This window comes from Hyla sarda, unplaced genomic scaffold (assembly GCF_029499605.1).
Source record: "Hyla sarda isolate aHylSar1 unplaced genomic scaffold, aHylSar1.hap1 scaffold_251, whole genome shotgun sequence".
NCBI classification, from domain to species: domain Eukaryota; kingdom Metazoa; phylum Chordata; class Amphibia; order Anura; family Hylidae; genus Hyla; species Hyla sarda.
This window is the reverse complement of record NW_026609198.1, coordinates 1-59,479: the sequence shown is the minus strand read 5'-3', so window position 1 is coordinate 59,479 and position 59,479 is coordinate 1. Positions and strand designations below refer to the sequence as shown.

General features: G+C 52.1%; 3 protein-coding genes and 4 pseudogenes across 8 annotated transcripts in view; 2 read left to right on the top strand and 5 right to left on the bottom strand.

Moving 5' to 3' along the window:
- Positions 1 to 1,331, bottom strand: part of LOC130323574 (uncharacterized) — a 146,679-nt gene extending 145,348 nt beyond the window's left edge. Inside the window, exon 1 of one of the 2 annotated variants that reach the window (XM_056553158.1) lies at positions 1,219 to 1,331. The gene's annotated coding sequence lies outside the window, so the exon portion shown is untranslated. The remainder of the gene's footprint in view (positions 1 to 1,218) is intronic. The other variant, XM_056553159.1, reaches the window with a different exon arrangement.
- A 21,086-nt stretch (positions 1,332 to 22,417) lies between these two features.
- Positions 22,418 to 48,694, bottom strand: LOC130323576 (uncharacterized). 5 transcript variants are annotated; one of them, XM_056553163.1, is made up of 5 exons: positions 48,472 to 48,694; positions 38,214 to 38,325; positions 35,449 to 35,551; positions 24,677 to 24,731; positions 22,418 to 24,548 (listed from the first exon to the last, which is right to left on the bottom strand). In XM_056553163.1, exons 4-5 carry the CDS (start codon positions 24,710 to 24,712, stop codon positions 23,775 to 23,777), a joined length of 810 nt encoding a protein of 269 aa, XP_056409138.1. In that variant the 5' UTR covers positions 24,713 to 24,731; positions 35,449 to 35,551; positions 38,214 to 38,325; positions 48,472 to 48,694; the 3' UTR covers positions 22,418 to 23,774. The 5 variants fall into 5 exon arrangements, with proteins under 5 accessions (XP_056409138.1, XP_056409140.1, XP_056409139.1 ...); XM_056553162.1 differs by having other exon boundaries at positions 22,419 to 24,548; positions 35,481 to 35,551; positions 38,214 to 38,355; XM_056553161.1 differs by having other exon boundaries at positions 22,419 to 24,548; positions 35,481 to 35,551.
- Positions 27,931 to 28,083, top strand: LOC130323580 (U2 spliceosomal RNA; annotated as a pseudogene).
- Positions 35,276 to 35,379, bottom strand: LOC130323578 (U2 spliceosomal RNA; annotated as a pseudogene).
- Positions 37,201 to 37,291, top strand: LOC130323582 (U2 spliceosomal RNA; annotated as a pseudogene).
- LOC130323581 (U2 spliceosomal RNA) lies at positions 38,054 to 38,201 on the bottom strand (annotated as a pseudogene).
- A 10,074-nt stretch (positions 48,695 to 58,768) lies between the features above and the next one.
- On the bottom strand, positions 58,769 to 59,442 carry LOC130323577 (uncharacterized; the record flags this gene model as incomplete). The annotated part of the gene is made up of 2 exons (XM_056553166.1): positions 58,769 to 58,835; positions 59,354 to 59,442. Coding segments are annotated over 2 exons (156 nt in total), but the record flags the coding sequence as incomplete, so codon positions are not given.
- Between the last annotated feature and the right edge of the window lie 37 nt (positions 59,443 to 59,479).

The following is a 59,479-nucleotide window of genomic DNA, read 5'->3' as shown; positions in this document are numbered from 1 at the left end:
CATGTCTCTCCCCTCATGTCTCTCTCCTCTCCCCTCATGTCTCTCCTCCCTCTCCCCCCTCATGTCTCTCTCCTCATCTCCCCTCATGTCTCTCTCCTCTCCCCTCATGTCTCTCTCCTCCCCTCATGTCTCTCTCCTCTCCTCATGTCTCTCTCCTCTCCCCTCATGTCTCTCTCCTCATGTCTCTCCTCTCCCCTCATGTCTCTCCTCCCCTCATGTCTCTCTCCTCCCCTCATGTCTCTCCTCTCCTCATGTCTCTCTCCTCTCCCCTCATGTCTCTCTCCTCATGTCTCTCCCCTCATGTCTCTCTCCTCTCCCTCATGTCTCTCTCCTCTCCCCTCATGTCTCTCTCCTCCCCTCATGTCTCTCTCCTCCCCTCATGTCTCTCTCCTCTCCCTCATGTCTCTCTCCTCTCCCTCATGTCTCTCTCCTCCCCTCATGTCTCTCTCCTCTCCCCTCATGTCTCTCTCCTCTCCCCTCATGTCTCTCTCCTCTCCCCTCATGTCTCTCTCCTCTCCCCTCATGTCTCTCTCCTCCCCTCATGTCTCTCTCTCTCCCCTCATGTCTCTCTCCTCTCTCCCTCATGTCTCTCTCCTCCCCTCATGTCTCTCTCCTCTCCCCTCATGTCTCTCTCCTCTCCCCTCATGTCTCTCTCCTCTCCCCTCATGTCTCTCTCCTCTCCCCTCATGTCTCTCTCCTCTCCCCTCATGTCTCTCTCCTCTCCCCTCATGTCTCTCTCCTCTCCCCTCATGTCTCTCTCCTCTCCCCTCATGTCTCTCTCCTCTCCCCTCATGTCTCTCCTCTCCCTCATGTCTCTCTCCTCTCCCCTCATGTCTCTCTCCTCTCCCCTCATGTCTCTCTCCTCTCCCCTCATGTCTCTCCTCTCCCTCATGTCTCTCTCCTCTCCCCTCATGTCTCTCTCCTCTCCCCTCATGTCTCTCTCCTCATGTCTCTCTCCTCTCCCCTCATGTCTCTCTCCTCATGTCTCTCTCCTCTCTCCTCATGTCTCTCTCCTCTCCCCTCATGTCTCTCTCCTCATGTCTCTCTCCTCTCCCCTCATGTCTCTCTCCTCTCTCCTCATGTCTCTCTCCTCTCTCCTCATGTCTCTCTCCTCTCCCCTCATGTCTCTCTCCTCTCCCCTCATGTCTCTCTCCTCTCCCCTCATGTCTCTCCTCTCCCCCGCACTCTCTCATTCTCTCTATGGCCGCTGTCTCTCACACTTTGCAGTGTTGACACTCTCTTCTGCGATCCCTTCTTCCTCAGTTGGACTTGTCACTCTTCCGCTTTGCTCGGAGCATCTGCTCGCTGAATGGTGGATCTTCTTGTCAGTCTGGATCTTCTTGTCAGTCACAAAAGTCGACAAAGTAAATTGGTTGTCGCCGCTTTAACCACGCCCTTCTTCTGTTTTTATTGGTTGATTGTAAAGCCCATCCCGCCCCCTCGCTCACTATGTTTACGGCCGCTCTCCTGTAGAGTCCTGCTCAGCAATAAGAGAACGTTATCTGATCCGCGGTCTCTGATTGGATGATAGAGTCTGACGGAAGAATAACAGACGCCCCGCCCATACACATTTCCAAGGCTCGGAGATACAAGAAACTTTATTTAACTGATCAGGGCGACAACGTGCTTCGTGTTTGTTTGGCGTCAGGTCAACGCATATTACGTCATCTCACCCCGGACCCGCCATATTTGATTGTCCTGTCAGAACTGGTAGAGTGGTCCGCAGGGGAGGACAGAGGAGGGGGGAGGGGGGGGGAGAACCTGAGGGGAGGACAGAGGAGGTGGGGGGGGGGGGGAAGAACCTGAGGGGAGGACAGAGGAGGTGGGGGGGGGGGGGGGGGGGAAGAACCTGAGGGGAGGACAGAGGAGGCCGGGGCAGGAACCTGATGGAAGAACAGAGGAGGGCGAGGGGAGGAACCTGAGGGGAGGACAGAGGAAGGCGAGGGGAGGAGCCTGATGGAAGAACAGAGGAGGGCGAGGGGAAGAACCTGAGGGGAGGACAGAGGAGGGCGAGGGGAGGAACCTGATGGAAGAACAGAGGAGGGCGAGGGGAGGAACCTGAGGGGAGGACAGAGGAGGGCGAGGGGAGGAACCTGTGGGGAGGACAGAGGAGACCGGGGGGAGGAACCTGAGGGGAGGACAGAGGAGGGCGGGGGGAGGAGCCTGAGGGGAGGACAGAGGAGGGCGAGGGGAGGAACCTGAGGGGAGGACAGAGGAGACCGGGGGGAGGAACCTGAGGGGAGGACAGAGGAGGGCGGGGGGAGGAGCCTGAGGGGAGGGACAGAGGAGACCGGGGGGAGGAACCTGAGGGGAGGACAGAGAAGGCCGGGGGGAGGAACCTGATGGAAGGACAGAGGAGGGCGGGGGAGGAGCCTGAGGGGAGGACAGAGGAGGCTGGGGGGAGGAGCCTGAGGGGAGGACAGAGGAGGGCGGGGGGAGGAACCTGAGATGAGGACAGAGGAGGTGGGGGGGAAGAACCTGAGCGGAGGACAGAGGAGGGCGAGGGGAGGAACCTGATGGGAGGACAGAGAAGGCCGGGGGCAGGAACCTGATGGAAGGACAGAGGAGGGCGAGGGAGGAACCTGAGGGGAGGACAGAGGAGGGCGGGGGAGGAGCCTGAGGGGAGGACAGAGGAGGGCGAGGGGAGGAACCTGAGGGGAGGACAGAGGAGGGCGGGGGGGAGGAGCCTGAGGGGAGGACAGGGGAGGAACCTGATGGGAGGACAGAGAAGGCCGGGGCAGGAACCTGATGGAAGGACAGAGGAGGGCGAGGGGAGGAACCTGAGGGGAGGACAGAGGAGGGCGAGGGGAGGAACCTGAGGGGAGGACAGAGGAGGGCGGGGGGAGGAACCTGTGGGGAGGATAGAGGAGGCTGGAGCAGGAACCTGATGGGAGCACAGAGGAGGCCGTGGGGAGGAACCTGTGGGGAGGACAGAGGAGGCCGGGGGGAGGAACCTGATGGGAGGACAGAGGAGGCCGGGGGGAGGAATCTGAGGGGAGGACAGAGGAGACCGGGGGGAGGAACCTGTGGGGAGGACAGAGGAGGCCGTGGGGAGCAGCCTGAGGGGAGGACAGAGGAGGCCGGGGGAAGGAGCCTGAAGGGAGGACAGAGGAGGCCGAGGGGAGGAGCCTGAGGGGAAGACAGAGGAGGTCGGGGGGAGGAACCTGTGGGGAGGCGAGGGAGGAGCCTGAGGGGAGGACAGAGGAGGCCGGAGGGAGGAACCTGATGGGAGGATAGAGGAGGCCGGGGGAGGAACCTGATGGGAGGACAGAGGAGGCCGGGGGGAGGAACCTGATGGGAGGACAGAGGAGGCCGGGGGGAGGAACCTGATGGGAGGACAGAGGAGGCCGGGGGGAGGAACCTGTGGGGAGGACAGAGGAGGCCGGGGGGAGGAACCTGATGGAGGACAGAGGAGGCCGGGGGGAGGAATCTGATGGGAGGACAGAGGAGGCCGGGGGCAGGAACCTGATGGGAGAACAGAGGAGGCCGGGGGGAGGAACCTGAGGGGAGGACAGAGGAGACCGGGGGGAGGAACCTGTGGGCAGGACAGAGGAGGCCGGGGGAGGAACCTGTGAGGAGGACAGAGGAGGCCGGGGGGAAGGAGCCTGAAGGGAGGACAGAGGAGGCCGAGGGGAGGAGCCTGAGGGGAAGACAGAGGAGGTAGGGGGGAGGAACCTGTGGGGAGGCCGAGGGAGGAGCCTGAGGGGAGGACAGAGGAGGCCGGAGGGAGGAACCTGATGGGAGGACAGAGGAGGCCGGGGGGAGGAACCTGATGGAAGGACAGAGGAGGCCGGGGGGAGGAACCTGTGGGGAGGACAGAGGAGGCCGGGGGGAGGAACCTGTGGGGAGGACAGAGGAGGCCGGGGGAGGAACCTGTGGGGAGGACAGAGGAGGCCGGGGGGAGCAGAATGAGGGGAGGACAGAGGAGGCCAGGGGAAGGAGCCTGAAGGGAGGACAGAGGAGGCTGGGGAGAGGAGCCTGAGGGGAAGACAGAGGAGGTTGGGGGGAGGAACCTGTGGGGAGGCCGAGGGAGGAGCCTGAGGGGAGGACAGAGGAGGCCAGAGGGAGGAACCTGATGGGAGGACAGAGGAGGCCGGGGGGCAGGAACCTGAGGGGAGGACAGAGGAGACCGGGGGGAGGAACCTGTGGGGAGGACAGAGGAGGCCGGGGGGAGGAACCTGTGGGGAGGACAGAGGAGACCGAGGGGAGCAGCCTGAGGGGAGGATAGAGGAGGCCGGGGGGAGCAGCCTGAGGGGAGGATAGAGGAGGCCGGGGGGAGCAGCCTGAGGGGAGGATAGAGGAGGCTGGGGGGAAGAACCTGTGGGGAGGACAGAGGAGACCGGGGGGAGGAACCTGATGGGAGGACAGAGGAGGCCGGGGGAGGAACCTGTGGAGAGGACAGAGGAGACCGGGGGGAAGAACTTGTGGGGAGGACAGAGGAGACCGGGGGGAAGAACCTGTGGGGAGGACAGAGGAGGCCAGGGGAGGAACCTTATGGGAGGACAGAGGAGGCTGGGGGGAGGACAGAGGAGGCCGGGCGGAGGAGCCTGAGGGGAGGACAGAGGAGGCTGGGGGAGGAGCCTGAAGCGAGGACAGAGGAGGCCGGGGGTGGAGCCTGAGGGGAAGACAGAGGAGGTCGGGGGAGGAACCTGTGGGGAGGACAGAGGAGGCCGGGGGGAGGAGCCTGAGGGGAGGACAGAGGAGGCCGGGGGAGGAGCCTGAGGGGAGGACAGAGGAGGCCGGGGAGGAGCCTGAGGGGAGGACAGAGGAGGTAGGGGAGGAGCCTGAGGGAGGACAGAGGAGGCCGGGGGGAGGAACCCGAGGGGAGGACAGAGGAGGTCGGGGAGAGAAGCCTGAGGGGAGGACAGAGGAGGCCGGGGGGAGGAGCCTGAGGGGAGGACAGAGGAGGCCGGGGGGAGGAGCCTGAGGGGAGGACAGATGAGCCCGGGGGAGGAGCCTGAGGGGAGGACAGAGGAGGTCAGGGGGAGGAGCCTGAGGGGAGGACAGATGAGGCCGGGGGGAGGAGCCTGAGGGGAGGACAGAGGAGGCCGGGGGGAGGACAGAGGAGGTCGGGGGGAGGAGCCTGAGGGGAGGACAGATGAGCCGGGGGGAGGAGCCTGAGGGGAGGACAGAGGAGGCCGGGGGGAGGACAGAGGAGGTCGGGGGGAGGAGCCTAAGGGGAGGACAGATGAGCCCGGGGGAGGAGCCTGAGGGGAGGACAGAGGAGGTCGGGGGGAGGAGCCTGAGGGGAGGACAGATGAGGCCAGGGGGAGGAGCCTGAGGGGAGGACAGAGGAGGCCGGGGGGAGGAGCCTGAGGGGAGGACAGAGGAGGCCGGGTTAGGAGCCTGAGGGAAGGAATATATTCGGTTTCGTGTCCCTAGCTACAAGCTGGGTCCACGCTATCTCGGGCCATTTAAAGTCAAAAGTCAAATCAACTCTGTCTCTTACAAGCTTCATCTTCCTCCTTCTCTTCGTATTCCTAACTCCTTTCATGTTTCCCTTCTCAAGCCTCTCATTCTTATCCGCTTTTCCCCCAAGGTCACCGTTCCTGCTCCTGTCTCTGGCTCCTCTGACGTCTTCTCGGTAAAAGAAATCCTCGCTTCCAAGGTTATCAGAGGTAAAAAAATAATTCTTGTTGATTGGGAGAATTGTGGTCCCAAAGAGAGGTCTTGGAGCCCGAGGACAATATCCTAGACAAGGAACTAATCTACAGATTCCTGGGTTCCAAAAAGAGGGGGAGACCCAAGGGGGGGGGGTGGTACTGTCACGCCGAACGTTCCGGGTCCGGCTTGCTAAAATTTAAAGGGTCAGTGCACCACTAATTGGTGCCTGGCCCAGTCGCTCCCAATCACTCCCATTCCTATAAAAATCCACTTCCCCTTCCTCTCCTTGCCGGATCTTGTTGCCTTGTGCCCAGTGAAAGCGTTATTGTGTGTTTCCAAGCCTGTGTACCCAGACCTTCTGCTGTTGCCCCTGACTACGAACCTCACTGCCTGCCCTGACCTTCTGCTACGTCTGACCTCGCCTCTGTCTTGTCCTTGTGTACCGCGCCAGTCTCTGCTGCCAGAGAGGTCGAGTCGCTACTGGGGAACACGACCTGGTAGTTACTGCCACAGCAAGTCCATCCCGCTTAGTGGCGGGCTCTGGTAAACACCAGTAACTGCTTACAACCGATTCCCAAGTACGACCCGCATCATCGCCTCTCTGGCACAGAGGATCCACCACCAGTGTCCTCATCAGCCGCTAATCCGTACCATGACACATACATTACTATTGCAGTCATACCATGCATATGTCACTAGTATATATTTCATGCATGCCACTATAGCAGTCTTACTTAACTATGGAAGTGTTGTATGCCTTATGTGCTTCCCTCCAGGGGGTAGAGGGACCCTGGTGCATAATGTGGTGCATTAACGTTCTAATATGATCTGTATGTTGCTTATCAAGATTTTTAGGCTTTCGTTTATGGTGTATGTTGCCGGTGACGTTTTAATATGATACAGATGTTGCCTGTCATATCTTCTGGTTCATATTTTAGTTCAGGTGTGTGTTATCTGTCACATCTTCTGGTTTATGTTTTAATATGTAGTAGATATATTGCCTGTCACAGGTTCTTATAACGATTCAGGCACACCACGCCTGCCTGCTCCTTGAATGTGCTTCACTATGTGTATTGCCCAGTGGGGTGCCCTGCTGGACTGTAGGGTCCTGTATATGTCCTTTTAGCGGCACTGACAAAATCTACTAGAGGAAGCGATGGAATCTGTTTACTGGTTTCTTACTGTTTTTGTCTTATCAGTTTTCTTTGTTTTGGCTCTCTTGTTGTTGTTATGTATTCACCTATTTTGTGATATTTATATGTTAGACAGATGTATGTTCTAAATTGCTTATTTATGTACACCTTCTGATATGTTTGTACATATATCTTTCTTGCATGCAAATGCTGTACTGTCGTTTTTTTTCCAATAAAAAAAAATATATATGTTGCCTGCCACGTCTTCAGGCTTATGTTTTTATTATGTTATATATGTTGCCTGACATTTTTTAGACCTACATTTTTAATATGTTGTATGTGTTGCATGTCACGTTTTCAGGCTTAAGTTTTAATTAGTTTTCTATGTTGCCTGTCATGTTTTAAGGCTTACGTTTTTATATGTTGCCTGTCACGTCTTCAGGCCTACATTTCTGATATGTATATTTTGCCTGTCATGCCTTCAGGTTATGTTTTAATAGAATGTATGTTTCTGTCACATCACCAGGTTAATGGTTATTATGCTGTACACGTTTCCTATGCAAATTATTATGTAGATGTTGCCTTTCACATTTCAGGCTGACTTTTCATGACAGGCATTAGATTACGATGTCACTTGTGTTTTGTTTGAGTAGCTTCAGATCTGTCACTGCCATAGGTCTTGCCATACCGTCAGGTTACTGTCAGGTTTTTCATCACGACTTCAGATCTGTCAAAATGTTGTTAGTGTCACAATTTATATTATAATTCTCTCAGGTTTAATTAGCTTATCATTACTGATGCACGTGCTTGGATAGTGAGGTCTGCCACGTTTCCAGGCAGTCACAACATTGGTATTGTTATTTCTCTTATTATGGCCTGTCATGTTACTTGTCCTTAGTCTTATTTAGGTGGTTACAATAGCACGCTGTTACATTCTCATATGCAAGGCAGATCACATCTGCAGGTCTGTCACAACATCAGCTCTCCGAAGGTTCTTGTATTCGTATGCTGCAGGCTCTGTTTCCTCACTGTTATTACTGTTTTTTATGGTTACTTGTACTCATGTTTACAAGGCTTGTCACACCCTTAGAAAAAACAACAACTTTATGTCAGGTTCAACCTTTCACGATATCATTTTAGTTTCCCATTTAATTAGATTGTCATGTCTTCAGATTGTTACTATATCATTACTGTTACGTTTCTTTTGTAGTCAGGCTTATTTGGCTTTCAGGTGGTAATGATATCTGCATTGTTACGTTTTCATTACTGAGGCCTGTCATGTATCAGGTAAGTCGCAATACCATCACTGTTACTCTTTTGTTAAAGGACAACTGCAGCGTTAAAACATTTATCCCCTATCCACAGCATAGGGCATAAGTGTTTGATCGCGGGGGGGTCCGACCGCTGGGACCCCCCTTCTATCTCCTGAACGGGGCCCCCGAATTAGCGCTCAGTGAGAGCTACTAATGCGCATAGTGTCGACGGTATGCCCCCTCCCCATACAGTTCTCTGGGAGAGGCGGGGAGGCAGCGTTTGTCCATTTTTTTTAGATTAAATAGACGAATCACTTTTTCTAAAACCATATAGTGCTTAGAAGGAATGATTAAAACAGGGGATGTCTGAGGTAGGTGAATCCATTTTCTCTTTAAAAAAAATATCACCAGCAGCATACTTCAGATAACATGTCCATTGTTTTGTGATTAAAACGGTCTTAAAACAAATGCTAAAAAACTTCAGGTACAAAAACTTTTTAAGATTTGGAAAAAAATTTACCTCCATGTTTGTGCAGCTTGTACATAATGTCTTTCTTGAGCTTTTCCATTTTTGAGCTGCAAATAAAGTGAAAAAATAGCTTTTTCCGGTTTTTAATGACAATCTCTGATGGAGGAAACACCGTGTTCAAGTAAAGTAAAACTGGTAACAGCAAAGAACGGATGATTAAAAGCTTCCCTTCAATTGACAATTTTCTTAATTTCCAGAAGACAATTTGTTTCTGTACTTTCTCTTTAACAACAGTCCAACTCTCCTCTCCATCATTTTTTGGTGTAAAAATCACTCCTAAAACCTTAATTTTTTCACTTTGGAGCTTTAGTTGGGGGATATCTGTATTTGTCCACTTCCCAATCCCCAGACATTCACACTTGTCAATATCCAATTTAAAAGCAGATGCTTGGGGGCTCTTCTGACTGACACCTCTGAGTCACACAGAATTGTCACGTCATCCATATACCGTATTTTTCGCCGTATAAGACGCACTTTTTCTTCCCAAAACTGGGGGGAAAAAGTCGGTGCGTCTTATACGGTGAATACACCCCTATCGCGGCGGTCCCTGCGGCCATCAACGGCCGGGACCCGTGGCTAATACAGGACATCACCGATCGCGGTGATGCCCTGTATTAACCCTTCAGACGCGGCGATCAAAGCTGACCGCCGCGTCTGAAGGGAAAGTGACACTAACCCGGCTGTTCAGTCGGGCTGTTCGGGACCGCCGCGATTTCACCGCGGCGGTCCCGAACAGCCCGACTGAATAGCCGGGTTAGTGCTTACAGGACACCGGGAGGGACCTTACCTGCCTCCTCGTTGTCTTCTCCGTTCAGGGATCCCCTGTATGGCCGGCGCTCTCCTTCCTCGTCATCACGTCGTCGCGTACGTGCGTCGGCGTGCGTAACGACGTGATGGCGGCGACGGAGAGCGAGGATACCCGGCCGGCAGCAGAGATGTTCCGGAGCGACGGGGACACGGCGACAGCGATGGAGCGACATCCAGGGCAACGGTGACGGGTCCGGAGCGGCGGGGACACGTGAGTATTACCTCCTATGCAGTGGTCTTCAACCTGCGGACCTCCAGATGTTGCAAAACTACAACTCCCAGCATGCCCGGACAGCCAACGGCTGTCCGGGCATGCTGGGAGTTGTAGTTTTGCAACATCTGGAGGTCCGCAGGTTGAAGACCACTATTGGGTTCAAAATCTTTATTTTTTTAGATTTTGCCCCTAAAAATTGGGTGCGTCTTATACGCCGGTGCGTCCTATAGGGCGAAAAATACGGTATGTAAAGTTTTTGTAAATATTCCATTACCCCCTGGTATAGGGACCCCTCTGATCACTTTATCCTTCCTCAGCATGGCAAGCAGGGGTTCTATTGCACATATAAATAGCCGCGGTGACAAAGGGCATCCTTGCTTGACACCCGAACTCAGACACACATCTTCAGATAAAAACCCATTTATTAAAATTTTGCTAAAACAGTCCTTGTATAAAAGTGCAACATACTTCATAACACTCTCTGGAAAACCCATCTTTTGTAAAACAGTCCATAAATATTGGTGGGAAACTCTGTCATTTGCTTTCAGAAAATCAAGAGATAAAACTGCGAGCTTCTGTTTGCGCTCCTTTTGGTACCAGATGGCATCTCTGATGACATTAAGATGCTCCCACACAGCACGCACTGGGACACCACACACGTGGTCAGGATGGATCACTGTCTCAATCACCAACTTCATACGATTGACCAAGATTTTAGCAAAAATGTTATAATCCACATTGAGTAGAGTGATTGGCCTCCAATTTTCCAGCTTTGTCTTGTCACCTTTTTTGTATAACAAAGTCACCACACCGCTCCTCCAGGACTTAGGTAGCTTCCCACAATTAAAAACCTCTTTTCTGGCAGTTTTTGGATTTCTGCCACTGCAGTTTTTGAGCCAAAGCCAGAAGTGTATTCAAAAGGAATAGGACATATATAGGAAGGACTTACACTTCTCCTCCCTTACGGATCCACTTATGACTTTGGCTCAAAAACTGCAATGGCAGATATCCAAAAACTGGTAGAAAAAAAAAAACAAGTGGAAACCTAGCCTTAGGCTAAGACTCCACTGAGATTTTTGCCCTGCGATTTTTGTGGCATAAAAACGCCAGAAAAGCTGCCACAGTTTTTCACTGCGTTTTGGCGTTTTTTCTGGCGTTTTTTTTTTTCTTGCGTTTTTACCTTTGTGTGGAATTTGCCGTTTTTGGCCCCTTTGGCATTTTTTTTTTTTACAAAATAGTTGGGTACCAAAAAAAAAAAAATTAAATAAAATATATATATATATATATATATATATATATATATATATATATATATATATATATACACACCGTATATACTCGAGTATAAGCCGACCCGAGTATAAGCCGAGACCCCTAATTTCAACCCAAAATCCCAGGAAAAGTTATTGACTCGAGTATAAGCCTAGGGTGGGAAATACCTCATCGTCCCCTTATCATCCCGCACATCCCCCCTTCATCATCCCCTTGTAATCATCCCACACCCCCCCTTCATCATCCACACCCCCCTTCATCATCCCCACACCCCCCCCCCTTCATCATCCCCTTCATCATCCACACCCCCCTTCATCATCCCCCCCCCCCCCCCCCCCTTCATCATCCTCTTCTCATCATTCGCCCTCAGTGGTCTTCAACCTGCGGACCTCCAGAGGTTTCAAAACTACAACTCCCAGCAAGCCCGGGCAGCCATCGGCTGTCCGGGCTTGCTGGGAGTTGTAGTTTTGAAACCTCCGGAGGTCCGCAGGTTGAAGACCACTGCGGCCTTCAACATCATCCAGCCCCCTCTCACCCCCTTTAGTTCTGTACTCACCTCCGCTCGGCGCTGGTCCGGTCCTGCAGGGCTGTCCGGTGAGGAGGTGGTCCGGTGAGGAGGTGGTCCGGGCTGCTATCTTCACCGGGGGCGCCTCTTCTCCGCGCTTCCGGCCCGGAATAGAGGCGTTGCCTTGACAATGACGCAGAAGTACGTTGGCAATGAACGCACCTCTGCGTCGTTGTCACGGCAACGTGACTATTCTGAGGCCGGGCCCGAAGCGCTTAGAAGAGGCGCCCCCGGTGAAGATAGCAGCCCGGAACCACTGTCCCACCGGACCACCTCCTCTCCGGACAGCCCTGCAGGACCAGCGCCGAGCGGAGGTGAGTACTCAGAACTAAAGGGGGTGAGAGGGGGCTGGATGATGTTGAAGGCCGCAGTGGTCTTCAACCTGCGGACCTCTGGAGGTTTCAAAACTACAACTCCCAGCAAGCCCGGACAGCCGATGGCTGCCCGGGCTTGCTGGGAGTTGTAGTTTTGAAACCTCTGGAGGTCCGCAGGTTGAAGACCACTGCGGGTGGGGGAGTTCACTCGAGTATAAGCCGAGGGGGGGTGTTTTCAGCACGAAAAATCGTGCTGAAAAACTCGGCTTATACTCGAGTATATATGGTGTATATATATATATATATATATATATATATATATATATATATATATATATAAGGATGCAGAAGGGATGTAAACATTTATTTAACTAAATGTTTATTTTTTATAACAACATGTTTATAACTTTTTTTAATAAAGTGTGTGTGTGTTTAACTATTTTTTTAAAACATTTTTTATGAAGTACTACTACTCCCAGCATGGAACACACTGTTCCATGCCGGGAGTAGTAGTACCTGTACTATAGACATATCGCTCCTGGTGTCAGTCAGTCCATAATATAGCAGAGAAGCGGAGCGGCTCTATACAGCGCTCACACCTCTGCTCTGTACTCTGAGTGATGTTCTATTCATATTTTTTGCCCAGAGCTATGATTGGCCGGATGGTTGCAGCCAATCACAGCTCTGAGGAAAAGATGAATGAATGAGTGGCCGGAGTACAGTGCAGAGCAGGGATGCGAGCGATGTATACAGTCGCTCCATCTCTGCTATAGACGGGACGGTCACAGTGGGTGTCAGGAGTGATACCCGCTGTGATGTGTCCTTAACTGCAGGTACTCCTACTCCCAACATGGAACACACTCTGCTCCATGCTGGGAGCTGTAGTACCTGCATTAATAGACAGATCGCAGCGAGTGTAACTTCTGACACCCACTGCGATCTGTCTATTAATGCAAGTACTACAGCTCCCAACATGTGGCAGAGTGTGCTTCATGTTGGAAGTAGTAATAGTAGGAAAGATCACGGCGGGTATCAATCCTGACACCCACTGTGATCCTCCTGTATAATGTATGGATGCAGCGGCCGCTCTTCTCTGGTCCCCTGCACTGCCGTATATATACACATATTCCTAGAGCTGTGATTGGCTGGAACCATCTGACCAATCACAGCTCTGCGGGAAATATGAATATGTGTATATATACGTGAGTGCAGGGGACCAAAGAAGAGCGCAAGCCGCATCTATACATTATACAGGAGGATCGCAACAGCTGATCTGTCTATTAGTACAGGTACTACTACTCCCATCATGGAACAGTGTGTTCCATGCTGGGAGCAGTAGTACTACCTAAAAAATGTTTTTAAGAAAAGGGAAAAACAGGCACACAATACATTTTTATTATTGTCGGCTACATTTTTAGTGCTGTTTTAATTAATGAACATTTCGTAATAAAAAAGAAAAATTTCGTTAGGTACAATTTTTTCCATCACTACCGTATCTTTTTTATAATTTTTTTAATGATACCCTACGAAATTTTAATAAAAAAAGGTATCTCCATCACTTTTTTGGATAGCTAAAGTCCAAACAAGAATAAAAACGCTGCGATTTCAGGGCAAAAAAACGCCAAACTAGGTTTTGTCGGGCGTTTTGAAAATCCAGCCTCTGAGCCCGAAATTGCTGAAAAACGCCAAAAGGATTGAAAAAAATGCCAAGTGGAATCTGGCATTTTGCAGTTTACTATTGACTGGCAGCTAACATGTGGACACAGCATTTTTTCACTGAAAAAACGCCTTGTGGGAAAATTGGCGTTTTTGCAAAAAAAAATAAAATAAAAACCTCAGTGGAATTCCAGCCTAACGACAGCATAAAAATCAGACTTTAAAATTTCCCAAAAAGACAGGTAAAATTCTATTTGTAATCCATCAGATCCAGGAGTTTTGCCTTTATTGCACTTTCCACGTCAGCCATGTTCAGATTATCGCACAAAACATCTTCATCCTGATCACTCAGACAATATTACAGCGTCCATCACTTCAGGTAAGAAGTCCGAGTGTTTTTCACTAAACAGATCATGATAAAACTCTGTTTATTTAATTGTCCATCTTTAGTAGTTTCACCATCAAAATTTGTTCTCGATTCTTTCTTTTCCACACGTTTTTTTTGATAAGAAGGGCAAACAAGTTTCATTTTTCTCCATCTGTTCCTCTTTTGCATTATAAATACCGTATTTTTCGCCGTATAAAATGCACTTTTTCTTATAAAAGTGCGTCTTATAAAGCGAATACACACACCTATCGCGACGTTCCCTGCGGCCATCAACGCCCGGGACTCGCGGCTAATATAGGACATTACCGATCACAGTGATGCCCTGTATTAACCCTTCAGACGCAGAGATCAAAGCTGACCGCCGGGTCTGAAGCGAAAGTGACACTAACCCGGCTGTTCAGTCGGGCTGTTCGGGACCGCCACGGTGAAGTCGCGGCGTCCCGAACAGCTTATAGGACACTGGGAGGGACCTTACCTGCCTCCTCGGTTTCTGCTCCGTGCCGGGATCCCCTGCATGGCCGGCGCTCTCCTTTGTCATCATCACGTCGTCGCACACGCCGTCCCGTCATCCAGTAGGAGCGGTGTGATGACGGCGACGTGATGATGGCGACGGAGAGCAAGGATACCCGGCAGCAGAGACGTTCCGGAGCGACGGGGACACCACGGGGACAGCGATGGAGCGACATTCAGGGCAGCGGTGATGGGTCCGGAGCGGCGGGAACACGTGAGTGTTACCTCCTATACCAGTGGTCAACCTGTGGACCTCCAGATGTTGCAAAACTACAACTCCCAGGCTGTCCGAGCATGCTGGGAGTTGTAGTTTTGCAACATCTGAAGGTCTGCAGGTTGAAGATCACTGTCCTATACATTACATTGTATTTGGTTCAGAATCTTTATTTTCTAGATTTTTATCCTATAAAATTAGGTGCGTCTTATATGCCCGAGAGCGTCTTATATGCCCGAGAGCGTCTTATATGCCCGAGAGCGTCTTATATGCCCGAGAGCGTCTTATATGCCGAAAAATACAGGTAAGTTCTTTACCTTTTTCTTCAACAGCTTTTTTGATCTCCTCCTTTACCTTTAAAATAGTTTCGTCCATGTTCACACCAATGCTCCTCAGCTGGTAACAGGTTTGCAGTTTTGTGTTCAGGAGTTTAAAGGGGTATTCCAGGAAAAAAATTTTTATAAATATATCAACTGGCTCCAGAAAGTTAAACAGATTTGTAAATTACTTCTATTAAAAAAATCTTAATCCTTTCAGTACTTATGAGCTTCTGAAGTTGAGTTGTTATTTTCTGTCTAAATCCTCTCTGATGACACGTGTCTTGGGAAACGCCCAGTTTAGAAGCAAATCCCCATAGCAAACCTCTTCTAAACAGAGCGGTTCCCGAGACAGGTGTAATCAGAGAGCAGTTAGACAGAAAAGAACAACCTTAACTTCAGAAGCTCATAAGTACTGAAAGGATTAAGATTTTTTAATAGAAGTCATTTACAAATCTGTTTAACTTTCTGGAGCCAGTTGAGATATATATATAAGATTTTTCCTGAATAACCCCTTAACAACGCAGGACGTATATTTACGTCCTGCACCGGCTCCCGCGATATGAAGCGGGATCGCGCCGAGATCCCGCATCATATCGCGTCGGTCCCGGCGCTCATCAACGGCCGGGACCCCCGGCTAATACCACACATCGCCGATCGCGGCGATGTGCGGTATTGACCCTTTAGAAGCGGCGGTCAAAGCTGACCGCCGCTTCTAAAGCGAAAGTGAAAGTGACCCGGCTGCTCAGTCGGGCAGGAGCAGTCAAGTGCCGATAACACTGATCACAGGCGTGTTAATACACGCCTGTGATCAGGATGAGAGATCAGTGTGTGCAGTGTTATAGGTCCCTATGGGACAACAATGATCAGTATAAGAGATCAGTGTGTGCAGTGTTATAGGTCCCTATGGGATAATAATGATCAGTATAAGAGATCAGTGTGTGCAGTGTTATAGGTCCCTATGGGATAACAATGATCAGTATAAGAGATCAGTGTGTGCAGTGTTATAGGTCCCTATGGGATAATAATGATCAGTATAAGAGATCAGTGTGTGCAGTGTTATAGGTCCCTATGGGATAATAATGATCAGTATAAGAGATCAGTGTGTGCAGTGTTATAGGCCCCTATGGGATAATAATGATCAGTATAAGAGATCAGTGTGTGCAGTGTTATAGGCCCCTATGGGATAATAATGATCAGTATAAGAGATCAGTGTGTGCAGTGTTATAGGTCCCTATGGGATAACAATGATCAGTATAAGAGATCAGTGTGTGCAGTGTTATAGGTCCCTATGGGATAATAATGATCAGTATAAGAGATCAGTGTGTGCAGTGTTATATGTTCCTATGGGATAATAATGATCAGTATAAGAGATCAGTGTGTGCAGTGTTATATGTTCCTATGGGATAATAATGATCAGTATAAGAGATCAGTGTGTGCAGTGTTATAGTCTCCTATGGAATAATAATGATCAGTATGTGCAGTGTTATAGTCTCCTATGGGATAACAATGATCAGTATAAGAGATCAGTGTGTGCAGTGTTATAGTCTCCTATGGGATAACAATGATCAGTATAAGAGATCAGTGTGAGCAGTGTTATAGTCTCCTATGGGATAATAATGATCAGTATAAGAGATCAGTGTGTGCAGTGTTATAGGTCCCTATGGGATAATAATGATCAGTATAAGAGATCAGTGTGTGCAGTGTTATAGTCTCCTATGGGATAATAATGATCAGTATAAGAGATCAGTGTGTGCAGTGTTATAGGTCCCTATGGGATAATAATGATCAGTATAAGAGATCAGTGTGTGCAGTGTTATAGTCTCCTATGGCATAATAATGATCAGTATAAGAGATCAGTGTGTGCAGTGTTATAGTCTCCTATGGGATAACAATGATCAGTATAAGAGATCAGTGTGAGCAGTGTTATAGTCTCCTATGGGATAATAATGATCAGTATAAGAGATCAGTGTGTGCAGTGTTATAGGTCCCTATGGGATAATAATGATCAGTATAAGAGATCAGTGTGTGCAGTGTTATAGTCTCCTATGGGATAATAATGATCAGTATAAGAGATCAGTGTGTGCAGTGTTATAGGTCCCTATGGGATAATAATGATCAGTGTGTGCAGTGTTATAGTCTCCTATGGGATAATAATGATCAGTATAAGAGATCAGTGTGTGCAGTGTTATAGGTCCCTATGGGATAATAATGATCAGTATAAGAGATCAGTGTGTGCAGTGTTATAGGTCCCTATGGGATAACAAGGATCAGCATAAGAGATCAGTGTGTGCAGTGTTATAGGTCCCTATGGGATAACAATGATCAGTATAAGAGATCAGTGTGTGCAGTGTTATAGGTCCCTATGGGATAATAATGATCAGTATAAGAGATCAGTGTGTGCAGTGTTATAGGTCCCTATGGGATAATAATGATCAGTATAAGTGATCAGTGTGTGCAGTGTTATAGGTCCCTATGGGATAATAATGATCAGTATAAGAGATCAGTGTGTGCAGTGTTATAGGTCCCTATGGGATAACAATGATCAGCACGAGTGATCAGTGTGTGCAGTGTTATAGTCTCCTATGGGATAATAATGATCAGTATAAGAGATCAGTGTGTGCAGTGTTATAGTCTCCTATGGGATAATAATGATCAGTATAAGAGATCAGTGTGAGCAGTGTTATAGTCTCCTATGGGATAATAATGATCAGTATAAGAGATCAGTGTGTGCAGTGTTATAGTCTCCTATGAGATAAAAATGATCAGTATAAGAGATCAGTGTGTGCAGTGTTATAGTCTCCTATGGGATAATAATGATCAGTATAAGAGATCAGTGTGTGCAGTGTTATACGTCCCTATGGGATAATAATGATCAGTATAAGAGATCAGTGTGTGCAGTGTTATAGTCTCCTATGGGATAATAATGATCAGTATAAGAGATCAGTGTGTGCAGTGTTATAGTCTCCTATGGGATAATAATGATCAGTATAAGAGATCAGTGTGTGCAGTGTTATAGTCTCCTATGGGATAATAATGATCAGTATAAGAGATCAGTGTGAGCAGTGTTATAGTCTCCTATGGGATAATAATGATCAGTATAAGAGATCAGTGTGTGCAGTGTTATAGGTCCCTATGGGATAATAATGATCAGTATAAGAGATCAGTGTGTGCAGTGTTATAGTCTCCTATGGGATAATAATGATCAGTATAAGAGATCAGTGTGTGCAGTGTTATAGTCTCCTATGGGATAATAATGATCAGTATAAGAGATCAGTGTGTGCAGTGTTATAGGTCCCTATGGGATAATAATGATCAGTATAAGAGATCAGTGTGTGCAGTGTTATAGGTCCCTATGGGATAACAATGATCAGTATAAGAGATCAGTGTGTGCAGTGCTATAGTCTCCTATGGGATAATAATGATCAGTATAAGAGATCAGTGTGTGCAGTATTATAGTCTCCTTTGGGATAACAATGATCAGTGTGTGCAGTGTTATAGGTCCCTATGGGATAATAATGATCAGTATAAGAGATCAGTGTGTGCAGTGCTATAGTCTCCTATGGGATAATAATGATCAGTATAAGAGATCAGTGTGTGCAGTGTTATAGTCTCCTATGGGATAATAATGATCAGTATAAGAGATCAGTGTGTGCAGTGTTATAGTCTCCTATGGGATAACAATGATCAGTATAAGAGATCAGTGTGTGCAGTGTTATAGTCTCCTATGGGATAATAATGATCAGTATAAGAGATCAGTGTGTGCAGTGTTATAGTCTCCTATGGGATAACAATGATCAGTATAAGAGATCAGTGTGTGCAGTGTTATAGTCTCCTATGGGATAATAATGATCAGTATAAGAGATCAGTGTGTGCAGTGTTATAGTCTCCTATGGGATAACAATGATCAGTATAAGAGATCAGTGTGTGCAGTGTTATAGTCTCCTATGGGATAATAATGATCAGTATAAGAGATCAGTGTGTGCAGTGTTATAGTCTCCTATGGGATAACAATGATCAGTATAAGAGATCAGTGTGTGCAGTGTTATAGTCTCCTATGGGACCTATAACACTGCAAAATGTAAAAAAAAGTGTTAATAAAGGTCATTTAACCCCTTCCCTAATAAAAGTTTGAATCACCCCCCTTTTCCCATAAAACAAATTAAAAAGTTTAAAAAAAAAAAAAAAAAAAAACATATGTGGTATCGCCGCGTGCGCAAATGTCCGAACTATCAAAATATTTAATTAATTAAACCGTACGGTTAATGGCGTACGCGCAAAAAAATTCCAAAGTAAAAAAAAAGCACATTTTTGGTAACTTTTTATACCATTAAAAAATGAATAAAAAGTGATCAAAAAGTCCGATCAAAACAAAAATCATATCGATAAATACTTCAGATCACGGTGCAAAAAAATGAGCCCTCATACCGCCCTGTACGTGGAAAAATAAAAAAGTTATAGGGGTCAGAAGATGACATTTTTAAACGTATACATTTTCCTGCATGTAGTTATGATTTTTTCCAGAAGTGCGACAATATCCAACCTATATAAGTCGGGGATCATTTTAACCGTATGGACCTACAGAATAATGATAAGGTGTAATTTTTACCGAAATATGCACTGCGTAGAAACGGAAGCCCCCAAAAGTTACAAAATTGCATTTTTTCGTCGATTTTGTCGCACAATGATTTTTTTTTCCGTTTCGCCGTGAATTTTTGGGTAAAATGACTAATATCACTGCAAAGTAGAATTGGCGAGGCAAAAAATAAGCCATAATATGGATTTTTAGGTGGCAAATTGAAAGGGTTATGATTTTTAAAAGGTAAGGAGGAAAAGACGAAAGTGCAAAAACGGAAAAACCCTGAGTCCTTAAGGGGTTAAACCATCTTTGTTTCTCTTTTGCTTTCGTCACACCCGCACGTATAAAGAACTCTTTTATTTTCCCTTTTGCATGTTCCCACCGGTCCAGTGTTGATGTAAACCGCTGCTGAAGATTTCTTTATAATAAACAACAGTCTCTTTTTCTGTCTCCTCCCTCCAGGAGCGGTGCAGTCTCTACACGTCTTTTCCTTTCATGACATCAGGTAAGTGAGAGCAGTTTATGATCAGACAGGACATTATCTGGGAGCTCGGCCTTATTTTAATATTTTCTGAGATTAAGACAAAGTCAATCCTGGATTTATTTACTGTATATACTGGAGTATAAGCCGAGGAAGAGAGGAAGCTCCAGGTAAGGATAATTGCACAGTCTCTAGGAGGGAGGATCTTACTCCTTAATTGGGGAGGCATATACATTAAAGGGGTCACGCCCCCTCCCATAGACTTGCATTGAGGGGCGGAGTCGTGATGTCACACGGGGCGGAGTCGTGATGTCACGCTCATCCGCCATTGTGGTCGGGATCCGAAGCCTCCAGCGTTGCCGGTGTGAGGTGGAAGCCGTCCAGGTGGGTCCCGCAGCAGAGATCCCGGGGGTCCACAGCAGCAGGACCCCCGCGATCTGACATCTTATCGTTTGGGTAGAGGATAAGATGTCTAGGGGCGGAGTACCCCTTAAAGAGAGGCAATTCTGATGCAAGACATTTAACCCTTCTCAGGAGCAGCTCGGACACAGATGATGGGAAGTCCTGTATGTCCTGAGAAGGCGCAATCATTGACCGCTTAGATTGGTCCCTGTTCACACCTGAGACAGCAAGTTCTTTCTTTTTATTAGACTCCTCCACGTCCTCAGCCCGATCCCTTGTAGATGTGGATGAAGTTGGCTCAATGTCCAAAATGAGACTCAGTGACAGCGACCACGGATTCTACTGCGGCGGCAGCAGCACGAGGATCACTGCCACAAACCAGCTGCAGCAACAGGTTTAACTGCGTCTCCTGTCTTCACTGCAGGGACCACAGACTCCACAAGAGGCACAGCAGTCTAAACAGACACCAGAGCACTCACATCAGAGACAGCAGTCTAAACAGACACCAGAGCACTCACATCAGAGACAGCAGTCTAAACAGACACCAGAGCACTCACATCAGAGACAGCAGTCTAAACAGACACCAGAGCACTCACATCAGAGACAGCAGTCTGAACCTACACCAGAGCACTCACAACAGAGACAGCAGTCTAAACAGACACCAGAGCACTCACATCAGAGACAGCAGTCTGAACAGACACCAGAGCACTCACATCAGAGACAGCAGTCTGAACAGACACCAGAGCACTCACATCAGAGACAGCAGTCTGAACCTACACCAGAGCACTCACAACAGAGACAGCAGTCTGAACAGACACCAGAGCACTCACATCAGAGACAGCAGTCTGAACCTACACCAGAGCACTCACAACAGAGACAGCAGTCTAAACAGACACCAGAGCACTCACATCAGAGACAGCAGTCTGAACAGACACCAGAGCACTCACATCAGAGACAGCAGTCTGAACAGACACCAGAGCACTCACATCAGAGACAGCAGTCTGAACCTACACCAGAGCACTCACAACAGAGACAGCAGTCTAAACAGACACCAGAGCACTCACATCAGAGACAGCAGTCTGATCAGACACCAGAGCACTCACATCAGAGACAGCAGTCTAAACAGACACCAGAGCACTCACATCAGAGACAGCAGTCTGAACCTACACCAGAGCACTCACAACAGAGACAGCAGTCTGAACAGACACCAGAGCACTCACATCAGAGACAGCAGTCTGATCAGACACCAGAGCACTCACATCAGAGACAGCAGTCTAAACAGACACCAGAGCACTCACATCAGAGACAGCAGTCTGAACCTACACCAGAGCACTCACAACAGAGACAGCAGTCTAAACAGACACCAGAGCACTCACATCAGAGACAGCAGTCTGAACAGACACCAGAGCACTCACATCAGAGACAGCAGTCTGAACAGACACCAGAGCACTCACATCAGAGACAGCAGTCTGAACCTACACCAGAGCACTCACAACAGAGACAGCAGTCTGAACAGACACCAGAGCACTCACAGAGACAGCAGTCTGATCAGACACCAGAGCACTCACATCAGAGACAGCAGTCTAAACAGACACCAGAGCACTCACATCAGAGACAGCAGTCTGAACCTACACCAGAGCACTCACAACAGAGACAGCAGTCTAAACAGACACCAGAGCACTCACATCAGAGACAGCAGTCTGAACCTACACCAGAGCACTCACATCAGAGACAGCAGTCTGAACCTACACCAGAGCACTCACAACAGAGACAGCAGTCTAAACAGACACCAGAGCACTCACATCAGAGACAGCAGTCTGAACAGACACCAGAGCACTCACATCAGAGACAGCAGTCTGAACCTACACCAGAGCACTCACAACAGAGACAGCAGTCTGAACAGACACCAGAGCACTCACAGAGACAGCAGTCTGATCAGACACCAGAGCACTCACATCAGAGACAGCAGTCTAAACAGACACCAGAGCACTCACATCAGAGACAGCAGTCTGAACCTACACCAGAGCACTCACAACAGAGACAGCAGTCTAAACAGACACCAGAGCACTCACATCAGAGACAGCAGTCTGAACAGACACCAGAGCACTCACATCAGAGACAGCAGTCTGAACCTACACCAGAGCACTCACAACAGAGACAGCAGTCTGAACAGACACCAGAGCACTCACATCAGAGACAGCAGTCTGAACAGACATGTCTGACATGTCTTCAGGACAATATACATGTTACATATGCGGTTGTATACCTCTCATGACCTGTCACGCCTTCAGGTGAGACGGACTGCTCACCTATTGTTTCTGACATGTCTTCAGGACAATATACATGTTACATATGCGGTTGTATACCTCTCATGACCTGTCACGCCTTCAGGTGGGACACACTGCTCACCTATTGTTTCTGACATGTCTTCAGGACAATATACATACGTTACACATGCGGTTGTATACCTCTCATGACCTGTCACACCTTCAGGTGGGACACACTGCTCACCTATTGTTTCTGACATGTCTTCAGGACAATATACATACGTTACACATGCGGTTGTATACCTCTCATGACCTGTCACGCCTTCAGGTGGGATGCACTTCTCACCTGTTGTTTTTGACACCTCATCAAAGATAGTGTCAGGAGGTAAGAATGATATCATCACTGTGTTATTCTCTCATACTTAGGTTCTGTCACTATTTCTGGAAAGTCATCATATTGTTAATGTTATGTAACAATACATAACATGCCCTACCCACCAATTTTCAAAGCATTCTCTTATACTTCCTCTTCTATAGGGTATGCCTACTTTAGGCATAGGTACCTTACGACAGCTCTAATTCAAGCCGCATTGCTCTAGAGATTAGGGTAAATCTAGCTCGCTTCATTACATTTGGAGGTCACGACCACAATGTTTCTTTACTTGGAGGCAGTTGGCCCTTAAAAACTTTGTATATATGGATAGATTACTTATGTTATTTTAAATGTGTTTAATATATTTATAATTTGCATTACAGTAAAGCTATTTTTGGTTTGTGTAATGTAGTAAAAAAAACACAGTAAGGCCCCAATGGGTTAATCTGATGTGTCTGTGGAGTGTAGTTTGGTGGGTTATGTTAATATAAAGTTATAAAGTATCACTGGGTTGGCTTAAAGGGGTATTCCAATGGCCAGCGTTTGGAAGTAAATGTTCCGAATGCTGTTTTCACGATGCAGGGGGGGGGTCGGCCCATAGACTTGAATTTAGGGGGGGTGTCAGTGATGTCACGAGGGGCAAGGCTGACCACCCCCAGCACAAAAACAGCGTTCGGCCAGTGGAGTACCCCTTTAAGTGATGCTGGTTTCAATTGGATGCTGGTCCAGGATTTATCAGTCTGGTTAATGTTTTGCACAGATCACAACCAGTCACAACTCACCTTTCATTTTAAAAGAGCAATGTGAAAAGGGAAATTTGAGCTGTGATTGGTTGCGATCTGACACGTTTGTCTCAGAGTGATAACTGGGACCTTATGTGGCTGATGTTGGGCATCTCAAGGCAAGTCTCCATCTCTGCGGTTGCGGACATAGAACATGTTCCGTATCCCCTGGTTGATGGCAGTGCGTCCTTTAGCCAGGGCTTCATCCACCATATCTTTAGGGAAATAGTCATGGAAGGCGTGCTGTATGGCGTGAACCCGTCTTGGGCTCAGGGGCATCTTCTGATCAGTGCCATTAAAGTTGTGCCCGTAAAGTTCCTCCTCAGAAAACAACAGTTTTGCCAGCTGCCAGCCAAAAGGTCCTGGGTTATTAATGTCCACTTGTCTACGAATAGACATAGCGAGGTCTTCATCCACCCTCAGCTCCATGGCGTGAGCAGGAACACTGGGGGAACTGATGGTGGTCACGGCTCCTTGCCAGTCACAGTGAAAACGCTGCTTTCTCCGACGTTTGACAACAGGGAATGGGGGGCTGGAGGTCAGGGAACAGTGTACAGGAGGGTAGAGGGGTGAGATGACAGCTTGCTCATCATCTTCCTCCACTTCCAGTTTCAGAGTCCTCATGTGATTATCGTTAGGCAGAGCCTGGTCCACATGGTCACCATCCATGGAGACGTCCTCCAGACACTGCTCCTCACACCTACTGCTGCCATTTAGAAACTCCATCATCTCATCGACTGTGGTAAAACAATACACTGGCTGGGTCTGAGTGGCCACCTCGTTCTTTTGGTACCGGGTGCACAGTTCATCCTCCTGAGGTGGCTCGTTCTTCAATGATGAGTGGAGCCATGATAGTCCATCCTCCCCACAGCCTTGAATCCTGATCTCCTAGAAGGAAAGGTCCATAATAAGAAAAATGAGATCTTCTCCAGCAGCCACTATCAGTCTGTAGACATATCCATCCAGACTGTGTCCTCCTGATATCATCTATTAGTGATGTCTCCCCCCATAATTACCTCGTTCTTTGTCAGAGTTGTCCGTTGACCCATCATCAGATTTCCTTTGTGTATGCTGTAAAGTAATTATAGAAATAATGAGATGTCATTGCCCATGTTCTCAGCCGACACTTATCTACTGCAGATATAAGTGTTTACATATAATGAGGTGCATCCCCTCAAAGGTACCTGACAGAGCTGTATACTCCCTGACTATTATACAGCACCACTCACTAATCTCCATATACCGCTCACTAATCTCCATATACCGCTCAGTAATCTCCATATAACGCTCAGTAATCTCCATACACCACTCACTAATCTCCATACATCGCTCTGTAATCTCCATATACCGCTCACTAATCTCCATGCACCGCTCACTAATCTCCATATACCGCTCAGTAATCTCCATACACCGCTCAGTAATCTCCATACACCGCTCACTAATCTCCATACACCGCTCAGTAATCTCCATACACCGCTCAGTAATCTCCATACACCGCTCAGTAATCACCATACACCGCTCAGTAATCTCCATACACCACTCACTAATCTCCATACACCACTCACTAATCTCCATACATCGCTCAGTAATCTCCATACACCACTCACTAATCTCCATACATCGCTCAGTAATCTCCATACACCACTCACTAATCTCCATACACCACTCACTAATCACCATACACCGCTCAGTAATCTCCATACACCACTCACTAATCTCCATACACCACTCACTAATCTCCATACACCGCTCACTAATCTCCATACACCACTCACTAATCTCCATACATCGCTCAGTAATCTCCATACACCGCTCAGTAATCTCCATACACCGCTCACTAATCTCCATATACCGCTCAGTAATCTCCATACACCGCTCAGTAATCTCCATACACCGCTCAGTAATCTCCATACACCGCTCAGTAATCACCATACACCGCTCACTAATCTCCATATACCGCTCAGTAATCTCCATACACCGCTCACTAATCTCCATACACCGCTCAGTAATCTCCATACACCGCTCAGTAATCTCCATACACCGCTCAGTAATCACCATACACCGCTCAGTAATCTCCATACACCACTCAGTAATCTCCATACACCACTCACTAATCTCCATACATCGCTCAGTAATCTCCATACATCGCTCAGTAATCTCCATACACCGCTCAGTAATCTCCATACACCACTCACTAATCTCCATACATCGCTCAGTAATCTCCATACACCGCTCACTAATCTCCATACACCGCTCAGTAATCTCCATATACCGCTCAGTAATCTCCATACACCGCTCAGTAATCTCCATACACCGCTCACTAATCTCCATATACCGCTCAGTAATCTCCATACACCGCTCAGTAATCTCCATACACCACTCAGTAATCTCCATACACCACTCACTAATCTCCATACACCGCTCAGTAATCTCCATACACCGCTCAGTAATCTCGATACACCGCTCACTAATCTCCATACACCGCTCACTAATCTCCATACACCGCTCACTAATCTCCATACACCGCTCACCAATCTCCATACACCGCTCAGTAATCTCGATGTAACGGACCGTGGCTGCACACAAGGGGTTAAAAACCGTTTAGGCAATGATCCCCTTTTCAGAAACACAGGCACAGCTACTGCAGAACACCAAACTCCTGAACTGGATACAAAATAGCACTCCAAACTGGAACCTCACGAATAGCTGCCAGCGGACGAACAGGAAAAGCTCCCAAGTGGCTTACACTCCTGGCAATCAGTCCCTATCAGCATACAGTGAATCCCCCCAAGAACGAGACAAGGCTCCGTGTTGAGGGTCAAGCAGTGGTCTGACTTTAATGGGGCTACCTGCCCGGTATTTATGCAGGTCTCCACCAGGTGGACACTCCCCTAGGGGGACCTGATGGAAGACTGTAAAACATAGTGGACAGTAGCCAATCGCAGTGGCTTCAACATAAGCCCTTCCCACTTTACCCATACCTCCCTCCTCTCTATCCCCCAGACAACTGGGAAGAAATCAAATTATCTCCCAGGACGAAGAAATCCAATTATCTCCCAGGGATAGAGGCAGACTCCATTGAGCACATGGTTGCAAAAAGACATAAAACTCCACAATGCCACAATTACTACATAAAACATATACATGCAACATATCCCCAGATAGCTTAGGTCTGGGCGCACGTTATCGAATGGTGCTCAGACCACACACATACAGTTCAATTGCCATGGAGCTAAAGTCTTTCCCGTAGTCTTTCATTATATGAATGGGCTCCATGGCATAGCTATCTGGGGTATCACCGCTCACACAGGGCAAGTACCGAATGACCCCACTGTATTTAAAGGGCCAGAATGAGTGACAACCTCTGGTATGGCTGAATACTGTTTCTAAAAGGCCCGATCTCCCAGGGCCATAGTCCAAAGGCAGCAGGCGGGCAACCAGGCTTCTCCAATGCAATGTGGCGAGATTGATCTCGTCACACTCCATACACCGCTCAGTAATCTGCATACACCACTCAGTAATCTCCATACACCGCTCAGTAATCTCCATACACCGCTCACTAATCTTCATACACCACTCACTAATCTCCATACACCGCTCACTAATCTCCATACACCGCTCAGTAATCTCCATACACCGCTCACTAATCTGCATACACCGCTCACTAATCTGCATACACCGCTTGGTAATCTCCATACACCGCTCGGTAATCTCCATACACCGCTCACTAATCTCCATACACCGCTCACTAATCTCCATACACCGCTCAGTAATCTCCATACACCGCTCAGTAATTTCCATACACCGCTCAGTAATCTCCATACACCGCTCAGTAATCTCCATACACCGCTCAGTAATCTCCATACACCGCTCACTAATCTCCATACACCGCTCAGTAATCTCCATACACCGCTCAGTAATCTCCATACACCGCTCACTAATCTCCATACACCGCTCACTAATCTCCATACACCGCTCACTAATCTCCATACACCGCTCACTAATCTCCATACACCGCTCACTAATCTCTGTACACTGCCCAGACCATAACTAGGACACACCTCTCAGTAATCTCCATACACCGCTCACTAATCTCCATACACCGCTCAGTAATCTCCATACACCGCTCACTAATCTCCATACACCGCCCAGTAATCTCCATACACCGCTCACTAATTTCCATATACCGCTCACTAATTTCCATACACCGCTCAATAATCTCCATACACCGCTCAGTAATCTCCATACACCGCTCAGTAATCTCTCAGTAATCGCTTCTCGGCCTTTTGGCTAAGATCAAGTGTAGTATCTGTTCTTATCAGTCTGGTGAGGATGGGTGCTGCATGGAGGATGCAGGTGTACCAGGGCTTTCCGAGGCTGGTTCTGAGGAATCAGCTCAACGGCTGCCCCAATGTGACCTGTTCCCTCCGGGTCTCGCCATGAGGCTGAGAGGGTCTAGAGCCTAGGTACTTTTGTGCCTCGGGGAGTGGTGACCCCGAGGTGCCGAAACTCACTGGGAGGATGGACTCACTGAGTTGAAGCACGGGAACCATAATCTCTTCACCTTGTGGCACTCACCTCTTGATTCCCGGCCTTCTGGCTAGGATCAGAGAAATTTTTATAGATCCGGCCGGATGTCCGGGCAGTATATCTGCACACATTCACTTATTTATTTCTTTTTGTCTCACTGTGTCACTTTTTGCGTGTTGTGTGTTCACAGGATTTGTCAGGATGCGGTAGCCCTTCTGGGTGTCCCTCCTGGCGGTCTAGGGGAGGTGTGTGTGGCCATTAGGTTCCGCACCTCCCTGCAAACACCCCGGGTACTCCTGCTTTGGCAGGGTACCTACCGTTATCGGCTCTGCGGGCAGATACCTTGGCTAACGCCAAGGGGGATGCCGGGAGCATTTGTGGTCCCCTAGTAGCTTCGGCGAAAAGGGATATCGAACCTGGAACCTCGCAGGTACATTTTGGTCCGGAGGCGAAGGGTAAGGTTTGTTGGGGGGCCTCTCTCCTATCGGAGAATTGCTTGCGATAGACCGCATCCTTTGTGCACGTTTTTTTAGTGTAACACGTTTGCACTTTTTCTTGCACTTTGGGTGAATCGAGAGCACGTTCCTCGGCTTTAAAAAAAATAAAATAAAAAATAATCTCCATACACCGCTCAGTAATCTCCATACACCGCTCACTAATCTCCATACACCGCTCAGTAATCTCCATACACGGCTCAATAATCTCCATACACCGCTCACTAATCTCCATACACCGCTCACTAATTTCCATACACGGCTCACTTATCTCCATACACGGCTCAATAATCTCCATACACCGCTCACTAATTTCCATACATGGCTCACTTATCTCTATACACCGCTCACTAATCTCCATACACCGCTCAGTAATCTCCATACACCGCTCAGTAATCTCCATACACCGCTCACTAAACTCCATACACCGCTCAATAATCTGCATACACCGATCACTAATCTCCATACACCGCTCAGTAATCTCCATACACCGCTCAGTAATCTCCATACACTGCTCAGTAATCTCCATACACCACTCAGTAATCTCCATACACCACTCAGTAATCCCCATACACCGCTCAGTAATCTCCATACACCGCTCAGTAATCTCCATACACCGCTCAGTAATCTCCATACACCACTCAGTAATCTCTATACACCGCTCAGTAATCTGCATACACCGCTCAGTAATCTCCATACACGGCTCAATAATCTCCATACACCGCCCAGTAATCTCCATACACCGCTCAGTAATCTCCATACACCGCTCAGTAATCTCCATACACCGCTCACTAATCTCCATACACCGCTCACTAAACTCCATACACCGCTCACTAATCTCCATACACCGCTCAGTAATCTCCATACACCACTCAGTAATCTCCATACACCGCTCAGTAATCTCCATACACCGCTCAGTAATCTCCATACACCGCTCAGTAATCTCCATACACCGCTCACTAAGCTCCATACACCGCTCACTAAGCTCCATACACCGCTCACTAAGCTCCATACACCGCTCACTAAGCTCCATACACCGCTCACTAAGCTCCATACACCGCTCAGTAATCTCCATACACCGCTCAGTAATTTCCATACACCGCCCAGTAATCTCCATACACCGCTCAGTAATCTCCATACACTGCCCAGACCATAGATATGATGCTCAGCAGTAGGGACTCTTGGGAGGTCAGACCATGTTCTTGTGGTCGGTCCTATGTTCTGCACAGACAGGAGGGATGTTTTCCCGCTTTAGTGCGAGACCACAACCAATACGACTGCTCCCAGAATGGACAATGTGGTCCACCGGGGCATTGTGGTAACATTTAGAGTCCATGATCCCTTCACCACCTTGGAGTCTTCTGCAGACCATAATGGAGGCTCCTCGGTGTCTGACTGTGAGATGAATCCAGCAGGAGGCCTGCGCTCACTGTCCCAAACACCTGAAACGCTGATCCATCTGTCCCAGGACCCTTCTTTCTCTGACTAGTGTCGGCCTCTGGTGCTTATTCTGGTAATATCTCTAAGCAGCGCGTCTCTTCCATCCCCCGGGTACACGGCGGTGTGTGACAATGGAGACTGATGCGCTTTTCTTCAGTATTTCCATAGAGCAGCGCGGATCTGACCCACTGTACTGATCTGTCCCCACTGTACTGATCTGTCCCCACTGTACTGATCTGTCCCCACTGTACTGATCTGTCCCCACTGTACTGATCTGTCCCCACTGTACTGATCTGTCCCCACTGTACTGATCTGACCCCCTGTACTGATCTGTCCCACTGTACTGATCTGTCCCCACTGTACTGATCTGACCCCCTGTACTGATCTGTCCCCACTGTACTGATCTGTCCCACTGTACTGATCTGTCCCACTGTACTGATCTGTCCCCACTGTACTGATCTGTCCCCCTGTACTGATCTGTCCCACTGTACTGATCTGTCCCCACTGTACTGATCTGTCCCCACTGTACTGATCTGTCCCCACTGTACTGATCTGTCCCCACTGTACTGATCTGTCCCCACTGTACTGATCTGTCCCACTGTACTGATCTGTCCCACTGTACTGATCTGTCCCCACTGTACTGATCTGACCCCCTGTACTGATCTGGCGGGATGGTCTTGCTGCGGCGGTAGCAACCAGGTCGTATCCACCGGCAACGGCTCAACTGCGCTGACTGCTGAGAAGACGTGGGACAGAAGGACTAGACAGAGGCAAGGTCAGACATAGCAGAAGGTCGGGGCAGGCGGCAAGGTTCGTAGTCAATGTGGATAGCAGAAGATCTGGAACACAGGCTTGGACAATACTAACGCTTTCTCTGGCACAAGGCAACAAGATCCGGCAAGGAAGTGCAGGGGAAGTGAGGTTATATGGACAGGGAGCAGGTGGAAGCTAATTAGACTGATTGGGCCAGGCACCAATCACTGGTGCACTGGCCCTTTAAATCTTAGAGAGCTGGCGTGCGCGCGCCCTAGAGAGCGGAGCCACGCGCGCCAGAACATGACAGCCGGGGACCGGGACGGGTAAGTGGCTTGGGATGCGATTCGCGAGCGGGCGCATCCCGCAATGCGAATCGCATCCCCGTCGCGAATGTCAGTGCAGCGCTCCCGGTCAGCGGGTTTGACTGGGGCGCTGCAGAGAGGAGAACGCCGCGAGCGCTCCGGGGAGGAGCAGGGACCCGGAGCGCTCGGCGTAACAGTACCCCCCCCCCTTGGGTCTCCCCCTCTCTTTGTCTCCTTGTCCCTTTAACTGAGAAGAGAACATAGGGGGTGTCTCTTCCGGAACAAAAAACAGTCCTGGGTAGCTACATCAGCGGCCGGTAATCCGGAAGAAGTGGGAATGGGGAGGAGGGGCAGAGGGTGAAGCTTGTCACGGGGCAGAGTGTCACCAGGACGGGGGCTATGAGGAGGCACTGCACAGTCCTGATAGGCCTTGGGGAGACCAGGCACAGGGGGAGACACTGAGGCCCGACAGACAGGACTGGGAGCAGACGTGAGGCATTTCTTGCGGCAAGCAGGGCCCCAATTCTTGATCTCCCCGGTGGTCCAGTCAAGGGTGGGAGAATGATGCAGGAGCCATGGCAGACCGAGGAGCACTTCAGAGGTGCAGTTGGGAAGGACGAAAAATTCAATTTTCTCGTGATGCAGTCCAATGCTCATAAGCAAGGGCTCTGTGCGGTAACGCACAGTGCAGTCCAACTTCACTCCGTTGACCGAAGAAATGTAGAGCAGCTTGACGAGACGGGTCACCGGGATGCAGAACCTATTCACCAAAGAGGCCAGAATAAAATTTCCTGAAGCACCAGAGTCCAAGCAGGCCACGGCTGAGAAGGAGGAGTTGGCAGAAGGAGAAATCCGCACGGGCACAGTGAGACGTGTAGAAGCAGACTTCGTACCAAGAGACGCCACTCCCACATGAGCTGGGTGCGTGTGTGCGTTTCCCAGACGTGGAGGACGAATAGGGCAATCCACCAAGAAATGTTCGGTACTGGCGCAGTACAGACATAAATTTTTATCCCTACGGCAAGTCTTCTCTTCATGGGTCAGACGAGACCGATCCACTTGCATAGCCTCCTCGGCGGGAGGCACAGGGGTAGATTGCAAAGGATCCTGTGAGAGAGGTGCCCAGAGATCAAGGTCTTTTTCCTGGCGGAGTTCCTGGTGTCTCTCAGAAAAACGCATGTCAATGCGGGTGGCCAAATGGATAAGTTCTTGCAGGTTGGCAAGAATCTCTCGTGCGGCCAGCACATCCTTGATGTTACTGGATAGGCCTTTTTTCAAGGTCGCACAGAGAGCCTCGTTATTCCAAGATAATTCGGAGGCGAGAGTACGAAATTGGATGGCGTATTCGCCTAAAGAAGAATTACCCTGGACCAGGTTCAGCAGGGCAGTCTCGGCAGAAGAAGCTCGGGCTGGTTCCTCGAAGACACTACGGACTTCAGCGAAGAAGGACTGGACTGTGGCAGGATCATTGCGGTCCCAGAGTGGTGTGGCCCAAGACAAGGCCTTTCCAGACAGAAGACTCACTACGAACGCCACCTTAGACCGTTCTGTAGGAAATTGGTCCGACAACATCTCCATATGTAGGGAACATTGAGACAAGAAGCCACGGCAGAGTCTAGAGTCCCCATCAAATTTGTCCGGCAGGGACAAGCGGAGGCTAGGAGCGGCCAGTCGCTGCGGAGGAGGTGCAGGAGCTGGCGGAGGAGATGGTTGCTGCTGTAGCAGTGGCAGAAGTTGCTGTAACGTGGCGGTCAACTGCAACAGCTGCTGTCCTTGTTGGGCAATTTGCTGCAATTGCTGGGCGACCACCATGGATAGGTCAGCAAGACTTGGCAGCGGCACCTCAGCGGGATCCATGGCCGGATCTACTGTTATGATTCGGCTAGCTGGATGTGGATCCACTGTGTCAGCGAGAGATTGGCGTGGACCGTGTCGGTGGACCGGTTCTAGGGATGCTACTGGTTTTCACCAGAGCCCGCCGCAAAGTGGGATGGTCTTGCTGCGGCGGTAGCAACCAGGTCGTATCCACCGGCAACGACTCAACCTCGCTGACTGCTGAGAAGACGTGGGACAGAAGGACTAGAGGCAAGGTCAGACGTAGCAGAAGGTCGGGGCAGGCGGCAAGGTTCGTAGTCAGTGTGGAAAGCAGAAGATCTGGAACACAGGCTTGGACAATACTAACACTTTCTCTGTCACAAGGCAACAAGATCCGGCAAGGAAGTGCAGGGGAAGTGAGGTTATATGGACAGGGAGCAGGTGGAAGCTAATTAGACTGATTGGGCCAGGCACCAATCACTGGTGCACTGGCCCTTTAAATCTTAGAGAGCTGGCGCGCGCGCCCTAGAGAGCGGAGCCGCGCGCGCCAGAACATGACAGCCGGGGACCGGGACGGGTAAGTGGCTTGGGATGCGATTCATGAGCGGGCGTGTCCCGCTATGCGAATCGCATCCCCATTGCGAATGTCAGTGCAGCGCTCCCGGTCAGCGGGTCTGACCGGGGCGCTGCAGAGAGGAGAACGCTGTGAGCGCTCCGGGGAGGAGCAGGGACCCGGAGCGCTGGGCGTAACACTACCCTTCACCTCCGGGCCAAAAGGAACCTGCAAGGATCCAGGTTCGATGCCTCTTTTCACTGAAGCTACTAAGGGGCCGAAAATGCTCCTGGCTTCAACCTAGGTGTTAACCAAGGTATCAGCCGAGGAGCCGTATACTGGTGGCATCTTGACCGAAGCTAAGATGCCCAGGGGTTGCAGGGAGGTGAGGAACCTAATGGCCACACACACCTTGCCTAGGCCGCCAGGAGGGACATCCAGAAGGGCTACCGCATCCTGCGTACAAAGAAAAGCACGAAACATGGCACAGTGACATACAAAAAAATAAATAAATAAGTGAATGAAGTGGAGATATACTGCCCTGTCATCCGGCCGGATCTACAAAAATGTCCCCAATCCTAGCCAGAAGGCTGGGATACCAAGGGTGAGTGCCAAAGGTGAAGAGTAATGGTGGTGCAGTGCTTTCTTTTATTTTAAAGAGCCGAGGCAAGTGCTCTCTATCACCCAAAGTGCAAGAAAAAGTGAAAGCGTGTCACACTAAAAAAAGTGCACAAAGGATGCGGTCTATCACTAAGCCCTTCTCCAACAGGAGAGAGGCCCCCCAACAAACCTACCCTTCACCTCTGGGCCAAAAGGCACCTACAAGGATCTATGGCCACACACACCTCCCCTAGACCGCCAGGAGGGACACCCAGAATGGCTACAGCATCCTGCCAATCCTGTGTACAAAACAACACGTAAAAGTGGCACAGTGACAAAACACAAAAAATAAATAAGTGGATAAGTGCAGATATACTGCCCGGTCATCGAGCCGGATCTATAAAAAATTCCCGGATCCTAGCCAGAAGGCCGGGATACCAAGGGTGAGTGCCAAAGGTGAAGAGTAATGGTGCAGTGCGTTCACTCCTTTTATTCCTTTTTTCACCCAAAGTGCAAGAAAAAGTGCAAACGTGTTACACTAAAAAAACGTGCACAAAGGATGCGGTCTATCGCAAGCCCTTCTCCGATAGGAGAGAGGCCCCCCAACAAACCTTACCCTTCACCTCCGGACCAAAAGGTACCTGCGAGGTTCCAGGTTCGATGTCCCTTTTCGCCGAAGCTACTAGAGGACCACAAATGCTCCCGGCATCCCCTTGGCGTTAGCCAAGGTATCTGCCCGCAGAGCCGATAACGGTAGGTACCCTGCCAAAGAAGGAGTACCCGGGGTGTTTGCAGGGAGGTGCGGAACCTAATGGCCACACACACCTCCCCTAGACTGCCAGGAGGGACACCCAGAAGGGCTACCGCATCCTGACAAATCCTGTGAACACACAACACGCAAAAAGTGACTCAGTGAGACAAAAAGAAAGAAATAAGTGAATGTGTGCAGATATACTGCCCGGACATCCGGCCGGATCTATAAAAATTTCTCTGATCCTAGCCAGAAGGCCGGGAATCAAGAGGTGAGTGCCACAAGGTGAAGAGATTATGGTGCCCGTGCTTCAACTCAGTGAGCCAGTACTCCCAGTGAGTTTCGGCACCTCGGGGTCACCACTCCCCGAGGCACAAAAGTACCTCGGCTCTAGACCCCCTCAGCCCATCCCCACCAGCATGAAAACTGATAAGAACAGATACTACACTTGATCTTAGCCAAACGGCCGAGAAGCGATCAGTCTGAGAACACATCTTATTCTGGATGCTCAGTGTCTCCTCTTCTGCCAACCCTTAATATGACTTACTGTGGACTATACTGCACAATGAGAGCGCTCACCTCTTCTTGGTCAGAGGCACTTTTGGAATGGAGAGTCGAACTAGTGAAGGTGAAAAAGAATCTGCAGAGTTCTGTAAGAAAACAGAATTACAATTGAGATAGAAACCGAAGCTATAGAGGCAATCTCACTGGATTAGGAGTTGAAGTATGGAGATCAGGAGGTGTATGGAGATCAGGAGGAGGTGTATGGAGATCAGGAGGAGGTGTATGGAGATCAGGAGGAGGTGTATGGAGATCAGGAGGAGTGTATGGAGATCAGGAGGAGGTGTATGGAGATCAGGAGGAGGTGTATGGAGATCAGGAGGAGTGTATGGAGATCAGGAGGAGGTGTATGGAGATCAGGTGGAGGTGTATGGAGATCAGGTGGAGGTGTAAAGAGATCAGGTGGAGGTGTATGGAGATCAGGAGATGGTGTATGGAGATCACTAGGAGGTGTATGGAGATCAGGAGGTGTACGGAGACCAGGAGGAGGTGTACGGAGACCAGGAGGAGGTGTACGGAGATCAGGAGGAAGTGTACGGAGATCAGGAGGAGGTGTAAGGAGATCAGGAGGAGGTGTACGGAGGCCAGGAGGAGGTGTATGGAGATCAGGAGGTGTATGGAGATCAGGAGGAGGTGTATGGAGATCAGGAGGAGGTGTATGGAGATCACTAGGAGGTGTATGGAGATCAGGAGGAGGTGTATGGAGATCAGGAGGAGGTGTATGGAGATCAGGAGGAGGTGTGTGGAGATCACTAGGAGGTGTATGGAGATCAGGAGGAGGTGTGTGGAGATCACTAGGAGGTGTATGGAGATCAGGAGGTGTATGGAGATCAGGAGGTGTATAGAGATCAGGAGGAGGTGTATGGAGATCAGGAGGAGGTGTATGGAGATCAGGAGGAGGTGTATGGAGATCAGGAGGTGTATGGAGATCAGGAGGAGGTGTATGAAGATCAGGAGGAGGTGTATGGAGATCACTAGGAGGTGTATGGAGACCAGGAGGAGGTGTATGGAGATCAGGAGGTGTATGGAGATCAGGAGGAGGTGTATGGAGATCAGGAGGAGGTGTATGGAGATCAGGAGGTGTATGGAGATCAGGAGGTGTATGGAGATCAGGAGGAGGTGTATGGAGATCAGGAGGTGTATGGAGATCAGGAGGAGGTGTATGGAGATCAGGAAGAGGTGTATGGAGACCAGGAGGAGATGTATGGAGATCAGTAGGTGTATGATGATCAGTCGATCTCTTCCTTTAGAATAACTTTTTTTTTTTTTTTTAGAGCCGAGGCAAGTGCTCTCTATCATTCAAAGTGCAAGAAAAAGTGCAAACGTGTCACACTAAAAAAATGTGCACAAAAGGATGCGGTCTAACGCTAAGCCCTTCTCCAACATGAGAGAGGCCCCTCAACAAACCTACCCTTCACCTCCGGGCCAAAAGGCACCTACAAGGATCCAAGTTCGATGCCCCTTTTCACCTAAACTGCTAAGGGGCCACAAATGCACCTGGCTTCAACCTAGGCGTTAACCAGCATACCAGAGTAGCAGCTATGGAGCCGCATACTGATGGCATCTTGACTGAAGCTAAGATGCCCAGGGGTTGTAGGGATGTGAGGAACCGAATGGCCACACACACACCTCCCCTAGACCACCAGGAGGGCACCTCAGTGTCACCACTCCCCGAGGCACAACACCCCCAACCTCATGGCGAGACCAGGAGGAAACAGGTCACATCAGTGCAGCCGTTTTCGCTTCTCGGCCTTTTGGCTAAGATCAAGTGTAGTATTTGTTCTTATCAGTTTCCTGCCGGTGGCAGGCAACGCCGGTGTGGAGCTGGTGGGGATTGGTGCTGCATGGTAGGGAGCAGGTGTTCCGGGGCTGGTTCTGAGGAATCAGCTCGACGGCTGCCCCGATGTGACCTGTTTCCTCCGGGTCTCGCCATGAGGCTGAGAGGGTCTAGAGCCGAGGTACTTTAGTGCCTCGGGGAGTGGTGACCCCGAGGTGCTGAAACTCACTGGGAGGATAGACTCACTGAGTTGAACCATGGTCACCATGATCTCTGCACCTTTGTTGCAGTCACCTCTTGATTCACGGCTTTCTGGCTAGGATCAGAGAAATTTTTATAGATCCGGGCAGTATATCTGCACACATTCACTTATTTATTTATTTTTGTCTCACTGCGTCACTGTGTTTTTGCATGTTGTGTCCACAGAATTGTCAGGATGCGGTAGCCCTTCTGGGTGTCCCTCCTGGCGATCTAGGGGAGGTGTGTGGGGCCATTAGGTTCCGCACCTCCCTGCAAACCCCCCGGGTACTCCTGCATGGGCAGGGTACCTACTGTTATCGGCTATGCGGGCAGATACCTTGGCTAATGCTAAGGGGGATGCCTGGAGCATTTGTGGTCCCTTAGTAGCTTCGGCGAAAAGGGACATTGAACCTGGAACCTCGCAGGTACCTTTTGGTCCGGAGGCGAAGGGTAAGGATTGTTGGGGGGGCCTCTCTCCTATCGGAGAAAGGCTTAGCGATAGACCGCATCCTCTGTGCACGTTTTTTTTGTGTAACACGTTTGCACTTTTTCTTGCACTTTGGGTGATTCGAGAGAACGTTCCTCGGCTCTTAGATAAAAATATGTGGCAGCGGAACGCCCCGGTACACCTGCTCCTCCATGTAGCCATCCATTCCTACCAGTGGACCACCTGATAAGAACAGATACTACACTTGATCTTAGCCAAAAGGCCGAGAACCTTTAGATTTACTTACCTGGACAATCATCCTGACTTTGTTACTTTTCCGGGGGGTTCTTCCCACTTCTGACATGTCCGGAGACCTCACTGAGGTTACATTACAGTAAAGGAGAAATTCTTCTCTAAATCTGTCACAACATAGAGGAGGCAAATGTCACCTATAACAAGAGGGTAAATACAGTGAAGGAAAAAGTTTCTGCCCCCTGCTGATTCTGTACATTCGCACTGACAAGGAACTGATCCATCTATAATCTTATTGGAGAAAACCATTTCACATGAGTTATGAATTGATTTACATTTTACTGGGTGAAATAAGTATTTGACCCCCTAACAGTGAGTAAGATTTCTGGCTCCCAGGTGTCTGTTATACAGGTAAGGAGCTGAGATTAAGAGCACTCGGGGTTATTGCAGGGAGGTGTGGAACCAAATTGCCACATACACCTCCCCTAGATCGCTAGGAGGGACACCCAGAAGGGCTATCGCATCCTAACAATCCTGTGAACACATAACACGTAAAAAGTGACACAGTGACCAAAAAAAAAGAAATAAATAAGTGAATGTGCGCAGGTATACTGCCCGGACATCCGGCCGGATCTATAAAAAAATGTATCCGATCCTAGCCAGAAGGCCGGGAATCAAGAGGTGAGTGCCACAAGGTGAAGAGTTCATGCTGCCCATGCTTCCACTCAGTGAGCCAATACTCCCAGTGAGTTTCGGCACCTCTGGGTCACCAGTTCCCGAGGCACTAAAGTACCTCGGCTCTAGACCCTCTCAGCCTCATGGCAAGACCTGAAGGAAACAGGTCACATCGGGGCAGCCGTCGAGCTGATTCCTCAGAACCAGCCCCTACCATGCAGCACCCATCCCCATCAGCCCTACACTGGTGTATCCGGCCACTGGCATGAAACTGATAACAGATACTACATTTGATCTTAGCCAAAAGACCGAGAAGTGATGAGATTAGGAGCACTCTCTTTTAGGACTCTCTTATAGGGAGAGAGTCAAGGACATGATGGCGACCTCCACAAGGCTGGAATGGGCTCCCAGACCATCACTAAGGAGCTTAGGGAGAAGTTTACAGCAATTGGTGGAATGAACACAAAATATCTTTCCAACTCTCTCGGTCGGGGGCTCCATGCAAGATCTCACCTCGTGGAGCTTCAATGGTCATGAGAACGGTGAGGAGTCGGCCCAGAACTACACGGGAGCATCTTGTCAATGATCTCAAGGCAGCTGGGACCATAGTCACCAAGAAAACACTTGGTAACACAACTTCCCCCTGCTCAAGAAAGCTCACATACTGGCCCGTCTGATGGAGAAAGGTCATGTACAGGCCCATCTGATTGAGAAAGATCATGTACAGGACCGTCTGATGGAGAGAGAGCATGTAAGGGACCATCTGATGGGAAAAGATCATGTACGGGACCATCTGATGGAGAAAGATCATGTAAGGGACCATCTGATGGAGAAAGATCATGTACGGGACCATCTGATGGAGAAAGATCATGTACGGTACCGTCTGATGGAGAAAGATCATGTACAGGACTGTCTGATTGAGAAAGATCATGTACAGGACCATCTGATGGAGAGAGAGCATGTAAGGGACCATCTGATGGAGAAAGATCATGTACGGGACCGTCTGATGGAGAAAGATCATGTACGGGACCGTCTGATGGAGAAAGATCATGTACAGGACCGTCTGATGGAGAAAGATCATGTACAGGACCGTCTGATGGAGAAACATCATGTACAGGACCATCTGATGGAGAAACATCATGTACAGGACCGTCTGATGGAGAAAGATCATGTACAGGACCGTCTGAGGGAGAAAGATCATGTACAGGACCGTCTGATGGAGAAACATCATGCACAGGACCGTCTGATGGAGAAAGATCATGTACAGGACCGTCTGATGGAGAAAGATCATGTACAGGACCGTCTGATGGAGAAAGATCATGTACAGGACCGTCTGATGGAGAAAGATCATGTACAGGACCGTCTGATGGAGAAAGATCATGTACAGGACCATCTGATGGAGAAAGATCATGTACAGGACCGTCTGATGGAGAAAGATCATGTACAGGACCGTCTGATGGAGAAAGATCATGTACAGGCCCGTCTGATGGAGAAAGATCATGTACAGGACCGTCTGATGGAGAAAGATCATGTACAGGACCGTCTGATGGAGAAAGATCATGTACAGGACCGTCTGATGGAGAAAGATCATGTACAGGACCGTCTGATGGAGAAAGATCATGTACAGGACCATCTGATGGAGAAAGATCATGTACAGGACCGTCTGATGGAGAAAGATCATGTACAGGCCCGTCTGATGGAGAAAGATCATGTACAGGACAGTCTGATGGAGAAAGATCATGTACAGGACAGTCTGATGGAGAAAGATCATGTACAGGACCGTCTGATGGAGAAAGATCATGTACAGGACCGTCTGATGGAGAAAGATCATGTACAGGACCGTCTGATGGAGAAAGATCATGTACAGGACCGTCTGATGGAGATGGAGTGCTTTAGAGGAGAACTGGGTTGTGGTCAGATGAGACAAAATCCAAGATGAGACCAGACCAAGAAGGTCCTGCAGTGGCCCCGCCAATCTTCAGACCTTAATCCTATAGAAAATCTGTGGAGGAGCTGAAGGTTAAGTTAAGGTCAAACATCAGCCCCGAAACCTTAATGTCATGGAGAGGATCTGAGAGTAGCGAGACAGAATCCCTCCGGAGATGTGAGGAAACCTGGTGGTGACCACAAGAGACGTCTGACCTGGTGGAGACCACAAGAGACGTCTGACCTGATGGAGACTACAAGGGATGTCTGACCTGGTGGAGACCACAGGAGACCTCTGACCTGGTGGAGACCACAAGGGACTTCTGACCTGGTGGAGACCACAAGGGACGTCTGACCTGGTGGAGACCACAAGGGTCGTCTGACCTGGTGGAGACCACAAGAGACGTCTGACCTGATGGAAACCAGAGGAGACGTCTGACCTGGTGGAGACTACAAGAGACGTCTGACCTGGTGGAGATCACAAGAGACGTCTGACCTGGTGGAGACCACAGGAGACGTATGACCTGGTGGAGACCACAAGGGACGTCTGACCTGGTGGAGATCACAAGAGACGTCTGACCTGGTGGAGACCACAGGAGACGTATGACCTGGTGGAGACCACAAGGGACGTCTGACCTGGAGGAGACCACAAGGGACGTCTGACCTGGTGGAGACCACAAGGGACGTCTGACCTGGTGGAGACCACAAGAGACGTCTGACCTGATGGAAACCAAAGGAGACGTCTGACCTGGTGGAGACTACAAGAGACGTCTGACCTGGTGGAGATCACAAGAGACGTCTGACCTGGTGGAGATCACAAGAGACGTCTGACTTGGTGGAGACTACAAGAGACGTCTGACCTGGTGGAGATCACAAGAGACGTCTGACCTGGTGGAGATCACAAGAGACGTCTGACTTGGTGGAGACCACAAGAGACATCTGACCTGTGTGATCGCCAACAAGGGTTTTACCACCAAGGACTAAGTCCTGTTTTACAGAGGGGTCACATACTTATTCCAGTACCAATCGATTCATAACTTATATAAAATGTTCTGGATTATTTTGTTATTTTGTCATTTATAAACCGACCATAAAAAGACGGATCATTTCATTGTCAATGGGGGGGGGGTCAAATGTACCTGCTGATCCCTGTGAGGATAGTCTGACCCACCTGCTGATCCCTGTGACAATTGTCTGTCCTACCTGCTGATCCCTGTGAGGATAATCTGACCCACCTACTGATCCTACTTATCCCTCTAAGGATAGTCTGACCTGCCTACTGATCCCTGTGAGGATAGTCTCACCCGCCTACTTATCCCTGTAAGGATAGTCTGACCCGCCTACTGATCCCTGTGAGGATAGTCTGACACACCTGCTGATCCGTGTGAGGATAGTCTGACCCACCTGCTAATCCCTGTGAGGATAGTCTGACCCGCCTACTGATCCCTGTGACGAAAGTCTGGCCCACCTACTTATCCCTGTAAGGATAGTCTGACCCGCCTACTGATCCCTGTGAGGATAGTCTGACACACCTGCTAATCCCTGTGAGGATAGTCTGACCCGCCTACTGATCCCTGTGAGGTTAGTCTGACACACCTGCTGATCCTTGTCAGGATAGTCTGATACACCTTCTGATCCCTGTGAGGATAGTCTGACCCACCTACTGATCCCTATGAGGATAGTCTGACACACCTTCTGATCCCTGTGAGGATAGTCTGACACACCTTCTGATCCCTGTGAGGATAATCTGACCCACCTACTGATCACTGTGAGGATAGTCTAACACACCTTCTGATCCCTGTGAGGATAGCCTGACACACCTACTGATTCCTGTGAGGATAGTCTGACACACCTACTGATCCCTGTGAGGATAATCTGACCCACCCACTGATTCCTGTGAGGATAGTCTGACACACCTTCTGATCCCTGTGAGGATAGTCTGACCCACCTACTGATCACTGTGAGGATAGTCTTACACACCTTCTGATCCCTGTGAGGATAGCCTGACACACCTACTGATCCCTGTGAGGATAGTCTGACCCACCTACTGATTCCTGTGAGGATAGTTTGACCCTCCTACTGATCCCTGTGGGGATAGTCTGACCCACGTACTAATCCCTGTGAGGATAGCCTGACCCACGTAATGATCCCTGTGTGGATAGTCTGACCTATCTACTGTCCTGTGTGAGGATAACTCACCTTCTACTGTGCTGTGTGAGGATAACTCACCTTCTACTGTGCTGTGTGAGGATAACTCACCATCTACTGCCCTGTGTGAGGTGAGATTCACCATCTACTGCCCTGTGTGAGGATAGATTCACCATCTACAGCCCTATGTGAGGATAGACTCACCATCTACTGTCCTGTGTGAGGATAGGCTCACCATCTACTGCCCTGTGTGAGGATAGATTCACCATCTACAGCCCCATGTGAGGATAGAACCACCATTTACAGCCCTATGTGAGGATAGACTCACCATCTACAGCCCTGTGTGAGGATACACTCCCCATCTACTGCCCTGTGTGAGGAAAGACTCCCCATCTACTTCCCTGTGTGAGGATAGACTCCTCATCTACTGCCCTGTGTGAGGATAGACTCATTATCTACTGCCCTGTGTGAGGATAGACTCTCCATCTACTGCCCTGTGTGAGGATAGACTTCCCATCTACTGCCCTGTATGAGGATAGACTTCCCATCTACTGCCCTGTGTGAGGATAGACTCCCGATCTACTTCCCTGTGTGAGGATAGACTCCCCATCTACTGCCCTGTGTGAGGATATACTCACCATCTACTGTGCTGTGTGAGGATAGACTCACAATGTACTGTCCTGTGTGAGGATAGACTTCCCATCTACTGCCCTGTGTGAGGATAGACTCCCCATCTACTGCCCTGTGTGAGGATAGACTCCCCATCTACTGCCCTGTGTGAGGATAGACTTCCCATCTACTGTCCTGTGTGAGGATAGACTCCCCATCTACTTCCCTGTGTGAATATAGACTCCCCATCTACTGCCCTGTGTGAGGCTAGACTCCCTATCTACTGCCCTGTGTGAGGCTAGACTCCCCATCTACTGCCCTGTGTGAGGATAGACTCCCCATCTACTGCCCTGTGTGAGGATAGACTCCTCATTTACTGCCCTGTGTGAGGATAGACTCCTCATCTACTGCCCTGTGTGAGGATAGACTCCCCATCTACTGCCCTGTGTGAGGATAGACTCCGCATCTACTGCCCTGTGTGAGGCTAGACTCCCCATCTACTGCCCTGTGTGAGGATAGACTCCCCATCTACTGCCCTGTGTGAGGCTAGACTCCCCATCTACTGCCCTGTGTGGGGATAGACTCCCCATCTACTGCCCTGTGTGGGGATAGACTCCCCATCTACTGCCCTGTGTGAGGATAGACTCCCCATCTACTGCCCTGTGTGAGGATAGACTCCCCATCTACTGCCCTGTGTGAGGATAGACTTCCCATCTACTGCCCTGTGTGAGGATAGACTCCCCATCTACTGCCCTGTGTGGGGATAGACTCCTCATCTACTACCCTGTGTGAGGATAGACTCCCCATCTACTGCCCTGTGTGAGGATAGACTCCTCATCTACTGCCCTGTGTGAGGATAGACTCCCCATCTACTGCCCTGTGTGGGGATAGACTCCCCATCTACTGCCCTGTGTGAGGATAGACTCCTCATCTACTGCCCTGTGTGGGGATAGACTCCTCATCTACTGCCCTGTGTGAGGATAGACTCCCCATCTACTGCCCTGTGTGGGGATAGACTCCCCATCTACTGCCCTGTGTGAGGATAGACTCCCCATCTACTTCCCTGTGTGAGGATAGACTCATTATCTACTGCCCTGTGTGAGGCTAGACTCCCCATCCACTGCCCTGAGTGACAATAGACTCATTATCTACTGTCCTGTGTGAGGATAGACTCTCCATCTACTGCCCTGTGTGAGGATAGACTTCCCATCTACTGCCCTGTATGAGGATAGACTTCCCATCTACTGCCCTGTATGAGGATAGACTTCCCATCTACTGCCCTGTGTGAGGATAGACTCCCCATCTACTTCCCTGTGTGAGGATAGACTCCCAATCTACTGCCCTGTGTGAGGCTAGACTCCCCATCTACTGCCCTGTGTGAGGATAGACTTCCCATCTGCCCTGTGTGAGGATAGACTCCCCATCTACTTCCCTGTGTGAATATAGACTCCCCATCTACTGCCCTGTGTGAGGCTAGACTCCCTATCTACTGCCCTGTGTGAGGCTAGACTCCCCATCTACTGCCCTGTGTGAGGATAGACTCCCCATCTACTGCCCTGTGTGAGGATAGACTCCCCATCTACTGCCCTGTGTGAGGATAGACTCCCCATCTACTGCCCTGTGTGAGGATAGACTCCTCATCTACTGCCCTGTGTGAGGATAGACTCCTCATCTACTGCCCTGTGTGAGGATAGACTCCCCATCTACTGCCCTGTGTGAGGATAGACTCCCCATCTACTGCCCTGTGTGAGGATAGACTCCCCATCTACTGCCCTGTGTGAGGCTAGACTCCCCATCTACTGCCCTGTGTGGGGATAGACTCCCCATCTACTGCCCTGTGTGGGGATAGACTCCCCATCTACTGCCCTGTGTGAGGATAGACTCCCCATCTACTGCCCTGTGTGAGGATAGACTCCCCATCTACTGCCCTGTGTGAGGATAGACTCCCCATCTACTGCCCTGTGTGAGGATAGACTTCCTATCTACTGCCCTGTGTGAGGATAGACTCCCCATCTACTGCCCTGTGTGGAGATAGACTCCTCATCTACTGCCCTGTGTGAGGATAGACTCCCCATCTACTGCCCTGTGTGAGGATAGACTCCTCATCTACTGCCCTGTGTGAGGATAGACTCCCCATCTACTGCCCTGTGTGGGGATAGACTCCCCATCTACTGCCCTGTGTGAGGATAGACTCCCCATCTACTGCCCTGTGTGAGGATAGACTCCCCATCTACTGCCCTGTGTGAGGATAGACTTCCTATCTACTGCCCTGTGTGAGGATAGACTCCCCATCTACTGCCCTGTGTGGGGATAGACTCCTCATCTACTGCCCTGTGTGAGGATAGACTCCCCATCTACTGCCCTGTGTGAGGATAGACTCCTCATCTACTGCCCTGTGTGAGGATAGACTCCCCATCTACTGCCCTGTGTGGGGATAGACTCCCCATCTACTGCCCTGTGTGAGGATAGACGCCTCATCTACTGCCCTGTGTGGGGATAGACTCCTCATCTACTGCCCTGTGTGAGGATAGACTCCCCATCTACTGCCCTGTGTGAGGATAGACTCCTCATCTACTGCCCTGTGTGACGATAGACTCCCCATCTACTGCCCTGTGTGGGGATAGACTCCCCATCTACTGCCCTGTGTGAGGATAGACTCCTCATCTACTGCCCTGTGTAGGGATAGACTCCCCATCTACTGCCCTGTGTGAGGCTAGAATCCCCATCCACTGCCCTGTGTGGGGATAGACTCCCCATCTACTGCCCTGTGTGAGGATAGACTCCTCATCTACTTCCCTGTGTGGGGATAGACTCCCCATCTACTGCCCTGTGTGAGGCTAGACTCCCCATCCACTGCCCTGTGTGGGGATAGACTCCCCATCTACTGCCCTGTGTGAGGATAGACTCCCCATCCACTGCCCTGTGTGGGGATAGACTCCCCATCTACTGCCCTGTGTGAGGCTAGATTCCCCATCCACTGCCCTGTGTGGGGATAGACTCCTCATCCACTGCCCTGTATGGGGATAGACTCCCCATCTACTGCCCTGTGTGAGGCTAGACTCCCCATCCACTGCCCTGTATGGGGATAGACTCCCCATCTACTGCCCTGTGTGAGGCTAGACTCCCCATCTACTGCCCTGTGTGAGGATAGACTCCCCATCTACTGCCCTGTGTGGGGATAGACTCCTCATCTACTGCCCTGTGTGGGGATAGACTCCTCATCCACTGCCCTGTGTGGGGATAGACTCCTCATCCACTGCCCTGTATGGGGATAGACTCCCCATCTACTGCCCTGTGTGAGGCTAGACTCCCCATCCACTGCCCTGTGTGAGGATAGACTCCTCATCTACTGCCCTGTGTGGGGATAGACTCCTCATCTACTGCCCTGTGTGGGGATAGACTCCTCATCTACAGCTCTGTGTGAGGATAGACTCCTCATCTACAGCCCTGTGTGAGGCTAGACTCCCCATCCACTGCCCTGTGTGAGGATAGACTCCTCATCTACAGCCCTGTGTGAGGATAGACTCCTCATCTACAGCCCTGTGTGAGGATAGGCTCCTCATCTACTGCCCTGTGTGAGGATAGACTCCCCATCTACTGCCCTGTGTGAGGATAGACTCCTCATCTACAGCCCTGTGTGAGGATAGACTCCTCGTCTACAGCCCTGTGTGAGGATAGACTTCCCATCTACTGCCCTGTGTGAGGATAGACTCCTTATCTACTGCCCTGTGTGGGGATAGACTCCTCATCTACTGCCCTGTGTGAGGATAGACTCCCCATCTACTGCCCTGTGTGAGGCTAGACTCCCCATCTACTGCCCTGTGTGGGGATAGACTCCTCATCTACTGCCCTGTGTGGGGATAGACTCCTCATCCACTGCCCTGTGTGGGGATAGACTCCTCATCCACTGCCCTGTGTGGGGATAGACTCCTCATCTACAGCCCTGTGTGAGGATAGACTTCCCATCTACTGCCCTGTGTGAGGATAGACTCCTCATCCACTGCCCTGTATGGGGATAGACTCCCCATCTACAGCCCTGTGTGAGGACAGACTCCTCATCTACTGCCCTGTATGGGGATAGACTTCCCATCTACTGCCCTGTGTGAGGATAGACTCCTCATCCACTGCCCTGTATGGGGATAGACTCACCATCTACTGCCCTGTGTGAGGATAGACTCCTCATCCACTGCCCTGTATGGGGATAGACTCCTCATCTACTGCCCTGTGTGGGGATAGACTCCTCATCTACTGCCCTGTGTGGGGATAGACTCCCCATCTACTGCCCTGTGTGAGGATAGACTCCTCATCTACTGCCCTGTGTGGGGATAGACTCCTCATCTACAGCCCTGTGTGGGGATAGACTCCTCATCTACAGCCCTGTGTGGGGATAGACTCCTCATCTACAGCCCTGTGTGAGGCTAGACTCCTCATCTACAGCCCTGTGTGAGGATAGACTCCTCATCTACAGCCCTGTGTGAGGATAGACTCCTCATCTACTGCCCTGTGTGGGGATAGACTCCTCATCTACAGCCCTGTGTGAGGCTAGACTTCCCATCTACTGCACAGACCAACCCCATGTACGCAGTCGATGCGCCTGATTGTGGGTGATTAGTTCCGGGGATCAGTGCGCCATCCTGGCCTCATGTCCCCAACAACAGATTATTACATAAACCTAAATGTTGCGTAAATTTACCACAGACCAACCACCTGTAACCTAGCAACACTGGCGATTCGCTCTCCGTCTCGTCTATGACACGCACAGAGCAGTGGTCCTGTCAGGGCATTCTGGCAGTTGTAGTTCCCCTATAACCAGTGGATGGACCTTTCAGTACAGCTCTATTGGGGGTCACGTAAGGACATCAGGGCAGTCACACACATACAGGGGCAGGACGCCAGGCTGTCCTCTGGGGGGGGGGGGGGGGGGGGGGGGGTACTATAGGGGTCCTGACACTCACCACCCAGGACACATAGGTGCGCTCCCCATAAGGGTCCTCCGCAGTGATGAGCTGTTTCTGCAGCCGAGGGTGGGGGAGGGCGGCACTGTGTTGTTAACTCATTGGGAGGGCCGGGGGTCTGGAGCTCCGTGCTGCCTGGCAGGGCCGAGCTGCCAGCAGCCACTAACTGGTTAACCCGGAGCAGATCCTGATCGTAACAATGCATGAGGATGCCGTCCATTGTGAGAGGGGCCCCACCAGCCTGCAGGGTCAGGGGAAACCAAATCTGCTCCCAACCCCCCCCCCCCCCCTGGACCACGACCCCAGGGTCCACAGAGGGGCACAAGATGTCACCTGATGGCCCCACAAACCTCCACTAGACCCCCAGAAGAGCCCCGCACCCATCAGAATCCCGAGATCACACAGCGACATCTCCCCGATCTGTATAAATGCCCTGATGCCCCCCGACCCCATCATCCCGTCCCTTACATGGACCCCAACACCGCACAGCAGTATAAAGACCTATGACCCCAAACACGATTCTACTGGAGCCTCCACAAAGAATCACCCCCCCCCCCCCAACTACTGATCATACCCCTACACCCCCCAACTACTGATCATACCCCTACACCCCCAACTACTGATCATACCCCTACACCCCCCAACTACTGATTATATCCCTACACCCCCCAACTACTGATCATACCCCTACACCCCCCAACTACTGATCATACCCCTACACCCCCCAAACTACTGATCATACCCCTACACCCCCAACTACTGATCATACCCCTACACCCCCCAACTACTGATCATACCCCTACACCCCCCAACTACTGATCATACCCCTACACCCCCCAAACTACTGATCATACCCCTACACCCCCCAAACTACTGATCATACCCCTACACCCCCCAACTACTGATTATATCCCTACACCCCGCCAACTACTGATCGTACCCCTACACCCCCCAACTACTGATCATACCCCTACACCCCCCAACTACTGATCATACCCCTACACCCCCCAACTACTGATCATACCCCTACACCCCCAACTACTGATCATACCCCTACACCCCCCAACTACTGATCATACCCCTACACCCCCCAAACTACTGATCATACCCCTACACCCCCCAACTACTGATCATACCCCTACACCCCCCCAACTACTGATCATACCCCTACACCCCCCAACTACTGATCATACCCCTACACCCCCCAACTACTGATCATATCCTTACACCCCCCAACTACTGATCATACCCCTACACCCCCCAACTACTGATCATACCCCTACACCCCCCAACTACTGATCATACCCCTACACCCCCCCCAACTTCTGATCATACCCCTACACCCCCCCCATCTACTGATCATACCCCTACACCCCCCCCCAACTACTGATCATACCCCTACACCCCCCCCAACTACTGATCATACCCCTACACCCCCCAACTACTGATCATACCCCTACACCCCCCAACTACTGATCATATCCCTACACCCCCAACTACTGATCATACCCCTACACCCCCCAACTACTGATCATACCCCATACACCCCCCCAACTACTGATCATACCCCTACACCCCCAACTACTGATCATACCCCTACACCCCCCAACTACTGATCATACCCCTACACCCCCCAACTACTGATCATACCCCTACACCCCCCAACTACTGATCATACCCCTACACCCCTCAACTACTGATCATACCCCTACACCCCCAACTACTGATCATACCCCTACACCCCCAACTACTGATCATACCCCTACATCCCCAACTACTGATCATACAGACAGGGCAGTAAATCAGGAGACGTGGAGGAGGCTGTACGAGGGCAAAAACCCAGCAGCAGGACCACTACCTCCGCCTTTGTGCAAGGAGGAGCAGGAGGAGCACTGCCAGAGCCCTGCAAAATGACCTCCAGCAGGACCACTACCTCCGGCCTTTGTGCAAGGAGGAGCAGGAGGAGCACTGCCAGAACCCTGCAAAATGACCTCCAGCAGGTCACAAATGTGCATGTGTCCACTCAAACGGTCAGAAACAGACTCCATGAGGGGGTATGAGGGCCCGACGTCCACAGGTGGGGGTTGTACTTACAGCCCAACACTGTGCAGGACATTTGGCAATTGCCAGAGAACACAAAGATTGGCAAATTCACCAATGGCGCCCTGTGCTCTTCACTGATGAAAGCAGGTTCATACTGAGCACATGTGACAGAGTCTGGAGACGCCGTGGAGAACATTCTGCTGCCTACAACATCCTCCAGCATGACCGTTTGGCGGTGGGTCAGTAATGGTGTGGGGGGGCATTTCTTTGGGGGGCCGCACAGCCCTCCATGTTCTTGCCAGAGGTATCCTGACTGCCATTAGGTACCGAGATCCTCAGACCCCTTGTGAGACCATACGCTGGTGCGGTTGGGTTCCTCCTAATACAAGACAATGCTAGACCTCATGTGGCTGGAGTGTGTCAGCAGTTCCTACAAGAGGAAGGCATTGATGCTATGGACTGGCCGCCCGTTCCCCTGAATCCGATTGAGCACATCTGGGACGTATCGCTCCATCCACCACAGACTGTCCAGGAGTTGGCGGATGCTTTAGTCCAGGTCTGGGAGGACATCCCTCAGGAGACCGTCCTCCACCTCATCAGGATCATGCCCAGGCGTTGTAGGGAGGTCATACGGGCACGTGGAGGCCACACACACTACTGAGCCTCATTGGGACTTGTATTAAGGACATTACATAAAGTTGGATCAGCCTATAGTGGGGTTTTCCACTGTGATTTTGAGTGTAACTCCATATCCAGACCTCCAGGGGTTAATGATTTCCATTGATCATTTTTGGTGATTTGTTGTCAGCGAATTCAATTATGTAAAGAGGAAAAGATTTCATACGATTGGTTCATTCAGATCTAGGATGTTATCGCAGGGTTATCTGTAGGGTTTTGAGCAGTGTACTTTCTATGGCAATTCTTCTCTCTGATGCAATTTTTTGATAGTTTTATTTCTTTTTTACAGATTTTATTCCTCTCTTTATAATTCTTTTACGCTTCCCCACTTTGTTTTAGTGGTCTGAATACTTTCCTCTTATCATTTAGCTGCTCCCAGAGGTGAAAAGCATTGACCTCACAATACAGGGACCAACCAAAGCATCATCCTGGGCCACAATCTGATTGGCAGAATCCAAACCGCAAGGGCCCTGGGTAGTGATGACACAAAGGCACCAAATATACAGATAGATACAGGAGCAATGGTCAAAATCAGGAGGGGACCAAGGGTCACAGTCAGGAGAGGGAACCAAGGGTCACAGTCAGGAGAGGGAACCAAGGGTCACAGTCAGGAGAGGGAACCAAGGGTCACAGTCAGGAGAGGGAACCAAGGGTCACAGTCAGGAGAGGGAACCAAGGGTCACAGTCAGGAGAGGGAACCAAGGGTCACAGTCAGGAGAGGGAACCAAGGGTCACAGTCAGGAGGGGGAACCAAGGGTCACAGCCAGGAAGGGGAACCAAGGGTCACAGTCAGGAGGGGGAACCAAGGGTCACAGTCAGGAGAGGGAACCAAGGGTCACAGTCAGGAGAGGGAACCAAGGGTCACAGTCAGGAGAGGGAACCAAGGGTCACAGTCAGGAGAGGGAACCAAGGGTCAAAATCAGGAGGGGACCAAGGGTCACAGTCAGGAGAGGGAACCAAGGGTCACAGTCAGGAGAGGGAACCAAGGGTCACAGTCAGGAGAAGGAACCAAGGGTCACAGTCAGGAGGGGACCAAGAGTCACAGTCAGGAGAGGGAACCAAGGGTCACAGTCAGGAGAGGGAACCAAGGGTCACAGTCAGGAGAGGGAACCAAGGGTCACAGTCAGGAGGGGGAACCAAGGGTCACAGTCAGGAGAGGGAACCAAGGGTCACAGTCAGGAGAGGGAACCAAGGGTCACAGTCAGGAGAGGGAACCAAGAGTCACAGTCAGGAGAGGGAACCAAGGGTCACAGTCAGGAGGGGGAACCAAGGGTCACAGTCAGGAGAGGGAACCAAGGGTCACAGTCAGGAGGGGGAACCAAGGGTCACAGTCAGGAGAGGGAACCAAGGGTCACAGTCAGGAGAGGGAACCAAGAGTCACAGTCAGGAGAGGGAACCAAGGGTCACAGTCAGGAGAGGGAACCAAGGGTCACAGTCAGGAGAGGGAACCAAGGGTCACAGTCAGGAGGGGACCAAGAGTCACAGTCAGGAGAGGGAACCAAGGGTCACAGTCAGGAGAGGGAACCAAGGGTCACAGTCAGGAGAGGGAACCAAGAGTCACAGTCAGGAGAGGGAACCAAGGGTCACAGTCAGGAGGGGGAACCAAGGGTCACAGTCAGGAGAGGGAACCAAGGGTCAAAGTCAGGAGGGAACCAAGGGTCACAGTCAGGAGAGGGAACCAAGGGTCACAGTCAGGAGAGGGAACCAAGGGTCACAGTCAGGAGAGGGAACCAAGGGTCACAGTCAGGAGAGGGAACCAAGGGTCACAGTCAGGAGAGGGAACCAAGGGTCACAGTCAGGAGAGGGAACCAAGGGTCACAGTCAGGAGAGGGAACCAAGGGTCACAGTCAGGAGAGGGAACCAAGGGTCACAGTCAGGAGAGGGAACCAAGGGTCACAGTCAGGAGGGAACCAAGGGTCACAGCCAGGAGAGGGAACCAAGAGTCACAGCCAGGAGAGGGAACCAAGGGTCACAGTCAGGAGAGGGAACCAAGAGTCACAGTCAGGAGAGGGAACCAAGGGTCACAGTCAGGAGAGGGAACCAAGGGTCACAGCCAGGAGAGGGAACCAAGGGTCACAGTCAGGAGAGGGAACCAAGGGTCACAGTCAGGAGAGGGAACCAAGGGTCACAGTCAGGAGAGGGAACCAAGGGTCACAGTCAGGAGAGGGAACCAAGGGTCACAGTCAGGAGAGGGAACCAAGGGTCACAGCCAGGAGAGGGAACCAAGGGTCACAGCCAGGAGAGGGAACCAAGGGTCACAGCCAGGAGAGGGAACCAAGGGTCACAGTCAGGAGAGGGAACCAAGGGTCACAGTCAGGAGAGGGAACCAAGGGTCACAGTCAGGAGGGGGAACCAAGGGTCACAGTCAGGAGGGGGAACCAAGGGTCACAGTCAGGAGGGGGAACCAAGGGTCACAGTCAGGAGGGGGAACCAAGGGTCACAGCCAGGAGGGGGAACCAAGGGTCACAGCCAGGAGAGGGAACCAAGGGTCACAGCCAGGAGAGGGAACCAAGGGTCACAGTCAGGAGAGGGAACCAAGGGTCACAGTCAGGAGAGGGAACCAAGGGTCACAGTCAGGAGAGGGAACCAAGGGTCACAGTCAGGAGAGGGAACCAAGGGTCACAGTCAGGAGAGGGAACCAAGGGTCAAAGTCAGGAGGGAACCAAGGGTCACAGTCAGGAGGGGGAACCAAGGGTCACAGTCAGGAGAGGGAACCAAGGGTCACAGTCAGGAGAGGGAACCAAGGGTCACAGTCAGGAGGGAACCAAGGGTCACAGTCAGGAGAGGGAACCAAGGGTCACAGTCAGGAGAGGGAACCAAGGGTCACAGTCAGGAGGGGACCAAGAGTCACAGTCAGGAGAGGGAACCAAGGGTCACAGCCAGGAGAGGGAACCAAGGGTCACAGTCAGGAGAGGGAACCAAGGGTCACAGTCAGGAGAGGGAACCAAGGGTCACAGTCAGGAGGGGGAACCAAGGGTCACAGTCAGGAGAGGGAACCAAGGGTCACAGTCAGGAGAGGGAACCAAGGGTCACAGTCAGGAGAGGGAACCAAGGGTCACAGTCAGGAGAGGGAACCAAGAGTCACAGTCAGGAGAGGGAACCAAGGGTCACAGTCAGGAGAGGGAACCAAGGGTCAAAGTCAGGAGGGAACCAAGGGTCACAGTCAGGAGGGGGAACCAAGGGTCACAGTCAGGAGAGGGAACCAAGGGTCACAGTCAGGAGGGGGAACCAAGGGTCACAGTCAGGAGAGAGAACCAAGGGTCACAGTCAGGAGAGGGAACCAAGGGTCACAGTCAGGAGAGGGAACCAAGGGTCACAGTCAGGAGAGGGAACCAAGGGTCACAGTCAGGAGAGAGAACCAAGGGTCACAGTCAGGAGAGGGAACCAAGGGTCACAGTCAGGAGAGGGAACCAAGGGTCACAGTCAGGAGAGGGAACCAAGGGTCAAAGTCAGGAGGGAACCAAGGGTCACAGTCAGGAGGGGGAACCAAGGGTCACAGTCAGGAGAGGGAACCAAGGGTCACAGTCAGGAGAGAGAACCAAGGGTCACAGTCAGGAGAGGGAACCAAGGGTCACAGTCAGGAGAGGGAACCAAGGGTCACAGTCAGGAGGGGGAACCAAGGGTCACAGTCAGGAGAGGGAACCAAGGGTCACAGTCAGGAGGGGGAACCAAGGGTCACAGCCAGGAAGGGGAACCAAGGGTCACAGTCAGGAGGGGGAACCAAGGGTCACAGCCAGGAGAGGGAACCAAGGGTCACAGCCAGGAGAGGGAACCAAGGGTCACAGCCAGGAGAGGGAACCAAGGGTCACAGTCAGGAGAGGGAACCAAGGGTCACAGTCAGGAGAGGGAACCAAGGGTCACAGTCAGGAGAGGGAACCAAGGGTCACAGCCAGGAGAGGGAACCAAGGGTCACAGCCAGGAGGGGGAACCAAGGGTCACAGCCAGGAGGGGGAACAAAGGGTCACAGTCAGGAGGGGGAACCAAGGGTCACAGCCAGGAGAGGGAACCAAGGGTCACAGTCAGGAGAGGGAACCAAGAGTCACAGTCAGGAGGGGGAACCAAGGGTCACAGCCAGGAGGGGGAACCAAGGGTCACAGCCAGGAGGGGGAACCAAGGGTCACAGCCAGGAGGGGGAACCAAGGGTCACAGTCAGGAGGGGGAACCAAGGGTCACAGTCAGGAGAGGGAACCAAGGGTCACAGTCAGGAGGGGGAACCAAGGGTCACAGTCAGGAGAGGGAACCAAGGGTCACAGTCAGGAGGGGGAACCAAGGGTCACAGTCAGGAGGGGGAACCAAGGGTCACAGTCAGGAGGGGGAACCAAGGGTCACAGTCAGGAGAGGGAACCAAGGGTCACAGCCAGGAGAGGGAACCAAGGGTCAAAGCCAGGAGAGGGAACCAAGGGTCACAGCCAGGAGAGGGAACCAAGGGTCACAGTCAGGAGAGGGAACCAAGGGTCACAGCCAGGAGAGGGAACCAAGGGTCACAGCCAGGAGAGGGAACCAAGGGTCACAGTCAGGAGAGGGAACCAAGGGTCACAGTCAGGAGAGGGAACCAAGGGTCACAGTCAGGAGGGGGAACCAAGGGTCACAGTCAGGAGGGGGAACCAAGGGTCACAGTCAGGAGGGGGAACCAAGGGTCACAGTCAGGAGAGGGAACCAAGGGTCACAGTCAGGAGAGGGAACCAAGGGTCACAGTCAGGAGAGGGAACCAAGGGTCACAGTCAGGAGAGGGAACCAAGGGTCACAGTCAGGAGAGGGAACCAAGGGTCACAGTCAGGAGAGGGAACCAAGGGTCACAGTCAGGAGGGAACCAAGGGTCATAGGAGCAGCATTAGTGCACAGGTGATAACACTCAGGTGCCCGGCGCACGTCCTGCACCCAAGAAATCCACCAATACTTCAATATTCCACATATCTAAACATAAAATGTCACCAGCTTCATAGTGAATCCCCAATCCCAGCAGCCTCAGCTGCAGAACGTTCTCCTGGAGATGGTGGTGCCGAGACCTTCTCACCTACAGTCAGATCCATAAATAGTCACTGTCTGGATCTATAGGGGCTTCGCCTGCTCTTCGCCCTCATCATTCTATGACTAAAAACTGATTTACCATAAACGGTCCTGAATTACACAGAGACTGTAATGTAGAAGAGATACGTCCCTAACTGACCGCCACCGAAGCTGGGGCAGAGGAGGCGAGGGACAGAGGGGGCGAGGGGCAGAGGGGGGCGAGGGGCAGAGGAGGCGAGGGGCAGAGGGGGGCAAGGGGCAGAGGGGGCGAGGGGCAGAGGGGGCGAGGGGCAGAGGGGGGCGAGGGGCAGAGGGGGCGAGGGGCAGAGGGGGCGAGGGGCAGAGGGGGGCGAGGGGCAGAGGGGGGCGAGGGGGCGAGGGGCAGAGGGGGGCGAGGGGCAGAGGGGGGCGAGGGGCAGAGGGGGCGAGGGGCAGAGGGGGGCGAGGGGCAGAGGGGGCGAGGGGCAGAGGGGGGCGAGGGGGCGAGGGGCAGAGGGGGGCGAGGGGCAGAGGGGGCGAGGGGGAAGAGGAGGCGAGGGGCAGAGGGGGGCGAGGGGCAGAGGGGGGCGAGGGGCAGAGGGGGCGAGGGGCAGAGGGGGGCGAGGGGCAGAGGGGGCGAGGGGCAGAGGGGGGCGAGGGACAGAGGGGGCGAGGGGCAGAGGGGGGCGAGGGGCAGAGGAGGCGAGGGGCAGAGGGGGCGAGGGGCAGAGGGGGGCGAGGGGCAGAGGGGGGCGAGGGGCAGAGGGGGGCGAGGGGCAGAGGGGGGCGAGGGGCAGAGGGGGGCGAGGGGCAGAGGGGGGCGAGGGGCAGAGGGGGCGAGGGGCAGAGGGGGGCGAGGGGGCGAGGGGCAGAGGGGGGCGAGGGGCAGAGGGGGCGAGGGGCAGAGGGGGCGAGGGGGGCGAGGGGGAAGAGGAGGCGAGGGGCAGAGGGGGGCGAGGGGCAGAGGGGGGCGAGGGGGAAGAGGAGGCGAGGGGCAGAGGGGGGCAAGGGGCAGAGGGGGCGAGGGGCAGAGGGGGCATAGGAGGCGAGGGGCAGAGGGGGGCGAGGGGCAGAGGGGGGCGAGGGGGAAGAGGAGGCGAGGGGCAGAGGGGGGCAAGGGGCAGAGGGGGCGAGGGGCAGAGGGGGCATAGGAGGCGAGGGGCAGAGGGGGGCGAGGGGCAGAGGGGGGCGAGGGGCAGAGGGGGCGAGGGGCAGAGGGGGCGAGGGGCAGAGGGGGGCGAGGGGCAGAGGGGGGCGAGGGGCAGAGGGGGGCGAGGGGCAGAGGGGGCGAGGGGCAGAGGGGGGCGAGGGGCAGAGGGGGGCGAGGGGGAAGAGGAGGCGAGGGGCAGAGGGGGCGAGGGGCAGTGGAGGCGAGGGGCAGAGGGGGCGAGGGGCAGAGGGGGCGAGGGGCAGAGGGGGGCGAGGGGCAGAGGGGGGCGAGGGGCAGAGGGGGCAGTGGAGGCGAGGGGCAGAGGGGGCGAGGGGCAGAGGGGGCGAGGGGCAGAGGGGGGCGAGGGGCAGAGGGGGCGAGGGGCAGAGGGGGCGAGGGGGCGAGGGGCAGAGGGGGGCGAAGGGCAGAGGGGGCGAGGGGCAGAGGGGGGCGAGGGGCAGAGGGGGGCGAGGGGCAGAGGGGGGCGAGGGGCAGAGGGGGCGAGGGGCAGAGGGGGCGAGGGGGAAGAGGAGGCGAGGGGCAGAGGGGGGCAAGGGGCAGAGGGGGGCGAGGGGGAAGAGGGGGAAGAGGAGGCGAGGGGCAGAGGGGGCGAGGGGCAGAGGGGGCATAGGAGGCGAGGGGCAGAGGGGGGCGAGGGGCAGAGGGCGGCGAGGGGCAGAGGGGGCGAGGGGCAGAGGGGGGCGAGGGGCAGAGGGGGGCGAGGGGCAGAGGGGGCGAGGGGGAAGAGGAGGCGAGGGGCAGAGGGGGGCGAGGGGCAGAGGGGGCGAGGGGCAGAGGGGGCATAGGAGGCGAGGGGCAGAGGGGGGCGAGGGGCAGAGGGGCGAGGGGCAGAGGGGGCGAGGGGCAGAGGGGAAGAGGGGGCATAGGAGGCGAGGGGCAGAGGGGGGCGAGGGGCAGAGGGGGCGAGGGGCAGAGGGGGGCGAGGGGCAGAGGGGGGCGAGGGGGAAGAGGAGGCGAGGGGCAGAGGGGGGCGAGGGGCAGAGGGGGCAGAGGGGGCAGTGGAGGCGAGGGGCAGAGGGGGCGAGGGGCAGAGGGGGCGAGGGGCAGAGGGGGCGAGGGGCAGAGGGGGCAGTGGAGGCGAGGGGCAGAGGGGGCGAGGGGCAGAGGGGGGCGAGGGGCAGAGGGGGGCGAGGGGCAGAGGGGGGGCGAGGGGCAGAGGGGGCGAGGGGCAGAGGGGGGCGAGGGGCAGAGGGGGCGAGGGGCAGAGGGGGGCGAGGGGCAGAGGGGGCGAGGGGCAGAGGGGGGCGAGGGGCAGAGGGGGCGAGGGGCAGAGGGGGGCGAGGGGCAGAGGGGGCGAGGGGCAGAGGGGGGCGAGGGGCAGAGGGGGGCGAGGGGCAGAGGGGGCGAGGGGGGCGAGGGGGAAGAGGAGGCGAGGGGCAGAGGGGGGCAAGGGGCAGAGGGGGGCGAGGGGGAAGAGGAGGCGAGGGGCAGTGGGGGGGCGAGGGGCAGAGGGGGCGAGGGGGCATAGGAGGCAAGGGGCAGAGGGGGGCGAGGGGCAGAGGGGGCGAGGGGCAGAGGGGGGCGAGGGGGCGAGGGGCAGAGGGGGGCGAGGGGCAGAGGGGGCGAGGGGCAGAGGGGGCGAGGGGAAGAGGGGGCATAGGAGGCGAGGGGCAGAGGGGGCGAGGGGCAGAGGGGGGCGAGGGGCAGAGGGGGCGAGGGGCAGAGGGGGGCGAGGGGCAGAGGGGGGCGAGGGGCAGAGGGGGCGAGGGGGAAGAGGAGGCGAGGGGCAGAGAGGGGCAGAGGGGGCAGTGGAGGCGAGGGGCAGAGGGGGCGAGGGGCAGAGGGGGCGAGGGGCAGAGGGGGGCGAGGGGCAGAGGGGGGCGAGGGGCAGAGGGGGCAGTGGAGGCGAGGGGCAGAGGGGGCGAGGGGCAGAGGGGGGCGAGGGGCAGAGGGGGGCGAGGGGCAGAGGGGGGCGAGGGGGAAGAGGAGGCGAGGGGCAGAGGGGGGCGAGGGGCAGAGGGGGCGAGGGCAGAGGGGGCGAGGGGCAGAGGGGGCAGAGGAGGCGTGGGGCAGAGGGGGGCGAGGGGCAGAGGGGGCGAGGGGGGAAGAGGAGGCGAGGGGTAGAGGGGGGCGAGGGGCAGAGGGGGGCGAGGGGCAGAGGAGGTGAGGGGCAGAGGAGGAGAGGGGGCA

Coding starts and splice junctions, on each gene's coding strand:
- LOC130323576 (XM_056553162.1), bottom strand. CDS start 38,270: ATGTCAGAAGTGGGAAGAACCCCCCGGAAAAGTAACAAAGTCAGGATG. Junction 35,552..38,213: donor AAGTCAGGATGATTGTCCAG/GTAAGTAAATCT, acceptor GTTTTCTTACAG/AACTCTGCAGATTCTTTTTC. Junction 24,732..35,480: donor GTGCCTCTGACCAAGAAGAG/GTGAGCGCTCTC, acceptor ATTACTTTACAG/CATACACAAAGGAAATCTGA.